The sequence below is a fragment of the Taudactylus pleione genome, unplaced genomic scaffold (genome assembly GCF_031769625.1).
Source record: "Taudactylus pleione unplaced genomic scaffold, aTauple2 ptg000135l, whole genome shotgun sequence".
NCBI classification, from domain to species: Eukaryota; Metazoa; Chordata; class Amphibia; order Anura; family Myobatrachidae; genus Taudactylus; species Taudactylus pleione.
The window spans coordinates 12,971,591-13,043,679 of NW_028284537.1; positions in this window are offsets into that span (position 1 = coordinate 12,971,591).

Genomic DNA, 72,089 nt, shown 5'->3' on the forward strand with positions numbered 1-72,089 from the left:
GGGCGCACGCTTGGCACTGCTTTGTTGATGCATGTGCGGCTACTGCACACACAATTCACAAACACAGAAAATATATTTTTTATTGGTTTGGAGTTTACTTTGGGGGTTACAGCACCCTTTAACGGTCAAGCCAGCTGGCCCTTTTCTTATGACACAGGCGCACACTTGGCACTACTTTGTTGATGCGCGTGCGGCTACTGCGCACACAATTCACAAACACAGAAGATATATATTTTTTTGGTTTGGACTGGAGAGTACTTTGGGGGTTACAGCACCCTTTAACGGTCAAGACAGCCAGCCCTTTACTTATGACACAGGCGCACGCTTGGCACTAATTTGTTGATGCAAGTGCGGCTACTGCGCACACAATTCACAAACACAGAAAAAATATTTTGTTATTTGGTTTGGAGTGTACTTTGGGGGTTACAGCACCCTTTAACGGTCAAGCCAGCCGGCCCTTTACTTATGACACAGGCGCACGCTTGGCACTACTTTGATGATGCACGTGCGGCTACTGCGCACACAATTCACAAACACAGAACAAATATTTTGTTATTTGGTTTGGAGTGTACGTTGGGGTTACAGCACCCTTTAACAGTCAAGCCAGCTGGCCCTTGTCTTATGACACAGGCGCACGCTTGGCACTACTTTGATGATGCACGTGCGGCTACATTGCACACAATTCACAAACACAGAAAAAATATTTTGTTATTTGGTTTGGAGTGTACTTTGGAGGTTACAGCACCCTTTAACAGTCAAGCCAGCCGGCCCTTTACTTATGACACAGGCGCACGCTTGGCACTAATTGGATGATGCACGTGCGGCTACTGCGCACACAATTCACAAACACAGAAAATATATTTTTTTTGGTTTGGAGTGTACTTTGTAGGTTACAGCACCCTTTAATGGTCAAGCCAGCCGGCCCTTTACTTATGACACAGGCGCACGCTTGGCACTACTTTGTTAATGCACGTGCGTCTACTACGCACACACTTCACAAACTCAGAAAATATTTATTTTTTTGGTTTGGAGTGTACTTTGGGGGTTACAGCACCCTTTAACGGTCAAGCCAGCTGGCCCTTTACTTATGACACAGGCGCACGCTTGGCACTACTTTGTTGATGCACGTGTGGCTACTGAGCACACAATTCACAAACACAGAAAATATATTTTGTTATTTGGTTTGGAGTGTACTTTAGGGGTTACAGCACCCTTTAACGGTCAAGCCAGCTAGCCCTTTACTTATGACACAGGCGCACACTTGGCACTACTTTGTTGATGCATGTGCGGCTACTGCGCACACAATTCACAAACACAGAAAATATATATTTTTTTGGTTTGGAGTTTACTTTGGGGGTTACAGCACCCTTTAACGGTCAAGCCAGCCGGCCCTTTACTCATGACACAGGCGCACGCTTGGCACTACTTTGTTGATGCGCTTGCGGCTACTGCGCACACAATTCACAAACACAGAAGATATTTTTTTTTTGGTTTGAAGTGTACTTTGGGGGTTACAGCACCCTTTAACGGTCAAGCCAGCCAGCCCTTTACTTATGACACGGGCGCACGCTTGGCACTGCTTTGTTGATACATGTGCGGCTACTGCGCACACAATTCACAAACACAGAAAATATATATTTTTTTGTTTTGGAGTTTACTTTGGGGGTTACAGCACCCTTTAACGGTCAAGCCAGCTGGCCCTTTTCTTATGACACAGGCGCACGCTTGGCACTATTTTGTTGATGCGCGTGCGGCTACTGCGCACACAAATCACAAACACAGAAGATATATTTTTTTTTGGTTTGGACTGGAGAGTACTTTGGGGGTTACAGCACCCTTTAACGGTCAAGACAGCCAGCCCTTTACTTATGACACAGGCGCACGCTTGGCACTAATTTGTTGATGCACGTGCGGCTACTGCGCACACAATTCACAAACACAGAAAAAATATTTTGTTATTTGGTTTGGAGTGTACTTTGGGGGTTACAGCACCCTTTAACGGTCAAGCCAGCCGGCCCTTTACTTATGACACAGGCGCACGCTTGGCACTACTTTGATGATGCACGTGCGGCTAATGCGCACACAATTCACAAACACAGAAAAAATATTTTGTTATTTGGTTTGGAGTGTACATTGGGGGTTACAGCACCCTTTAACAGTCAAGCCAGCTGGCCCTTGTCTTATGACACAGGCGCACGCTTGGCACTACTTTTTTGATGTACTTGCGGCTACTGCGCACACAATTCACAAACACAGAAAAATTATTTTGTTATTTGGTTTGGAGTGTACTTTGGGGGTTACAGCACCCTTTAATGGTCAAGCCAGCTGGCCCTTTACTTATGACACAGGCGCACGCTTGGCACTACTTTGTTGATGCGCGTGCGGCTACTGCGCACACAATTCACAAACACAGAAGATATTTTTTTTTTTGGTTTGGACTGTAGTGTACTTTGAGGGTTACAGCACCCTTTAACGGTCAAGCCAGCCAGCCCTTTACTTATGACACAGGCACACGCTTGGCACTACTTTGATGATGCACGTGCGGCTACATTGCACACAATTCACAAACACAGAAAAAATATTTTGTTATTTGGTTTGGAGTGTACTTTGGAGGTTACAGCACCCTTTAACGGTCAAGCCAGCCGGCCCTTTACTTATGACACAGGCGCACGCTTGGCACTAATTGGATGATGCACGTGCGGCTACTGCGCACACAATTCACAAACACAGAAAATATATTTTTTTTGGTTTGGAGTGTACTTTGTAGGTTACAACACCCTTTAACGGTCAAGCCAGCCGGCCCTTTACTTATGACACAGGCGCACGCTTGGCACTACTTTGTTAATGCACGTGCGTCTACTACGCACACACTTCACAAACTCAGAAAATATTTATTTTTTTGGTTTGGAGTGTACTTTGGGGGTTACAGCACCCTTTAACGGTCATTCCAGCTGGCCCTTTACTTATGACACAGGCGCACGCTTGGCACTACTTTGTTGATGCACGTGTGGCTACTGCGCACACAATTCACAAACACAGAAAATATATTTTGTTATTTGGTTTGGAGTGTACTTTGGGGGTTACAGCACCCTTTAACGGTCAAGCCAGCTAGCCCTTTACTTATGACACAGGCGCACACTTGGCACTACTTTGTTGATGCATGTGCGGCTACTGCGCACACAATTCACAAACACAGAAAATATATATTTTTTTGGTTTGGAGTTTACTTTGGGGTTTACAGCACCCTTTAACGGTCAAGCCAGCCGGCCCTTTACTCATGACACAGGCGCACGCTTGGCACTACTTTGTTGATGCGCGTGCGGCTACTGCGCACACAATTCACAAACACAGAAGTTATTTTTTTTTTGGTTTGAAGTGTACTTTGGGGGTTACAGCACCCTTTAACGGTCAAGCCAGCCAGCCCTTTACTTATGACACGGGCGCACGCTTGGCACTGCTTTGTTGATGCATGTGCGGCTACTGCGCACACAATTCACAAACACAGAAAATATATATTTTTATGGTTTGGAGTTTACTTTGGGGGTTACAGCACCCTTTAATGGTCAAGCCAGCTGGCCCTTTTCTTATGACACAGGCGCACGCTTGGCACTATTTTGTTGATGCGCGTGCGGCTACTGCGCACACAAATCACAAACACAGAAGATATATTTTTTTTTGGTTTGGACTGGAGAGTACTTTGGGGGTTACAGCACCCTTTAACGGTCAAGACAGCCAGCCCTTTACTTATGACACAGGCGCACGCTTGGCACTAATTTGTTGATGCACGTGCGGCTACTGCGCACACAATTCACAAACACAGAAAAAATATTTTGTTATTTGGTTTGGAGTGTACTTTGGGGGTTACAGCACCCTTTAACGGTCAAGCCAGCCGGCCCTTTACTTATGACACAGGCGCACGCTTGGCACTACTTTGATGATGCACGTGCGGCTACTGCGCACACAATTCACAAACACAGAAAAAATATTTTTTTATTTGGTTTGGAGTGTACGTTGGGGGTTACAGCACCCTTTAACAGTCAAGCCAGCTGGCCCTTGTCTTATGACACAGGCGCACGCTTGGCACTACTTTTTTGATGTACTTGCGGCTACTGCGCACACAATTCACAAACACAGAAAAATTATTTTGTTATTTGGTTTGGAGTGTACTTTGGGGGTTACAGCACCCTTTAATGGTCAAGCCAGCTGGCCCTTTACTTATGACACAGGCGCACGCTTGGCACTACTTTGTTGATGCATGTGCGGCTACTGCGCACACAATTCACAAACACAGAGAAAATATTTTGTTATTTGGTTTGGAGTGTATTTTGTGGGTTTCAGCACCCTTTAACGGTTAAGTCAGCCGGCCCTTTACTTATGACACAGGCGAAGCACGCTTGGCACTACTTTGTTGATGCACGTGCGGCTACTGCGCACACAATTCACAAACACAGAAAATATATATTTTTTTGGTTTGGAGTTTACTTTGGGGGTTACAGCACACTTTAACGGTCAAGCCAGCCGGCCCTTTACTTATGACACAGGCGCACGCTTGGCACTACTTTGTTGATGCACGTGCGGCTACTGCGCACACAATTCACAAACACAGAAAATATATATATTTTTTATTTAGACTGTACTGTACTTTGGGGGTTACAGCACCCTTTAATGGTCAAGCCAGCCGGCCCTTTACTTATGACACAGGTGCACGCTTGGCACTACTTTGTTGATGCACGTGCGGCTACTGCGCACACAATTCACAAACACAGAAAATATATTTTTTTTTGGTTTGGAGTTTACTTTGGGGGTTACAGCACACTTTAACGGTCAAGCCAGCCGGCCCTTTACTTATGACACAGGCGCACGCTTGGCACTACTTTGTTGATGCACGTGCGGCTACTGCGCACACAATTCACAAACACAGAAAATATATATTTTTTTGGTTTAGACTGTACTGTACTATGGGGGTTACAGCACCCTTTAACGGTCAAGCCAGCCGGCCCTTTACTTATGACACAGGCGCACGCTTGGCACTACTTTGTTGATGCACGTGCGGCTACTGCGCACACAATTCACAAACTCAGAAAATATTTATTTTTTTGGTTTGGAGTGTACTTTGGGGGTTATAGCACCCTCCAATGGTCAAGCCAGCTTGACCTTTACTTATGACACAGGCGCACGCTTGGCACTACTTTGTTGATGCACGTGCGGCTACTGCGCACACAATTCACAAACACAGAAAAAATATTTTGTTGTTTGGTTTGGAGTGTACTTTGGGGGTTACAGTGCCCTTTAACGGTCAAGCCAGCCGGCCCTTTAGTTATGACACAGGCGCACGCTTGGCACTACTTTGTTGATGTATGTGCGGCTACTGCGCACACAATTCACAAACACAGAAAATATATATTTTTTTGGTTTGGAGTTTACTTTGGGGGTTACAGCACCCTTTAACGGTCAAGCCAGCTGTCCCTTTACTTATGACACAGGCGCACGCTTGGCACTACTTTGTTGATGCACGTGCGGCTACTGCGCACACAATTCACAAACACAGAAGATTTTTTTTTTTTTGGTTTGGACTGGAGTGTACTTTGGGGGTTACAGCACCCTTTAACTGTCAAGACAGCCAGCCCTTTTCTTATGACACAGGCGCACGCTTGGCACTACTTTGTTGATCCACGTGCGGCTACTGCGCACACAATTCACAAACACAGAAAATATTTTTTTTTTTGATTTGGAGTGTACTTTGGGGGTTACAGCACCCTTTAACGGTCAAGACAGCCGGCCCTTTACTTATGACACAGGCGCACGCTTGGCACTACTTTGTTGATGCATGTGCGGCTACTGCGCACACAATTCACAAACACAGAAAATATTTTTTTTTTGGTTTGGACTGTAGTGTACTTTGGGGGTTACAGCACCCTTTAACGGTCAAGCCAGCCGGCCCTTTACTTATGAAACAGGCGCACGCTTGGCACTACTTTGTTGATGCACGTGCTGCTACTGCGCACACAATTCACAAACACAGAAAAATTTATTTTTTTTGGTTTGGAGTGTACTTTGGGATTTACAGCACCCTTTAATGGTCAAGCCAGCCGGCCCTTTACTTATGACACAGGCGCACGCTTGGCACTACTTTGTTGATGCACGTGCGGCTACTGCGCACACATTTCACAAACACAGGAAAAATATTTTGTTATTTGGTTTGGAGTGTACTTTGGGGGTTACAGCACCCTTTAACGGTCAAGCCAGCCGGCCCTTTACTTATGACACAGGCGCACGCTTGGCACTACTTTGTTGATGCACGTGCGGCTACTGCGCACACAATTCACAAACACAGAAAATATTTTTTTTTTGGTTTGGACTGTAGTGTACTTTGGGGGTTACAGCACCCTTTAACGGTCAAGCCAGCCGGCCCTTTACTTATGAAACAGGTGCACGCTTGGCACTACTTTGTTGATGCACGTGCTGCTACTGCGCACACAATTCACAAACACAGAAAAATTTATTTTTTTTGGTTTGGAGTGTACTTTGGGGTTTACAGCACCCTTTAACGGTCAAGCCAGCCGGCCCTTTACTTATGACACAGGCGCACGCTTGGCACTACTTTGTTGATGCACGTGCGGCTACTGCGCACACATTTCACAAACACAGGAAAAATATTTTGTTATTTGGTTTGGAGTGTACTTTGGGGGTTACAGCACCCTTTAACGGTCAAGCCAGCCGGCCCTTTACTTATGACACAGGCGCACGCTTGGCACTACTTTGATGATGCACGTGCGGCTACTGCGCACACAATTCACAAACACAGAAAAAATATTTTGTTATTTGGTTTGGAGTGTACGTTGGGGGTTACAGCACCCTTTAACAGTCAAGCCAGCTGGCCCTTGTCTTATGACACAGGCGCACGCTTGGCACTACTTTTTTGATGTACTTGCGGCTACTGCGCACACAATTCACAAACACAGAAAAATTATTTTGTTATTTGGTTTGGAGTGTACTTTGGGGGTTACAGCACCCTTTAATGGTCAAGCCAGCTGGCCCTTTACTTATGACACAGGCGCACGCTTGGCACTACTTTGTTGATGCATGTGCGGCTACTGCGCACACAATTCACAAACACAGAGAAAATATTTTGTTATTTGGTTTGGAGTGTATTTTGTGGGTTTCAGCACCCTTTAACGGTTAAGTCAGCCGGCCCTTTACTTATGACACAGGCGAACGCTTGGCACTACTTTGTTGATGCACGTGCAGCTACTGCGCACACAATTCACAAACACAGAAAATATTTTTTTTTTTGGTTTGGACTGTAGTGTACTTTGGGGGTTACAGCACCCTTTAACGGTCAAGCCAGCTGGCCCTTTACTTATGACACAGGCGCACGCTTGGCACTACTTTGTTGATGCACGTGCGGCTACTGCGCACACAATTCACAAACACAGGAAAAAAATTTTGTTATTTGGTTTGGAGTGTACTTTGGGGGTTACAGCACCCTTTAATGGTCAAGCCAGCCGTCCCTTTACTTATGACACAGGCGCACGCTTGGCACTACTTTGTTGATGCACGTGCGGCTACAGCGCACACAATTCACAAACACAGAAAAAATATATTTTTTTGGTTTGGAGTTTACTTTGGGGGTTACAGCACCCTTTAACGGTCAAGCCAGCTGGCCCATTACTTATGACACAGGCGCACGCTTGGCACTACTTTGTTGATGCACGTGCGGCTACTGCGCACACAATTCACAAACACAGAAAATATATATATTTTTTATTTAGACTGTACTGTACTTTGGGGGTTACAGCACCCTTTAATGGTCAAGCCAGCCGGCCCTTTACTTATGACACAGGTGCACGCTTGGCACTACTTTGTTGATGCACGTGCGGCTACTGCGCACACAATTCACAAACACAGAAAATATATATTTTTTTGGTTTGGAGTTTACTTTGGGGGTTACAGCACACTTTAACGGTCAAGCCAGCCGGCCCTTTACTTATGACACAGGCGCACGCTTGGCACTACTTTGTTGATGCACGTGCGGCTACTGCGCACACAATTCACAAACACAGAAAATATATATTTTTTTGGTTTAGACTGTACTGTACTATGGGGGTTACAGCACCCTTTAACGGTCAAGCCAGCCGGCCCTTTACTTATGACACAGGCGCACGCTTGGCACTACTTTGTTGATGCACGTGCGGCTACTGCGCACACAATTCACAAACTCAGAAAATATTTTTTTTTTTGGTTTGGAGTGTACTTTGGGGGTTATAGCACCCTCTAATGGTCAAGCCAGCTGGACCTTTACTTATGACACAGGCGCACGCTTGGCACTACTTTGTTGATGCACGTGCGGCTACTGTGCACACAATTCACAAACACAGAAAAAATATTTTGTTGTTTGGTTTGGAGTGTACTTTGGGGGTTACAGTGCCCTTTAACGGTCAAGCCAGCCGGCCCTTTAGTTATGACACAGACGCACGCTTGGCACTACTTTGTTGATGTATGTGCGGCTACTGCGCACACAATTCACAAACACAGAAAATATATATTTTTTTGGTTTGGAGTTTACTTTGGGGGTTACAGCACCCTTTAACGGTCAAGCCAGCTGTCCCTTTACTTATGACACAGGCGCACGCTTGGCACTACTTTGTTGATGCACGTGCGGCTACTGCGCACACAATTCACAAACACAGAAGATTTTTTTTTTTTTGGTTTGGACTGGAGTGTACTTTGGGGGTTACAGCACCCTTTAACTGTCAAGACAGCCAGCCCTTTTCTTATGACACAGGCGCACGCTTGGCACTACTTTGTTGATCCACGTGCGGCTACTGCGCACACAATTCACAAACACAGAAAATATTTTTTTTTTTGATTTGGAGTGTAGTTTGGGGGTTACAGCACCCTTTAACGGTCAAGACAGCCGGCCCTTTACTTATGACACAGGCGCACGCTTGGCACTACTTTGTTGATGCACGTGCGGCTACTGCGCACACAATTCACAAACACAAGAAAAATAATTTGTTATTTGGTTTGGAGTGTACTTTGGGGGTTACAGCACCCTTTAACAGTCAAGCCAGCCGGCCCTTTACTTATGACACAGGCGCACGCTTGGCACTACTTTGTTGATGCATGTGCGGCTACTGCGCACACAATTCACAAACACAGAAAATATTTTTTTTTTGGTTTGGACTGTAGTGTACTTTGGGGGTTACAGCACCCTTTAATGGTCAAGCCAGCCGGCCCTTTACTTATGAAACAGGCGCACGCTTGGCACTACTTTGTTGATGCACGTGCTGCTACTGCGCACACAATTCACAAACACAGAAAAATTTATTTTTTTTGGTTTGGAGTGTACTTTGGGATTTACAGCACCCTTTAACGGTCAAGCCAGCCGGCCCTTTACTTATGACACAGGCGCACGCTTGGCACTACTTTGTTGATGCACGTGCGGCTACTGCGCACACATTTCACAAACACAGGAAAAATATTTTGTTATTTGGTTTGGAGTGTACTTTGGGGGTTACAGCACCCTTTAACGGTCAAGCCAGCCGGCCCTTTACTTATGACACAGGCGCACGCTTGGCACTACTTTGTTGATGCACGTGCGGCTACTGCGCACACAATTCACAAACACAGAAAATATATATTTTTCTGGTTTGGAGTTTAGTTTGGGGGTTACAGCACCCTTTAATGGTCAAGCCAGCCGGCCCTTTACTTATGACACAGGCGCACGCTTGGCACTACTTTGTTGATGCACGTGCGGCTACTGCACACACAATTCACAAACACAGAAAATATTTTTTTTTTTGGTTTAGACTGTAGTGTACTTTGGGGGTTACAGCACCCTTTAACGGTCAAGCCAGCCGGCACTTCACTTATGACACAGGCGCACGCTTGGCACTACTTTGTTGATGCACGTGCGGCTACTGCGCAGACAATTCACAAACTCAGAAAATATTTATTTTTTTGGTTTGGAGTGTACTTTGGGGGTTACAGCACCCTTTAATGGTCAAGCCAGCTAGCCCTTTACTTATGACACAGGCGCACGCTTGGCACTACTTTGTTGATGTACGAGCGGCTACTGCGCCCACAATTCACAAACACAGAAAAAATATTTTGTTATTTGGTTTGGAGTGTACTTTGGGGGATACAGCACCCTTTACCGGTCAAGCAAGCCGGCCCTTTACTTATGACACAGGCGCACGCTTGGCACTACTTTGTTGATGCATGTGCGGCTACTGCGCACACAATTCACAAACACAGAAAATATATATTTTTTTGGTTTGCAGTTTACTTTGGGGGTTACAGCACCCTTTATCGGTCAAGCCAGCTGGCCCTTTACTTATGACACAGGCGCACGCTTGGCACTACTTTGTTGATGCGCGTGCGGCTACTGCGCACACAATTCACAAACACAGAAGATATTATTTTTTTTGGTTTGGACTGGAGTGTACTTTGAGGGTTACAGCACCCTTTAACGGTCAAGCCAGCCAGCCCTTTACTTATGACACAGGCGCACGCTTGGCACTACTTTGATGATGCACGTGCGGCTACATTGCACACAATTCACAAACACAGAAAAAATATTTTGTTATTTGGTTTGGAGTGTACTTTGGAGGTTACAGCACCCTTTAACGGTCAAGCCAGCCGGCCCTTTACTTATGACACAGGCGCACGCTTGGCACTAATTGGATGATGCACGTGCGGCTACTGCGCACACAATTCACAAACACAGAAAATATATATTTTTTGGTTTGGAGTGTACTTTGTAGGTTACAGCACCCTTTAACGGTCAAGCCAGCCGGCCCTTTACTTATGACACAGGCGCACGCTTGGCACTACTTTGTTAATGCACGTGCGGCTACTACGCACACACTTCACAAACTCAGAAAATATTTATTTTTTTGGTTTGGAGTGTACTTTGGGGGTTACAGCACCCTTTAACGGTCAAGCCAGCTGGCCCTTTACTTATGACACAGGCGCACGCTTGGCACTACTTTGTTGATGCACGTGTGGCTACTGCGCACACAATTCACAAACACAGAAAATATATTTTGTTATTTGGTTTGGAGTGTACTTTGGGGGTTACAGCACCCTTTAACGGTCAAGCCAGCTGGCCCTTTACTTATGACACAGGCGCACACTTGGCACTACTTTGTTGATGCATGTGCGGCTACTGCGCACACAATTCACAAACACAGAAAATATATATTTTTTTGGTTTGGAGTTTACTTTGGGGGTTACAGCACCCTTTAACGGTCAAGCCAGCCGGCCCTTTACTCATGACACAGGCGCACGCTTGGCACTACTTTGTTGATGCGCGTGCGTCTACTGCGCACACAATTCACAAACACAGAAGATATTTTTTTTTTTGTTTGAAGTGTACTTTGGGGGTTACAGCACCCTTTAACGGTCAAGCCAGCCAGCCCTTTACTTATGACACGGGCGCACGCTTGGCACTGCTTTGTTGATGCATGTGCGGCTACTGCGCACACAATTCACAAACACAGAAAATATATTTTTTATTGGTTTGGAGTTTACTTTGGGGGTTACAGCACCCTTTAACGGTCAAGCCAGCTGGCCCTTTTCTTATGACACAGGCGCACGCTTGGCACTACTTTGTTGATGCGCGTGCGGCTACTGCGCACACAATTCACAAACACAGAAGATATATTTTTTTTTGGTTTGGACTGGAGAGTACTTTGGGGGTTACAGCACCCTTTAACGGTCAAGACAGCCAGCCCTTTACTTATGACACAGGCGCACGCTTGGCACTAATTTGTTGATGCAAGTGCGGCTACTGCGCACACAATTCACAAACACAGAAAAAATATTTTGTTATTTGGTTTGGAGTGTACTTTGGGGGTTACAGCACCCTTTAACGGTCAAGCCAGCCGGCCCTTTACTTATGACACAGGCGCACGCTTGGCACTACTTTGATGATGCACGTGCAGCTACTGCGCACACAATTCACAAACACAGAACAAATATTTTGTTATTTGGTTTGGAGTGTACGTTGGGGTTACAGCACCCTTTAACAGTCAAGCCAGCTGGCCCTTGTCTTATGACACAGGCGCACGCTTGGCACTACTTTGATGATGCACGTGCGGCTACATTGCACACAATTCACAAACACAGAAAAAATATTTTGTTATTTGGTTTGGAGTGTACTTTGGAGGTTACAGCACCCTTTAACGGTCAAGCCAGCCGGCCCTTTACTTATGACACAGGCGCACGCTTGGCACTAATTGGATGATGCACGTGCGGCTACTGCGCACACAATTCACAAACACAGAAAATATATTTTTTTTGGTTTGGAGTGTACTTTGTAGGTTACAGCACCCTTTAACGGTCAAGCCAGCCGGCCCTTTACTTATGACACAGGCGCACGCTTGGCACTACTTTGTTAATGCACGTTCGTCTACTACGCACACACTTCACAAACTCAGAAAATATTTATTTTTTTGGTTTGGAGTGTACTTTGGGGGTTACAGCACCCTTTAACGGTCAAGCCAGCTGGTGCTTTACTTATGACACAGGCGCACGCTTGGCACTACTTTGTTGATGCACGTGTGGCTACTGCGCACACAATTCACAAACACAGAAAATATATTTTGTTATTTGGTTTGGAGTGTACTTTGGGGGTTACAGCACCCTTTAACGGTCAAGCCAGCTAGCCCTTTACTTATGACACAGGCGCACACTTGGCACTACTTTGTTGATGCATGTGCGGCTACTGCGCACACAATTCACAAACACAGAAAATATATATTTTTTTGGTTTGGAGTTTACTTTGGGGGTTACAGCACCCTTTAACGGTCAAGCCAGCTGGCCCTTTACTCATGACACAGGCGCACGCTTAGCACTACTTTGTTGATGCGCATGCGGCTACTGCGCACACAATTCACAAACACAGAAGATATTTTTTTTTTGGTTTGAAGTGTACTTTGGGGGTTACAGCACCCTTTAACGGTCAAGCCAGCCAGCCCTTTACTTATGACATGGGCGCACGCTTGGCACTGCTTTGTTGATGCATGTGCGGCTACTGCGCACACAATTCACAAACACAGAAAATATATATTTTTTTGGTTTGGAGTTTACTTTGGGGGTTACAGCACCCTTTAACGGTCAAGCCAGCTGGCCCTTTTCTTATGACACAGGCGCACGCTTGGCACTATTTTGTTGATGCGCGTGCGGCTACTGCGCACACAAATCACAAACACAGAAGATATATTTTTTTTTGGTTTGGACTGGAGAGTACTTTGGGGGTTACAGCACCCTTTAACGGTCAAGACAGCCAGCCCTTTACTTATGACACAGGCGCACGCTTGGCACTAATTTGTTGATGCACGTGCGGCTACTGCGCACACAATTCACAAACACAGAAAAAATATTTTGTTATTTGGTTTGCAGTGTACTTTGGGGGTTACAGCACCCTTTAACAGTCAAGCCAGCTGGCCCTTTACTTATGACACAGGCGCACGCTTGGCACTACTTTGTTGATGCACGTGCGGCTACTGCGCACACAATTCACAAACACAGAATAAATATTTTGTTAATTGGTTTGGAGTGTACTTTGGGGGTTACAGCACCCTTTAACGGTCAAGCCAGCTGGCCCTTTACTTATGACACAGGCGCACGCTTGGCACTACTTTGTTGATGCACGTGCGGCTACTGCGCACACAATTCACAAACACAGGAAAAATATTTTGTTATTTGGTTTGGAGTGTAATTTGGGGGATACAGCACCCTTTAACGGTCAAGCCCACCGGCCCTTTACTTATGACACAGGCGCACGCTTGGCACTACTTTGATGTTGCACGTGCGGCTACTGCGCACACAATTCACAAACACAGAAAATATTTTTTTTTTGGTTTGGAGTGTACTTTTGGGGTTACAGCACCCTTTAACGGTCAAGCCATCCGGCCCTTTACTTATGACACAGGCGCACGCTTGGCACTGCTTTGTTGATGCATGAGAGGCTACTGCGCACACAATTCACAAACACAGAAAATATATATTTTTTTGGTTTGGAGTTTACTTTGGGGGTTACAGCACCCTTTAACGGTCAAGCCAGCTGACCCTTTTCTTATGACACAGGCGCACGCTTGGCACTGCTTTGTTCATGCGCGTGCGGCTACTGCGCACAAAATTCACAAACACAGAAGATATTTTTTTGGGGGGTTTGGACCGGAGTGTACTTTGGGGGTTACAGCACCCTTTAACGGTCAAGACAGCCAGCCCTTTACTTATGACACAGGCGCACGCTTGGCACTACTTTGTTGATGCACGTGCGTCTACTGCGCACACAATTCACAAACACAGAAAAAATATTTTGTTATTTGGTTTGGAGTGTACTTTGGGGGTTACAGCACCCTTTAACGGTCAAGCCAGCCGGCCCTTTACTTATGACACAGGCGCACGCTTGGCACTACTTTGATGATGCACGTGCGGCTATTGAGCACACAATTCACAAACACAGAAAATATATTTTTTTTTGGTTTGGAGTGTACGTTGGGGGATACAGCACCCTTTAACAGTCAAGCCAGCTGGCCCTTTTCTTATGACATAGGCGCACGCTTGGCACTACTTTTTTGATGTACTTGCGGCTACTGCGCACACAATTCACAAACACAGAAAATATTTTTTGTTATTTGGTTTGGAGTGTACTTTGGGGGTTACAGCACCTTTTAATGGTCAAGCCAGCCGGCCCTTTACTTATGACACAGGCGCACGCTTGGCACTACTTTGTTGATGCATGTGCGGCTACAGCGCACACAATTCACAAACACAGAAAATATTTTTTTTTGGGGTTTGGAGTGTACTTTGGGGGTTACAGCACCCTTTAACAATCAAGCCAGCCAGCCCTTTACTTATGACACAGGCGCACGCTTGGCACTAAATTGTTGATGCACGTGCGGCTACTGCGCACACAATTCACAAACACAGAAGATATTTTTTTTTTTGGTTTGGACTGGAGTGTACTTTGGGGGTTACAGCACCCTTAAACTGTCAAGCCAGCCGGCCCTTTACTTATGACACAGGCGCTCGCTTGGCACTACTTTGATGATGCACGTGCGGCTGCTGCGCACACAATTCACAAACACAGAAAATATATATTTTTTTGGTTTGGAGTGTACTTTGGGGGTTACAGCACCCTTTAACGGTCAAGCCAGCCGGCCCTTTACTTATGACACAGGCGCACGCTTGGCACTACTTTGTTGATGCACGAGCGGCTTCTGCGCACACAATTCACAAACACAGAAAATATATATTTTTTTGGTTTAGACTGTAGTGTACTTTGGGGGTTACAGCACCCTTTAACGGTCAAGCCAGCCGGCACTTCACTTATGACACAGGCGCACGCTTGGCACTACTTTGTTGATGCACGTGCGGCTACTGCGCAGACAATTCACAAACTCAGAAAATATTTATTTTTTTGGTTTGGAGTGTACTTTGGGGGTTACAGCACCCTTTAATGGTCAAGCCAGCTAGCCCTTTACTTATGACACAGGCGCACGCTTGGCACTACTTTGTTGATGCACGAGCGGCTACTGCGCCCACAATTCACAAACACAGAAAAAATATTTTGTTATTTGGTTTGGAGTGTACTTTGGGGGATACAGCACCCTTTACCGGTCAAGCAAGCCGGCCCTTTACTTATGACACAGGCGCACGCTTGGCACTACTTTGTTGATGCATGTGCGGCTACTGCGCACACAATTCACAAACACAGAAAATATATATTTTATTGGTTTGGAGTTTACTTTGGGGGTTACAGCACCCTTTATCGGTCAAGCCAGCTGGCCCTTTACTTATGACACAGGCGCACGCTTGGCACTACTTTGTTGATGCGCGTGCGGCTACTGCGCACACAATTCACAAACACAGAAGATATTTTTTTTTTTGGTTTGGACTGGAGTGTACTTTGAGGGTTACAGCACCCTTTAACGGTCAAGCCAGCCAGCCCTTTACTTATGACACAGGCGCACGCTTGGCACTACTTTGATGATGCACGTGCGGCTACATTGCACACAATTCACAAACACAGAAAAAATATTTTGTTATTTGGTTTGGAGTGTACTTTGGAGGTTACAGCACCCTTTAACGGTCAAGCCAGCCGGCCCTTTACTTATGACACAGGCGCACGCTTGGCACTAATTGGATGATGCACGTGCGGCTACTGCGCACACAATTCACAAACACAGAAAATATATTTTTTTTGGTTTGGAGTGTACTTTGTAGGTTACAGCACCCTTTAACGGTCAAACCAGCCGGCCCTTTACTTATGACACAGGCGCACGCTTGGCACTACTTTGTTAATGCACGTGCGGCTACTACGCACACACTTCACAAACTCAGAAAATATTTATTTTTTTGGTTTGGAGTGTACTTTGGGGGTTACAGCACCCTTTAACGGTCAAGCCAGCTGGCCCTTTACTTATGACACAGGCGCACGCTTGGCACTACTTTGTTGATGCACGTGTGGCTACTGCGCACACAATTCACAAACACAGAAAATATATTTTGTTATTTGGTTTGGAGTGTACTTTGGGGGTTACAGCACCCTTTAACGGTCAAGCCAGCTGGCCCTTTACTTATGACACAGGCGCACACTTGGCACTACTTTGTTGATGCATGTGCGGCTACTGCGCACACAATTCACAAACACAGAAAATATATATTTTTTTGGTTTGGAGTTTACTTTGGGGGTTACAGCACCCTTTAACGGTCAAGCCAGCCGGCCCTTTACTCATGACACAGGCGCACGCTTGGCACTACTTTGTTGATGCGCGTGCGTCTACTGCGCACACAATTCACAAACACAGAAGATATTTTTTTTTTGGTTTGAAGTGTACTTTGGGGGTTACAGCACCCTTTAACGGTCAAGCCAGCTGGCCCTTTTCTTATGACACAGGCGCACGCTTGGCACTACTTTGTTGATGCGCGTGCGGCTACTGCGCACACAATTCACAAACACAGAAGATATATTTTTTTTTGGTTTGGACTGGAGAGTACTTTGGGGGTTACAGCACCCTTTAACGGTCAAGACAGCCAGCCCTTTACTTATGACACAGGCGCACGCTTGGCACTAATTTGTTGATGCAAGTGCGGCTACTGCGCACACAATTCACAAACACAGAAAAAATATTTTGTTATTTGGTTTGGAGTGTACTTTGGGGGTTACAGCACCCTTTAACGGTCAAGCCAGCCGGCCCTTTACTTATGACACAGGCGCACGCTTGGCACTACTTTGATGATGCACGTGCGGCTACTGCGCACACAATTCACAAACACAGAACAAATATTTTGTTATTTGGTTTGGAGTGTACGTTGGGGTTACAGCACCCTTTAACAGTCAAGCCAGCTGGCCCTTGTCTTATGACACAGGCGCACGCTTGGCACTACTTTGATGATGCACGTGCGGCTACATTGCACACAATTCACAAACACAGAAAAAATATTTTGTTATTTGGTTTGGAGTGTACTTTGGAGGTTACAGCACCAGCAAGCCAGCCGGCCCTCTACTTATGACACAGGCGCACGCTTGGCACTAATTGGATGATGCACGTGCGGCTACTGCGCACACAATTCACAAACACAGAAAATATATTTTTTTGGGTTTGGAGTGTACTTTGTAGGTTACAGCACCCTTTAACGGTCAAGCCAGCCGGCCCTTTACTTATGACACAGGCGCACGCTTGGCACTACTTTGTTAATGCACGTGCGTCTACTACGCACACACTTCACAAACTCAGAAAATATTTATTTTTTTGGTTTGGAGTGTACTTTGGGGGTTACAGCACCCTTTAACGGTCAAGCCAGCTGGCCCTTTACTTATGACACAGGCGCACGCTTGGCACTACTTTGTTGATGCACGTGTGGCTACTGAGCACACAATTCACAAACACAGAAAATATATTTTGTTATTTGGTTTGGAGTGTACTTTAGGGGTTACAGCACCCTTTAACGGTCAAGCCAGCTAGCCCTTTACTTATGACACAGGCGCACACTTGGCACTACTTTGTTGATGCATGTGCGGCTACTGCGCACACAATTCACAAACACAGAAAATATATATTTTTTTGGTTTGGAGTTTACTTTGGGGGTTACAGCACCCTTTAACGGTCAAGCCAGCCGGCCCTTTACTCATGACACAGGCGCACGCTTGGCACTACTTTGTTGATGCGCGTGCGGCTACTGCGCACACAATTCACAAACACAGAAGATATTTTTTTTTTGGTTTGAAGTGTACTTTGGGGGTTACAGCACCCTTTAACGGTCAAGCCAGCCAGCCCTTTACTTATGACACGGGTGCACGCTTGGCACTGCTTTGTTGATGCATGTGCGGCTACTGCGCACACAATTCACAAACACAGAAAATATATATTTTTTTGGTTTGGAGTTTACTTTGGGGGTTACAGCACCCTTTAACGGTCAAGCCAGCTGGCCCTTTTCTTATGACACAGGCGCACGCTTGGCACTATTTTGTTGATGCGCGTGCGGCTACTGCGCACACAAATCACAAACACAGAAGATATATTTTTTTTTGGTTTGGACTGGAGAGTACTTTGGGGGTTACAGCACCCTTTAACGGTCAAGACAGCCAGCCCTTTACTTATGACACAGGCGCACGCTTGGCACTAATTTGTTGATGCACGTGCGGCTACTGCGCACACAATTCACAAACACAGAAAAAATATTTTGTTATTTGGTTTGGAGTGTACTTTGGGGGTTACAGCACCCTTTAACGGTCAAGCCAGCCGGCCCTTTACTTATGACACAGGCGCACGCTTGGCACTACTTTGATGATGCACGTGCGGCTACTGCGCACACAATTCACAAACACAGAAAAAATATTTTGTTATTTGGTTTGGAGTGTACATTGGGGGTTACAGCACCCTTTAACAGTCAAGCCAGCTGGCCCTTGTCTTATGACACAGGCGCACGCTTGGCACTACTTTTTTGATGTACTTGCGGCTACTGCGCACACAATTCACAAACACAGAAAAATTATTTTGTTATTTGGTTTGGAGTGTACTTTGGGGGTTACAGCACCCTTTAATGGTCAAGCCAGCTGGCCCTTTACTTATGACACAGGCGCACGCTTGGCACTACTTTGTTGATGCGCGTGCGGCTACTGCGCACACAATTCACAAACACAGAAGATATTTTTTTTTTTGGTTTGGACTGTAGTGTACTTTGAGGGTTACAGCACCCTTTAACGGTCAAGCCAGCCAGCCCTTTACTTATGACACAGGCACACGCTTGGCACTACTTTGATGATGCACGTGCGGCTACTGCGCACACAATTCACAAACACAGAAAAATTATTTTGTTATTTGGTTTGGAGTGTACTTTGTAGGTTACAGCACCCTTTAATGGTCAAGCCAGCCGGCCCTTTACTTATGACACAGGCGCACGCTTGGCACTACTTTGTTAATGCACGTGCGTCTACTACGCACACACTTCACAAACTCAGAAAATATTTATTTTTTTGGTTTGGAGTGTACTTTGGGGGTTACAGCACCCTTTAATGGTCAAGCCAGCTGGCCCTTTACTTATGACACAGGCGCACGCTTGGCACTACTTTGTTGATGCACGTGTGGCTACTGCGCACACAATTCACAAACACAGAAAATATATTTTGTTATTTGGTTTGGAGTGTACTTTGGGGGTTACAGCACCCTTTAACGGTCAAGCCAGCTAGCCCTTTACTTATGACACAGGCGCACACTTGGCACTACTTTGTTGATGCATGTGCGGCTACTGCGCACACAATTCACAAACACAGAAAATATATATTTTTTTGGTTTGGAGTTTACTTTGGGGCTTACAGCACCCTTTAACGGTCAAGCCAGCCGGCCCTTTACTCATGACACAGGCGCACGCTTGGCACTACTTTGTTGATGCGCGTGCGGCTACTGCGCACACAATTCACAAACACAGAAGATATTTTTTTTTTGGTTTGAAGTGTACTTTGGGGGTAACAGCACCCTTTAACGGTCAAGCCAGCCAGCCCTTTACTTATGACACGGGCGCACGCTTGGCACTGCTTTGTTGATGCATGTGCGGCTACTGCGCACACAATTCACAAACACAGAAAATATATATTTTTTTGGTTTGGAGTTTACTTTGGGGGTTACAGCACCCTTTAACGGTCAAGCCAGCTGGCCCTTTTCTTATGACACAGGCGCACGCTTGGCACTATTTTGTTGATGCGCGTGCGGCTACTGCGCACACAAATCACAAACACAGAAGATATATTTTTTTTTGGTTTGGACTGGAGAGTACTTTGGGGGTTACAGCACCCTTTAACGGTCAAGACAGCCAGCCCTTTACTTATGACACAGGCGCACGCTTGGCACTAATTTGTTGATGCACGTGCGGCTACTGCGCACACAATTCACAAACACAGAAAAAATATTTTGTTATTTGGTTTGGAGTGTACTTTGGGGGTTACAGCACCCTTTAAGGGTCAAGCCAGCTGGCCCTTTACTTATGACACAGGCGCACGCTTGGCACTACTTTGATGATGCACGTGCGGCTACTGCGCACACAATTCACAAACACAGAAAAAATATTTTGTTATTTGGTTTGGAGTGTACGTTGGGGGTTACAGCACCCTTTAACAGTCAAGCCAGCTGGCCCTTGTCTTATGACACAGGCGCACGCTTGGCACTACTTTTTTGATGTACTTGCGGCTACTGCGCACACAATTCACAAACACAGAAAAATTATTTTGTTATTTGGTTTGGAGTGTACTTTGGGGGTTACAGCACCCTTTAATGGTCAAGCCAGCTGGCCCTTTACTTATGACACAGGCGCACGCTTGGCACTACTTTGTTGATGCATGTGCGGCTACTGCGCACACAATTCACAAACACAGAGAAAATATTTTGTTATTTGGTTTGGAGTGTATTTTGTGGGTTTCAGCACCCTTTAACGGTTAAGTCAGCCGGCCCTTTACTTATGACACAGGCGAACGCTTGGCACTACTTTGTTGATGCACGTGCAGCTACTGCGCACACAATTCACAAACACAGAAAATATTTTTTTTTTGGTTTGGACTGTAGTGTACTTTGGGGGTTACAGCACCCTTTAACGGTCAAGCCAGCTGGCCCTTTACTTATGACACAGGCGCACGCTTGGCACTACTTTGTTGATGCACGTGCGGCTACTGCGCACACAATTCACAAACACAGGAAAAAAATTTTGTTATTTGGTTTGGAGTGTACTTTAGGGGTTACAGCACCCTTTAATGGTCAAGCCAGCCGTCCCTTTACTTATGACACAGGCGCATGCTTGGCACTACTTTGTTGATGCACGTGCGGCTACAGCGCACACAATTCACAAACACAGAAAAAATATATTTTTTTGGTTTGGAGTTTACTTTGGGGGTTACAGCACCCTTTAACGGTCAAGCCAGCCGGCCCTTTACTTATGACACAGGCGCACGCTTGGCACTACTTTGTTGATGCACGTGCGGCTACTGCGCACACAATTCACAAACACAGAAAATATATATTTTTTTTATTTAGACTGTACTGTACTTTGGGGGTTACAGCACCCTTTAATGGTCAAGCCAGCTGGCCCTTTACTTATGACACAGGTGCACGCTTGGCACTACTTTGTTGATGCACGTGCGGCTACTGCGCACACAATTCACAAACACAGAAAATATATATTTTTTTGGTTTGGAGTTTACTTTGGGGGTTACAGCACACTTTAACGGTCAAGCCAGCCGGCCCTTTACTTATGACACAGGCGCACGCTTGGCACTACTTTGTTGATGCACGTGCGGCTACTGCGCACACAATTCACAAACACAGAAAATATATATTTTTTTGGTTTAGACTGTACTGTACTATGGGGGTTACAGCACCCTTTAACGGTCAAGCCAGCCGGCCCTTTACTTATGACACAGGCGCACGCTTGGCACTACTTTGTTGATGCACGTGCGGCTACTGCGCACACAATTCACAAACTCAGAAAATATTTATTTTTTTGGTTTGGAGTGTACTTTGGGGGTTATAGCACCCTCTAATGGTCAAGCCAGCTGGACCTTTACTTATGACACAGGCGCACGCTTGGCACTACTTTGTTGATGCACGTGCGGCTACTGCGCACACAATTCACAAACACAGAAAAAATATTTTGTTGTTTGGTTTGGAGTGTACTTTGGGGGTTACAGTGCCCTTTAACGGTCAAGCCAGCCGGCCCTTTAGTTATGACACAGGCGCACGCTTGGCACTACTTTGTTGATGTATGTGCGGCTACTGCGCACACAATTCACAAACACAGAAAATATATATTTTTTTGGTTTGGAGTTTACTTTGGGGGTTACAGCACCCTTTAACGGTCAAGCCAGCTGTCCCTTTACTTATGACACAGGCGCACGCTTGGCACTACTTTGTTGATGCACGTGCGGCTACTGCGCACACAATTCACAAACACAGAAGATTTTTTTTTTTTTGGTTTGGACTGGAGTGTACTTTGGGGGTTACAGCACCCTTTAACTGTCAAGACAGCCAGCCCTTTTCTTATGACACAGGCGCACGCTTGGCACTACTTTGTTGATGCACGTGCGGCTACTGCGCACACAATTCACAAACACAGAAAATATTTTTTTTTTTTATATGGAGTGTACTTTGGGGGTTACAGCACCCTTTAACGGTCAAGACAGCCGGCCCTTTACTTATGACACAGGCGCACGCTTGGCACTACTTTGTTGATGCACGTGCGGCTACTGCGCACACAATTCACAAACACAGAAGATTTTTTTTTTTTTGGTTTGGACTGGAGTGTACTTTGGGGGTTACAGCACCCTTTAACTGTCAAGACAGCCAGCCCTTTTCTTATGACACAGGCGCACGCTTGGCACTACTTTGTTGATGCACGTGCGGCTACTGCGCACACAATTCACAAACACAGAAAATATTTTTTTTTTTGATTTGGAGTGTACTTTGGGGGTTACAGCACCCTTTAACGGTCAAGACAGCCGGCCCTTTACTTATGACACAGGCGCACGCTTGGCACTACTTTGTTGATGCACGTGCGGCTACTGCGCACACAATTCACAAACACAAGAAAAATAATTTGTTATTTGGTTTGGAGTGTTCTTTGGGGGTTACAGCACCCTTTAACAGTCAAGCCAGCCGGCCCTTTACTTATGACACAGGCGCACGCTTGGCACTACTTTGTTGATGCACGTGCGGCTACTGCGCACACATTTCACAAACACAGGAAAAATATTTTGTTATTTGGTTTGGAGTGTACTTTGGGGGTTACAGCACCCTTTAACGGTCAAGCCAGCCGGCCCTTTACTTATGACACAGGCGCACGCTTGGCACTACTTTGTTGATGCACGTGCGGCTACTGCGCACACAATTCACAAACACAGAAAATATATATTTTTCTGGTTTGGAGTTTACTTTGGGGGTTACAGCACCCTTTAATGGTCAAGCCAGCCGGCCCTTTACTTATGACACAGGCGCACGCTTGGCACTACTTTGTTGATGCACGTGCGGCTACTGCACACACAATTCACAAACACAGAAAATATTTTTTTTTAATTTTAGACTGTACTGTACTTTGGGGGTTACAGCACCCTTTAACGGTCAAGCCATCTGGCCCTTTACTTATGACACAGGCGCACGCTTGGCACTACTTTGTTGATGCACGTGCGGCTACTGCGCACACAATTCACAAACTCAGATAATATTTATTTTTTTGGTTTGGAGTGTACTTTGGGGATTACAGCACCCTTTAACGGTCAATCCAGCTGGCCCTTTACTTATGACACAGGCGCACGCTTGGCACTACTTTGTTAATGCACGTGCGGCTACTACGCACACAATTCACAAACTCAGAAAATATTTATTTTTTTGGTTTGGAGTTTACTTTGGGGTTTACAGCACCCTTTAACGGTCAAGCCAGCCGGCCCTTTACTCATGACACAGGCGCACGCTTGCCACTACTTTGTTGATGCGCGTGCGGCTACTGCGCACACAATTCACAAACACAGAAGATATTTTTTTTTTGGTTTGGACTGGAGTGTACTTTGGGGGTTACAGCACCCTTTAATGGTCAAGCCAGCCAGCCCTTTACTTATGACACAGGCGCACGCTTGGCACTACTTTGTTGATGCACGTGTGGCTTCTGCGCACACAATTCACAAACACAGAAAATATATATTTTTTTGGTTTGGAGTTTACTTTGGGGTTTACAGCACCCTTTAACGGTCAAGCCAGCCGGCCCTTTACTCATGACACAGGCGCACGCTTGCCACTACTTTGTTGATGCGCGTGCGGCTACTGCGCACACAATTCACAAACACAGAAGATATTTTTTTTTTGGTTTGGACTGGAGTGTACTTTGGGGGTTACAGCACCCTTTAATGGTCAAGCCAGCCAGCCCTTTACTTATGACACAGGCGCACGCTTGGCACTACTTTGTTGATGCACGTGCGGCTACAGCGCACACAATTCACAAACACAGAAAAAATATTTTGTTATTTTGTTTGGAGTGTACTTTGGCGGTTACAGCACCCTTTAATGGTCAAGCCAGCTGGCCCTTTACTTATGACACAGGCGCACGCTTGGCACTACTTTGATGATGCACTTGCGGCTACTGCGCACACAATTCACAAACACAGAAAATATATATTTTTTTGGTTTGGAGTTTACTTTGGGGGTTACAGCACCCTTTAACTGTCAAGCCAGCAGGCCCTTTTCTTATGACACAGGCGCACGCTTGGCACTACTTTGTTGATGCGCGTACGGCTACTGCGCACACAATTAACAAACACAGAAGATTTTTTTTTTTTTGGTTTGGACTGGAGTGTACTTTGGGGGTTACAGCACCCTTTAACTGTCAAGACAGCCAGCCCTTTTCTTATGACACAGGCGCACGCTTGGCACTACTTTGTTGATGCACGTGCGGCTACTGCGCACACAATTCACAAACACAAGAAAAATAATTTGTTATTTGGTTTGGAGTGTACTTTGGGGGTTACAGCACCCTCTAACGGTCAAGCCAGCTGGCCCTTTACTTATGACACAGGCGCACGCTTGGCACTACTTTGTTGATGCATGTGCGGCTACTGCGCACACAATTCACAAACACAGAAAATATTTTTTTTTTGGTTTGGAGTGTACTTTGGGGATTACAGCAACCTTTAATGGTCAAGCCAGCTGGCCCTTTACTTATGACACAGGCGCACGCTTGGCACTACTTTGTTAATGCACGTGCGGCTACTACGCACACAATTCACAAACTCAGAAAATATTTATTTTTTTGGTTTGGAGTGTACTTTGGGGGTTACAGCACCCTATAACGGTCAAGCCAGCTGGCCCTTTACTTATGACACAGGCGCACGCTTGGCACTACTTTGTTGATGCACGTGTGGCTTCTGCGCACACAATTCACAAACACAGAAAATATATATTTTTTTGGTTTGGAGTTTACTTTGGGGTTTACAGCACCCTTTAACGGTCAAGCCAGCCGGCCCTTTACTCATGACACAGGCGCACGCTTGGCACTACTTTGTTGATGCGCGTGCGGCTACTGCGCACACAATTCACAAACACAGAAGATATTTTTTTTTTGGTTTGGACTGGAGTGTACTTTGGGGGTTACAGCACCCTTTAATTTTGTTATTTGGTTTGGAGTGTACTTTGGCGGTTACAGCACCCTTTAACGGTCAAGCCAGCTGGCCCTTTACTTATGACACAGGCGCACGCTTGGCACTACTTTGATGATGCACTTGCGGCTACTGCGCACACAATTCACAAACACAGAAAATATTTTTTTTTTGGTTTGGAGTGTACTTTGGGGGTTACAGCACCCTTTAACAGTCAAGCCAGCCGGCCCTTTACTTATGACACGGGCGCACGCTTGGCACTGCTTTGTTGATGCATGTGTGGCTACTGCGCACACAATTCACAAACACAGAAAATATATATTTTTTTGGTTTGGAGTTTACTTTGGGGGTTACAGCACCCTTTAACTGTCAAGCCAGCAGGCCCTTTTCTTCTGACACAGGCGCACGCTTGGCACTACTTTGTTGATGCACGTGCGGCTACTGCGCACACAATTCACAAACACAGAAGATATATATTTTTTTGGTTTGGACTGGAGAGTACTTTGGGGGTTACAGCACCCTTTAACGGTCAAGACAGCCAGCCCTTTACTTATGACACAGGCGCACGCTTGGCACTAATTTGTTGATGCACGTGCCGCTACTGCGCACACAATTCACAAACACAGAAAAAATATTTTGTTATTTGGTTTGGAGTGTACTTTGGGGGTTACAGCACCCTTTAACGGTCAAGCCAGCCGGCCCTTTACTTATGACACAGGCGCACGCTTGGCACTACTTTGTTGATGCACGTGCGGCTACTGCGCACACAATTCACAAACACAGAAAATATTTTTTTTTTTGGTTTGGAGTGTACTTTGGGGGTTACAGCACCCTTTAACGGTCAAGCCAGCCAGCCCTTTACTTATGACACAGACGCACGCTTGGCACTACTTTGTTGATGCACGTGCGGCTACTGCGCACACAATTCACAAACACAGAAAAAATATTTTGTTATTTGGTTTGGAGTGTACGTTGGGGGTTACAGCACCCTTTAACAGTCAAGCCAGCTGGCCCTTGTCTTATGACACAGGCGCACGCTTGGCACTACTTTTTTGATGTACTTACGGCTACTGCGCACACAATTCACAAACACAGAAAAAATATTTTGTTATTTGGTTTGGAGTGTACTTTGGGGGTTACAGCACCCTTTAACGGTCAAGCCAGCCGGCCCTTTACTTATGACACAGGCGCACGCTTGGCACTAATTTGTTGATGCATGTGCGGCTACTTCGCACACAATTCACAAACACAGAAAAAATGTTTTGTTATTTGGTTTGGAGTGTATTTTGTGGGTTTCAGGACCCTTTAACGGTTAAGTCAGCTGGCCCATTACTTATGACACAGGCGAACGCTTGGCACTACTTTGTTGATGCACGTGCGGCTACTGCGCACACAATTCACAAACACAGAAAATATTTTTTTTTTTGGTTTGGACTGTAGTGTACTTTGGGGGTTACAGCACCCTTTAACGGTCAAGCCAGCCGGCCCTTTACTTATGTCACAGGCGCACGCTTGGCACTACTTTGTCGATGCACGTGCTGCTACTGCGCACACAATTCACAAACACAGAAAAAAAATTTTTTTTTGGTTTGGAGTGTACTTTGGGGGTTACAGCACCCTTTAACGGTCAAGCCAGCCGGCCCTTTACTTATGACACAGGCGCACGCTTGGCACTACTTTGTTGATGGACGTGCGGCTACTGCGCACACAATTCACAAACACAGGAAAAAAATTTTGTTATTTGGTTTGGAGTGTACTTTGGGGGTTACAGCACCCTTTAATGGTCAAGCCAGCCGGCCCTTTACTTATGACACAGGCGCACGCTTGGCACTACTTTGTTGATGCACGTGCGGCTACTGCGCACACAATTCACAAACACAGAAAATATATATTTTTTTGATTTAGACTGTACTGTACTTTTGGGGCTACAGCACCCTTTAACGGTCAAGCCAGCCGGCCCTTTACTTATGACACAGGCGCACGCTTTGCACTACTTTGTTGATGCACGTGCGGCTACTGCGCACACAATTCACAAACTCAGAAAATATTTTGTTATTTGGTTTGGAGTGTACTTTGGGGGTTACAGCACCCTTTAACGGTCAAGCCAGCCGGCCCTTTACTTATGACACAGGCGCACGCTTGGCACTACTTTGTTGATGCACGTGCGGCTACTGCGCACACAATTCACAAACACAGAAAAAATATTTTGTTATTTGGTTTGGAGTGTACGTTGGGGGTTACAGCACCCTTTAACAGTCAAGCCAGCTGGCCCTTGTCTTATGACACAGGCGCACGCTTGGCACTACTTTTTTGATGTACTTACGGCTACTGCGCACACAATTCACAAACACAGAAAAAATATTTTGTTATTTGGTTTGGAGTGTACTTTGGGGGTTACAGCACCCTTTAACGGTCAAGCCAGCCGGCCCTTTACTTATGACACAGGCGCACGCTTGGCACTAATTTGTTGATGCATGTGCGGCTACTTCGCACACAATTCACAAACACAGAAAAAATGTTTTGTTATTTGGTTTGGAGTGTATTTTGTGGGTTTCAGGACCCTTTAACGGTTAAGTCAGCTGGCCCATTACTTATGACACAGGCGAACGCTTGGCACTACTTTGTTGATGCACGTGCGGCTACTGCGCACACAATTCACAAACACAGAAAATATTTTTTTTTTTGGTTTGGACTGTAGTGTACTTTGGGGGTTACAGCACCCTTTAACGGTCAAGCCAGCCGGCCCTTTACTTATGTCACAGGCGCACGCTTGGCACTACTTTGTCGATGCACGTGCTGCTACTGCGCACACAATTCACAAACACAGAAAAAAAATTTTTTTTTGGTTTGGAGTGTACTTTGGGGGTTACAGCACCCTTTAACGGTCAAGCCAGCCGGCCCTTTACTTATGACACAGGCGCACGCTTGGCACTACTTTGTTGATGGACGTGCGGCTACTGCGCACACAATTCACAAACACAGGAAAAAAATTTTGTTATTTGGTTTGGAGTGTACTTTGGGGGTTACAGCACCCTTTAATGGTCAAGCCAGCCGGCCCTTTACTTATGACACAGGCGCACGCTTGGCACTACTTTGTTGATGCACGTGCGGCTACTGCGCACACAATTCACAAACACAGAAAATATATATTTTTTTGATTTAGACTGTACTGTACTTTTGGGGCTACAGCACCCTTTAACGGTCAAGCCAGCCGGCCCTTTACTTATGACACAGGCGCACGCTTTGCACTACTTTGTTGATGCACGTGCGGCTACTGCGCACACAATTCACAAACTCAGAAAATATTTTGTTATTTGGTTTGGAGTGTACTTTGGGGGTTACAGCACCCTTTAACGGTCAAGCCAGCCGGCCCTTTACTTATGACACAGGCGCACGCTTGGCACTACTTTGTTGATGCACGTGCGGCTACTGCGCACACAATTCACAAACACAGAAAATATATATTTTTTTGGTTTGGAGTTTACTTTGGGGGTTACAGCACACTTTAACGGTCAAGCCAGCTGGCCCTTTACTTATGACACAGGCGCACGCTTGGCACTACTTTGTTGATGCACGTGCGGCTACTGCGCACACAATTCACAAACACAGAAAATATATATTTTTTTGGTTTAGACTGTACTGTACTTTGGGGGTTACAGCACCCTTTAACGGTCAAGCCAGCCGGCCCTTTACTTATGACACAGGCGCACGCTTGGCACTACTTTGTTGATGCACGTGCGGCTACTGCGCACACAATTCACAAACTCAGAAAATATTTATTTTTTTGGTTTGGAGTGTACTTTGGGGGTTACAGCACCCTCTAATGGTCAAGCCAGCTGGCCCTTTACTTATGACACAGGCGCACGCTTGGCACTACTTTGTTGATGCACGTGCGGCTACTGCGCACACAATTCACAAACACAGAAAAAATATTTTGTTGTTTGGTTTGGAGTGTACTTTGGGGGTTACAGTCCCCTTTAACGGTCAAGCCAGCCGGCCCTTTACTTATGACACAGGCGCACGCTTGGCACTACTTTGTTGATGTATGTGCGGCTACTGCGCACACAATTCACAAACACAGAAAATATATATTTTTTTGGTTTGGAGTTTACTTTGGGGGTTACAGCACCCTTTAATGGTCAAGCCAGCTTGCCCTTTACTTATGACACAGGCGCATGCTTGGCACTACTTTGTTGATGCACGTGCGGCTTCTGCGCACACAATTCACAAACACAGAAGATATTTTTTTTTTTGGTTTGGACTGGAGTGTACGTTGGTGCTTACAGCACCCTATAATGGTCAAGCCAGCCAGCCCTTTACTTATGACACAGGCGCACGCTTGGCACTACTTTGTTGATGCACGTGCGGCTACAGCGCACACAATTCACAAACACAGAAAAAATATTTTATTATTTGGTTTGTAGTGTACTTTGGGGGTTACAGCACCCTTTAACGGTCAAGCCAGCCGGCCCTTTACTTATGACACAGGCGCACGCTTGGCACTACTTTGATGATGCACGTGCGGCTACTGCGCACACAATTCACAAACACAGAAAATATTTTTTTTTTTGTTTGGAGTGTACTTTGGGGGTTACAGCACCCTTTAACGGTCAAGCCAGCCGGCCCTTTCCTTATGACACAGGCGCACGCTTGGCACTACTTTGTTGATGCATGTGCGTCTACTGCGCACACAATTCACAAACACAGAAAATATATATTTTTTGGTTTGGAGTTTACTTTGGGGGTTACAGCACCCTTTAACGGTCAAGCCAGCTGGCCCTTTACTTATGATACAGGCGCACGCTTGGCACTACTTTGTTGATGCGCGTGCGGCTACTGCGCACACAATTCACAAACACATAAGATATTTTTTTTTTTGTTTGGACTGGAGTGTACTTTGGTGCTTACAGCACCCTTTAACGGTCAAGCCAGCCAACCCTTTACTTATGACACAGGCGCACGCTTGGCACTACTTTGTTGATGCACGTGCGGCTACAGCGCACACAATTCACAAACACAGAAAAAATATTTTGATATTTGGTTTGTAGTGTACTTTGGGGGTTACAGCACCCTTTAAAGGTCAAGCCAGCCAGCCCTTTACTTATGACACAGGCGCATGCTTGGCACTACTTTGTTGATGCATGTGCGTCTACTGCGCACACAATTCACAAACACAGAAAATATATATTTTTTTGGTTTGGAGTTTACTTTGGGGGTTACAGCACCCTTTAACAGTCAAGCCAGCTGGACCTTTTCTTATGACACAGGCGCACGCTTGGCACTACTTTGTTGATGCACGTGCGGCTACTGCGCACACAATTCACAAACACAGAAGATATTTTTTTTTTTGGTTTGGACTGGAGTGTACTTTGGGTGTTACAGCACCCTTTAACTGTCAAGACAGCCAGCCCTTTTCTTATGACACAGGCGCACGCTTGGCACTACTTTTGTTGATGCACGTGCGGCTACTGCGCACACAATTCACAAACACAGAAAAAATATTTTGTTATTTGGTTTGGAGTCTACTTTTGGGGTTACAGCACCCTTTAACGGTCAAGCCAGCCGGCCCTTTACTTATGACACAGGCGCACGCTTGGCACTACTTTGATGATGCACGTGCGGCTACTGCGCACACAATTCACAAACACAGAAATTTTTTTTTTTTTTTGGTTTGGAGTGTACTTTGGGGGTTACAGCACCCTTTAACGGTCAAGCCAGCCGGCCCTTTACTTATGACACAGGCGCACGCTTGGCACTACTTTGTTGATGGAAGTGCGGCTACTGCGCACACAATTCACAAACACAGGAAAAATATTTTGTTATTTGGTTTGGAGTGTACTTTGGGGGTTACAGCACCCTTTAATGGACAAGCCAGCCGGCCCTTTACTTATGACACAGGCGCATGCTTGGCACTACTTTGTTGATGCATGTGCGGCTACTGCGCACACAATTCACAAACACAGAAAATATTTTTTTTTTGGTTTGTACTGTAGTGTACTTTGGGGGTTACAGCACCCTTTAACAGTCAAGCCAGCCAGCCCTTTACTTATGACACAGGCGCACGCTTGGCACTACTTTGTTGATGCACGTGCTGCTACTGCGCACACAATTCACAAACACAGAAATTATTTTTTTTTTTGATTTGGAGTGTACTTTGGGGTTTACAGCACCCTTTAACGGTCAAGCCAGCCGGCCCTTTACTTATGACACAGGCGCACCCTTGGCACTACTTTGTTGATGCACGTGCGGCTACTGCGCACACAATTCACAAACACAGGAAAAATATTTTGTTATTTGGTTTGGAGTGTACTTTGGGGGTTACAGCACCCTTTAACGGTCAAGCCAGCGGGCCCTTTACTTATGACACAGGCGCACGCTTGGCACTACTTTGTTGATGCACGTGCAGCTACTGCACACACAATTCACAAACACAGAAGATATTTTTTTTTTTGTTTTGGACTGGAGTGTACTTTGGGGGTTACAGCACCCTTTAACAGTCAAGACAGCAAGCCCTTTACTTATGACACAGGCGCACGCTTGGCACTACTTTGTTGATGCACGTGCAGCCACTGCGCACACAATTCACAAACACAGAAAAAATATTTTGTTATTTGGTTTGGAGTGTACTTTGGGGGTTACAGCACCCTTTAACGGTCAAGCCAGCCGGCCCTTTACTTATGACACAGGCACACGCTTGGCACTACTTTGATGATGCACGTGCAGCTACTGCGCACACAATTCACAAACACAGAAAATATTTTTTTTTTTGGTTTGGAGTGTACTTTGGGGGTTACAGCACACTTTAACGGTCAAGCCAACCAGCCCTTTACTTATGACACAGGCGCACGCTTGGCACTACTTTGTTGATGCACGTGCGGCTACTGCGCACACAATTCACAAACACAGAAAAAATATTTTGTTATTTGATTTGGAGAGTACGTTGGGGTTACAGCACCCTTTAACAGTCAAGCCAGCCGACCCTTTTCTTATGACACAGGCGCACGCTTGACACTACTTTTATGATGTACTTGCGGCTACTGCGCACACAATTCACAAACACAGAAAAAATATTTTGTTATTTGGTTTGGAGTGTACTTTGGGGGTTACAGCACCCTTTAACGGTCAAGCCAGCCGGCCCTTTACTTATGACACAGGCGCACGCTTGGCACTAATTTGTTGATGCATGTGCGGCTACTTCGCACACAATTCACAAACACAGAAAAAATGTTTTGTTATTTGGTTTGGAGTGTATTTTGTGGGTTTCAGGACCCTTTAACGGTTAAGTCAGCTGGCCCATTACTTATGACACAGGCGAACGCTTGGCACAACTTTGTTGATGCACGTGCGGCTACTGCGCACACAATTCACAAACACAGAAAATATTTTTTTTTTGGTTTGGACTGTAGTGTACTTTGGGGGTTACAGCACCCTTTAACGGTCAAGCCAGCCGGCCCTTTACTTATGTCACAGGCGCACGCTTGGCACTACTTTGTCGATGCACGTGCTGCTACTGCGCACACAATTCACAAACACAGAAAAAAAATTTTTTTTTGGTTTGGAGTGTACTTTGGGGGTTACAGCACCCTTTAACGGTCAAGCCAGCCGGCCCTTTACTTATGACACAGGCGCACGCTTGGCACTACTTTGTTGATGGACGTGCGGCTACTGCGCACACAATTCACAAACACAGGAAAAAAATTTTGTTATTTGGTTTGGAGTGTACTTTGGGGGTTACAGCACCCTTTAATGGTCAAGCCAGCCGGCCCTTTACTTATGACACAGGCGCACGCTTGGCACTACTTTGTTGATGCACGTGCGGCTACTGCGCACACAATTCACAAACACAGAAAATATATATTTTTTTGATTTAGACTGTACTGTACTTTTGGGGCTACAGCACCCTTTAACGGTCAAGCCAGCCGGCCCTTTACTTATGACACAGGCGCACGCTTTGCACTACTTTGTTGATGCACGTGCGGCTACTGCGCACACAATTCACAAACTCAGAAAATATTTTGTTATTTGGTTTGGAGTGTACTTTGGGGGTTACAGCACCCTTTAACGGTCAAGCCAGCCGGCCCTTTACTTATGACACAGGCGCACGCTTGGCACTACTTTGTTGATGCACGTGCGGCTACTGCGCACACAATTCACAAACACAGAAAATATATATTTTTTTGGTTTGGAGTTTACTTTGGGGGTTACAGCACACTTTAACGGTCAAGCCAGCTGGCCCTTTACTTATGACACAGGCGCACGCTTGGCACTACTTTGTTGATGCACGTGCGGCTACTGCGCACACAATTCACAAACACAGAAAATATATATTTTTTTGGTTTAGACTGTACTGTACTTTGGGGGTTACAGCACCCTTTAACGGTCAAGCCAGCCGGCCCTTTACTTATGACACAGGCGCACGCTTGGCACTACTTTGTTGATGCACGTGCGGCTACTGCGCACACAATTCACAAACTCAGAAAATATTTATTTTTTTGGTTTGGAGTGTACTTTGGGGGTTACAGCACCCTCTAATGGTCAAGCCAGCTGGCCCTTTACTTATGACACAGGCGCACGCTTGGCACTACTTTGTTGATGCACGTGCGGCTACTGCGCACACAATTCACAAACACAGAAAAAATATTTTGTTGTTTGGTTTGGAGTGTACTTTGGGGGTTACAGTCCCCTTTAACGGTCAAGCCAGCCGGCCCTTTACTTATGACACAGGCGCACGCTTGGCACTACTTTGTTGATGTATGTGCGGCTACTGCGCACACAATTCACAAACACAGAAAATATATATTTTTTTGGTTTGGAGTTTACTTTGGGGGTTACAGCACCCTTTAATGGTCAAGCCAGCTTGCCCTTTACTTATGACACAGGCGCATGCTTGGCACTACTTTGTTGATGCACGTGCGGCTTCTGCGCACACAATTCACAAACACAGAAGATATTTTTTTTTTTGGTTTGGACTGGAGTGTACGTTGGTGCTTACAGCACCCTATAATGGTCAAGCCAGCCAGCCCTTTACTTATGACACAGGCGCACGCTTGGCACTACTTTGTTGATGCACGTGCGGCTACAGCGCACACAATTCACAAACACAGAAAAAATATTTTATTATTTGGTTTGTAGTGTACTTTGGGGGTTACAGCACCCTTTAACGGTCAAGCCAGCCGGCCCTTTACTTATGACACAGGCGCACGCTTGGCACTACTTTGATGATGCACGTGCGGCTACTGCGCACACAATTCACAAACACAGAAAATATTTTTTTTTTTGTTTGGAGTGTACTTTGGGAGTTACAGCACCCTTTAACGGTCAAGCCAGCCGGCCCTTTCCTTATGACACAGGCGCACGCTTGGCACTACTTTGTTGATGCATGTGCGTCTACTGCGCACACAATTCACAAACACAGAAAATATATATTTTTTGGTTTGGAGTTTACTTTGGGGGTTACAGCACCCTTTAACGGTCAAGCCAGCTGGCCCTTTACTTATGATACAGGCGCACGCTTGGCACTACTTTGTTGATGCGCGTGCGGCTACTGCGCACACAATTCACAAACACATAAGATATTTTTTTTTTTGTTTGGACTGGAGTGTACTTTGGTGCTTACAGCACCCTTTAACGGTCAAGCCAGCCAACCCTTTACTTATGACACAGGCGCACGCTTGGCACTACTTTGTTGATGCACGTGCGGCTACAGCGCACACAATTCACAAACACAGAAAAAATATTTTGATATTTGGTTTGTAGTGTACTTTGGGGGTTACAGCACCCTTTAAAGGTCAAGCCAGCCAGCCCTTTACTTATGACACAGGCGCATGCTTGGCACTACTTTGTTGATGCATGTGCGTCTACTGCGCACACAATTCACAAACACAGAAAATATATATTTTTTTGGTTTGGAGTTTACTTTGGGGGTTACAGCACCCTTTAACAGTCAAGCCAGCTGGACCTTTTCTTATGACACAGGCGCACGCTTGGCACTACTTTGTTGATGCACGTGCGGCTACTGCGCACACAATTCACAAACACAGAAGATATTTTTTTTTTTGGTTTGGACTGGAGTGTACTTTGGGTGTTACAGCACCCTTTAACTGTCAAGACAGCCAGCCCTTTTCTTATGACACAGGCGCACGCTTGGCACTACTTTTGTTGATGCACGTGCGGCTACTGCGCACACAATTCACAAACACAGAAAAAATATTTTGTTATTTGGTTTGGAGTCTACTTTGGGGGTTACAGCACCCTTTAACGGTCAAGCCAGCCGGCCCTTTACTTATGACACAGGCGCACGCTTGGCACTACTTTGATGATGCACGTGCGGCTACTGCGCACACAATTCACAAACACAGAAATTTTTTTTTTTTTTGGTTTGGAGTGTACTTTGGGGGTTACAGCACCCTTTAACGGTCAAGCCAGCCGGCCCTTTACTTATGACACAGGCGCACGCTTGGCACTACTTTGTTGATGGAAGTGCGGCTACTGCGCACACAATTCACAAACACAGGAAAAATATTTTGTTATTTGGTTTGGAGTGTACTTTGGGGGTTACAGCACCCTTTAATGGACAAGCCAGCCGGCCCTTTACTTATGACACAGGCGCATGCTTGGCACTACTTTGTTGATGCATGTGCGGCTACTGCGCACACAATTCACAAACACAGAAAATATTTTTTTTTTGGTTTGTACTGTAGTGTACTTTGGGGGTTACAGCACCCTTTAACAGTCAAGCCAGCCAGCCCTTTACTTATGACACAGGCGCACGCTTGGCACTACTTTGTTGATGCACGTGCTGCTACTGCGCACACAATTCACAAACACAGAAATTATTTTTTTTTTTGATTTGGAGTGTACTTTGGGGTTTACAGCACCCTTTAACGGTCAAGCCAGCCGGCCCTTTACTTATGACACAGGCGCACCCTTGGCACTACTTTGTTGATGCACGTGCGGCTACTGCGCACACAATTCACAAACACAGGAAAAATATTTTGTTATTTGGTTTGGAGTGTACTTTGGGGGTTACAGCACCCTTTAACGGTCAAGCCAGCGGGCCCTTTACTTATGACACAGGCGCACGCTTGGCACTACTTTGTTGATGCACGTGCAGCTACTGCACACACAATTCACAAACACAGAAGATATTTTTTTTTTTGTTTTGGACTGGAGTGTACTTTGGGGGTTACAGCACCCTTTAACGGTCAAGACAGCAAGCCCTTTACTTATGACACAGGCGCACGCTTGGCACTACTTTGTTGATGCACGTGCAGCCACTGCGCACACAATTCACAAACACAGAAAAAATATTTTGTTATTTGGTTTGGAGTGTACTTTGGGGGTTACAGCACCCTTTAACGGTCAAGCCAGCCGGCCCTTTACTTATGACACAGGCACACGCTTGGCACTACTTTGATGATGCACGTGCAGCTACTGCGCACACAATTCACAAACACAGAAAATATTTTTTTTTTTGGTTTGGAGTGTACTTTGGGGGTTACAGCACACTTTAACGGTCAAGCCAACCAGCCCTTTACTTATGACACAGGCGCACGCTTGGCACTACTTTGTTGATGCACGTGCGGCTACTGCGCACACAATTCACAAACACAGAAAAAATATTTTGTTATTTGATTTGGAGAGTACGTTGGGGTTACAGCACCCTTTAACAGTCAAGCCAGCCGACCCTTTTCTTATGACACAGGCGCACGCTTGACACTACTTTTATGATGTACTTGCGGCTACTGCGCACACAATTCACAAACACAGAAAAAATATTTTGTTATTTGGTTTGGAGTGTACTTTGGGGGTTACAGCACCCTTTAACGGTCAAGCCAGCCGGCCCTTTACTTATGACACAGGCGCACGCTTGGCACTAATTTGTTGATGCATGTGCGGCTACTTCGCACACAATTCACAAACACAGAAAAAATGTTTTGTTATTTGGTTTGGAGTGTATTTTGTGGGTTTCAGGACCCTTTAACGGTTAAGTCAGCTGGCCCATTACTTATGACACAGGCGAACGCTTGGCACTACTTTGTTGATGCACGTGCGGCTACTGCGCACACAATTCACAAACACAGAAAATATTTTTTTTTTTGGTTTGGACTGTAGTGTACTTTGGGGGTTACAGCACCCTTTAACGGTCAAGCCAGCCGGCCCTTTACTTATGTCACAGGCGCACGCTTGGCACTACTTTGTCGATGCACGTGCTGCTACTGCGCACACAATTCACAAACACAGAAAAAAAATTTTTTTTTGGTTTGGAGTGTACTTTGGGGGTTACAGCACCCTTTAACGGTCAAGCCAGCCGGCCCTTTACTTATGACACAGGCGCACGCTTGGCACTACTTTGTTGATGGACGTGCGGCTACTGCGCACACAATTCACAAACACAGGGAAAAAAATTTTGTTATTTGGTTTGGAGTGTACTTTGGGGGTTACAGCACCCTTTAATGGTCAAGCCAGCCGGCCCTTTACTTATGACACAGGCGCACGCTTGGCACTACTTTGTTGATGCACGTGCGGCTACTGCGCACACAATTCACAAACACAGAAAATATATATTTTTTTGATTTAGACTGTACTGTACTTTTGGGGCTACAGCACCCTTTAACGGTCAAGCCAGCCGGCCCTTTACTTATGACACAGGCGCACGCTTTGCACTACTTTGTTGATGCACGTGCGGCTACTGCGCACACAATTCACAAACTCAGAAAATATTTTGTTATTTGGTTTGGAGTGTACTTTGGGGGTTACAGCACCCTTTAACGGTCAAGCCAGCCGGCCCTTTACTTATGACACAGGCGCACGCTTGGCACTACTTGTTGATGCACGTGCGGCTACTGCGCACACAATTCACAAACACAGAAAATATATATTTTTTTGGTTTGGAGTTTACTTTGGGGGTTACAGCACACTTTAACGGTCAAGCCAGCTGGCCCTTTACTTATGACACAGGCGCACGCTTGGCACTACTTTGTTGATGCACGTGCGGCTACTGCGCACACAATTCACAAACACAGAAAATATATATTTTTTTGGTTTAGACTGTACTGTACTTTGGGGGTTACAGCACCCTTTAACGGTCAAGCCAGCCGGCCCTTTACTTATGACACAGGCGCACGCTTGGCACTACTTTGTTGATGCACGTGCGGCTACTGCGCACACAATTCACAAACTCAGAAAATATTTATTTTTTTGGTTTGGAGTGTACTTTGGGGGTTACAGCACCCTCTAATGGTCAAGCCAGCTGGCCCTTTACTTATGACACAGGCGCACGCTTGGCACTACTTTGTTGATGCACGTGCGGCTACTGCGCACACAATTCACAAACACAGAAAAAATATTTTGTTGTTTGGTTTGGAGTGTACTTTGGGGGTTACAGTCCCCTTTAACGGTCAAGCCAGCCGGCCCTTTACTTATGACACAGGTGCACGCTTGGCACTACTTTGTTGATGTATGTGCGGCTACTGCGCACACAATTCACAAACACAGAAAATATATATTTTTTTGGTTTGGAGTTTACTTTGGGGGTTACAGCACCCTTTAATGGTCAAGCCAGCTTGCCCTTTACTTATGACACAGGCGCATGCTTGGCACTACTTTGTTGATGCACGTGCGGCTTCTGCGCACACAATTCACAAACACAGAAGATATTTTTTTTTTTGGTTTGGACTGGAGTGTACGTTGGTGCTTACAGCACCCTATAATGGTCAAGCCAGCCAGCCCTTTACTTATGACACAGGCGCACGCTTATCACTACTTTGTTGATGCACGTGCGGCTACAGCGCACACAATTCACAAACACAGAAAAAATATTTTATTATTTGGTTTGTAGTGTACTTTGGGGGTTACAGCACCCTTTAACGGTCAAGCCAGCCGGCCCTTTACTTATGACACAGGCGCACGCTTGGCACTACTTTGATGATGCACGTGCGGCTACTGCGCACACAATTCACAAACACAGAAAATATTTTTTTTTTTGTTTGGAGTGTACTTTGGGGGTTACAGCACCCTTTAACGGTCAAGCCAGCCGGCCCTTTCCTTATGACACAGGCGCACGCTTGGCACTACTTTGTTGATGCATGTGCGTCTACTGCGCACACAATTCACAAACACAGAAAATATATATTTTTTGGTTTGGAGTTTACTTTGGGGGTTACAGCACCCTTTAACGGTCAAGCCAGCTGGCCCTTTACTTATGATACAGGCGCACGCTTGGCACTACTTTGTTGATGCGCGTGCGGCTACTGCGCACACAATTCACAAACACATAAGATATTTTTTTTTTTGTTTGGACTGGAGTGTACTTTGGTGCTTACAGCACCCCTTTAACGGTCAAGCCAGCCAACCCTTTACTTATGACACAGGCGCACGCTTGGCACTACTTTGTTGATGCACGTGCGGCTACAGCGCACACAATTCACAAACACAGAAAAAATATTTTGATATTTGGTTTGTAGTGTACTTTGGGGGTTACAGCACCCTTTAAAGGTCAAGCCAGCCAGCCCTTTACTTATGACACAGGCGCATGCTTGGCACTACTTTGTTGATGCATGTGCGTCTACTGCGCACACAATTCACAAACACAGAAAATATATATTTTTTTGGTTTGGAGTTTACTTTGGGGGTTACAGCACCCTTTAACAGTCAAGCCAGCTGGACCTTTTCTTATGACACAGGCGCACGCTTGGCACTACTTTGTTGATGCACGTGCGGCTACTGCGCACACAATTCACAAACACAGAAGATATTTTTTTTTTTTGGTTTGGACTGGAGTGTACTTTGGGTGTTACAGCACCCTTTAACTGTCAAGACAGCCAGCCCTTTTCTTATGACACAGGCGCACGCTTGGCACTACTTTTGTTGATGCACGTGCGGCTACTGCGCACACAATTCACAAACACAGAAAAAATATTTTGTTATTTGGTTTGGAGTCTACTTTGGGGGTTACAGCACCCTTTAACGGTCAAGCCAGCCGGCCCTTTACTTATGACACAGGCGCACGCTTGGCACTACTTTGATGATGCACGTGCGGCTACTGCGCACACAATTCACAAACACAGAAATTTTTTTTTTTTTGGTTTGGAGTGTACTTTGGGGGTTACAGCACCCTTTAACGGTCAAGCCAGCCGGCCCTTTACTTATGACACAGGCGCACGCTTGGCACTACTTTGTTGATGGAAGTGCGGCTACTGCGCACAACAATTCACAAACACAGGAAAAATATTTTGTTATTTGGTTTGGAGTGTACTTTGGGGGTTACAGCACCCTTTAATGGACAAGCCAGCCGGCCCTTTACTTATGACACAGGCGCATGCTTGGCACTACTTTGTTGATGCATGTGCGGCTACTGCGCACACAATTCACAAACACAGAAAATATTTTTTTTTTGGTTTGTACTGTAGTGTACTTTGGGGGTTACAGCACCCTTTAACAGTCAAGCCAGCCAGCCCTTTACTTATGACACAGGCGCACGCTTGGCACTACTTTGTTGATGCACGTGCTGCTACTGCGCACACAATTCACAAACACAGAAATTATTTTTTTTTTTGATTTGGAGTGTACTTTGGGGTTTACAGCACCCTTTAACGGTCAAGCCAGCCGGCCCTTTACTTATGACACAGGCGCACCCTTGGCACTACTTTGTTGATGCACGTGCGGCTACTGCGCACACAATTCACAAACACAGGAAAAATATTTTGTTATTTGGTTTGGAGTGTACTTTGGGGGGTTACAGCACCCTTTAACGGTCAAGCCAGCGGGCCCTTTACTTATGACACAGGCGCACGCTTGGCACTACTTTGTTGATGCACGTGCAGCTACTGCACACACAATTCACAAACACAGAAGATATTTTTTTTTTTGTTTTGGACTGGAGTGTACTTTGGGGGTTACAGCACCCTTTAACGGTCAAGACAGCAAGCCCTTTACTTATGACACAGGCGCACGCTTGGCACTACTTTGTTGATGCACGTGCAGCCACTGCGCACACAATTCACAAACACAGAAAAAATATTTTGTTATTTGGTTTGGAGTGTACTTTGGGGGTTACAGCACCCTTTAACGGTCAAGCCAGCCGGCCCTTTACTTATGACACAGGCACACGCTTGGCACTACTTTGATGATGCACGTGCAGCTACTGCGCACACAATTCACAAACACAGAAAATATTTTTTTTTTTGGTTTGGAGTGTACTTTGGGGGTTACAGCACACTTTAACGGTCAAGCCAACCAGCCCTTTACTTATGACACAGGCGCACGCTTGGCACTACTTTGTTGATGCACGTGCGGCTACTGCGCACACAATTCACAAACACAGAAAAAATATTTTGTTATTTGATTTGGAGAGTACGTTGGGGTTACAGCACCCTTTAACAGTCAAGCCAGCCGACCCTTTTCTTATGACACAGGCGCACGCTTGACACTACTTTTATGATGTACTTGCGGCTACTGCGCACACAATTCACAAACAAAGAAAAAATATTTTGTTATTTGGTTTGGAGTGTACTTTGGGGGTTACAGCACCCTTTAACAGTCAAGCCAGCCGGCCCTTTACTTATGACACAGGTGCACGCTTGGCACTACTTTGTTGATGCATGTGCGGCTACTGCGCACAAAATTCACAAACACAGAAAAAATATTTTGTTATTTGGTTTGGAGTGTACTTTGGGGGTTACAGCACCCTTTAACGGTCAAGCCAGCCGGCCCTTTACTTATGACACAGGCGCACGCTTGGCACTACTTTGTTGATGCACGTTCTGCTACTGCGCACGCAATTCACAAACACAGAAAAAATTTTTTTTTTGGTTTGAACTGGAGTGTACTTTGGGGGTTACAGCACCCTTTAACGGTCATGCCAGCCAGCCCTTTACTTATGACACAGGCGCACGCTTGGCACTACTTTGTTAATGCACGTGCGGCTACTGCGCACACAATTCACAAACACAGAAAATATTTTTTTGGGGGGTTTCGAGTGTACTTTGGGGGTTACAGCACCCTTTAACGATCAAGCCAGCCGGCCCTTTACTTATGATACAGGCACACGCTTGGCACTACTTTGATGATGCACGTGCGGCTACTGCGCACACAATTCACAAACACAAAAAATATATTTTTTTTGGTTTGGAGTGTACTTTGGGGGTTACAGCACCCTTTAACGGTCAAGCCAGCCGGCCCTTTACTTATCACACAGGCGCACGCTTGGCACTACTTTGTTGATGCACATGCGGCTACTGCGCACACAATTCACAAACACTGAAAAAATATTTTGTTATTTGGTTTGGAGTGTACTTTGGGGGTTACAGCACCCTTTAACGGTCAAGCCAGCTGGCCCTTTACTTATGACACAGGCGCACGCTTGGCACTACTTTGTTGATGCACGTGCGGCTTCTGCGCACACAATTCACAAACACAGAAAAAAAATTTCTTTTGGTTTGGACTGGAGTGTACTTTGGGGTTTACAGCACCCTTTAACGGTCAAGCCAGCTGGCCCTTTACTTATGACACAGGCGCACGCTTTGCACTACTTTGTTGATGCACGTGCGGCTACTGCGCACACAATTCACAAACACAGAAAATATATATTTTTTTGGTTTGGACTGTACTTTGGGGGTTACAGCACCCATTAACTGTCAAGCCAGCCGGCCCTTTACTTATGACACAGGCGCACGCTTGGCACTACTTTGTTGATGCACGTGCGGCTACTGCGCACACAATTCACAAACACAGAAAATATTTTTTTGGGGGTTTGGAGTTTACTTTGGGGGTTACAGCACCCTTTAATGGTCAAGCCAGCTGGCCCTTTACTTATGACACAGGCGCACGCTTGGCACTACTTTGTTGTTGCACGTGCGGCTACTGCGCACACAATTCACAACACCGAAAATATTTTTTTGGGGGTTTGGAGTGTACTTTGGGGGATACAGCACCCTTTAAATGTCAAGCCAGCTGGCCCTTTACTTATGACACATGTGCACGCTTGGCACTACTTTGATGATGCACGTGCGGCTTCTGCGCACACAATTCACAAACACAGAAAATATATATATTTTTTTGGTTTGGAGTGTACTTAGGGGGTTACAGCACCCTTTAATGGTCAAGCCAGCCGGGTCTTTACTTATGACACAGGCGCACGCTTGGCACTACTTTGTTGATGCACGTGCGGCTACTGCGCACACAATTCACAAACACTGAAAAAATATTTTGTTATTTGGTTTGGAGTGTACTTTGGGGGTTACAGCACCCTTTAATGGTCAAGCCAGCCGGCCCTTTACTTATGACACAGGAGCACGCTTGGCACTACTTTGTTGATGCACGTGCGGCTATTGCGCACACAATTCACAAACACAGGAAAAATATTTTGTTATTTGGTTTGGAGTGTACTTTGGGGGTTACAGCACCCTTTAACGGTCAAGCCAGCCGGCCCTTTACTTATGACACAGGTGCACGCTTGGCACTACTTTGTTGATGCACGTGCGGCTACTGCGCACACAATTCACAAACACAGAAATTTTTTTTTTTAGTTTTGACTGGAGTGTACTTTGGGGGTTACAGCACCCTTTAACGGTCAAGCCAGCCGGCCCTTTACATATGACACAGGCTCATGATTGGCACTACTTTGTTGATGCACGTGCGGCTACTGCGCACACAATTCACAAACACAGAAAATCTATTTTTTTTTGTTTGGAATTTACTTTGGGGGTTACAGCACCCTTTAACGGTCAAGCCAGCTGGCCCTTTACTTATGACACAGGCGCACGCTTGGCACTACTTTGTTGATGCACGTGCGGCTACTGCGCACACAATTCACAAACACAGAAAATATATATTTTTTTGATTTAGACTGTACTGTACTTTGGGGGTTACAGCACCCTTTAACGGTCAAGCCAGCCGGCCCTTTTCTTATGACACAGGCGCACGCTTGGCACTACTTTGTTGATGCACGTGCGGCTACTGCGCACACAATTCACAAACTCAGAAAATATTTTGTTATTTGGTTTGGAGTGTACTTTGGGGGTTACAGCACCCTTTAACGGTCAAGCCAGCCGGCCCTTTACTTATGACACAGGCGCACGCTTGGCACTACTTTGATGATGCACGTGCGGCTACTGCGCACACAATTCACAAACACAGAAAATATTTTTTTTTTGGTTTGGAGTGTACTTTGGGGGTTACAGCACCCTTTAACGGTCAAGCCAGCTGGCCCTTTACTTATGACACAGGCGCACGCTTGGCACTACTTTGTTGATGCATGTGCGTCTACTGCGCACACAATTCACAAACACAGAAAATATAAATTTTTTTGGTTTGGAGTTTACTTTGGGGTTTTACAGCACCCTTTAATGGTCAAGCCAGCTGGACCTTTTCTTATGAGACAGGCGCACGCTTGGCACTACTTCGTTGATGCACGTGCGGCTACTGCGCACACAATTCACAAACACAGAAGATATTTTTTTTTTTGGTTTGGACTGGAGTGTACTTTGGGGGTTACAGCACCCTTTAACTGTCAAGACAGCCAGCCCTTTTCTTATGACACAGGCGCACGCTTGGCACTACTTTTGTTGATGCACGTGCGGCTACTGCGCACACAATTCACAAACACAGAAAAAATATTTTGTTATTTGGTTTGGAGTCTACTTTGGGGGTTACAGCACCCTTTAACGGTCAAGCCAGCCGGCCCTTTACTTATGACACAGGCGCACGCTTGGCACTACTTTGATGATGCACGTGCGGCTACTGCGCACACAATTCACAAACACAGAATTTTTTTTTTTTTTTGGTTTGGAGTGTACTTTGGGGGTTACAGCACCCTTTAATGGTCAAGCCAGCCGGCCCTTTACTTATGACACAGGCGCACGCTTGGCACTACTTTGTTGATGGAAGTACGGCTACTGCGCACACAATTCACAAACACAGGAAAAATATTTTGTTATTTGGTTTGGAGTGTACTTTGGGGGTTACAGCACCCTTTAACGGACAAGCCAGCCAGCCCTTTACTTATGACACAGGCGCACGCTTGGCACTACTTTTGTTGATGCATGTGCGGCTACTGCGCACACAATTCACAAACACAGAAAATATTTTTTTTTTGGTTTGTACTGTAGTGTACTTTGGGGGTTACAGCACCCTTTAACAGTCAAGCCAGCCAGCCCTTTACTTATGACACAGGCGCACGCTTGGCACTACTTTGTTGATGCACGTGCTGCTACTGCGCACACAATTCACAAACACAGAAATTTTTTTTTTTTTTGGTTTGGAGTGTACTTTGGGGTTTACAGCACCCTTTAACGGTCAAGCCAGCCGGCCCTTTACTTATGACACAGGCGCACGCTTGGCACTACTTTGTTGATGCACGTGCGGCTACTGCGCACACAATTCACAAACACAGGAAAAATATTTTGTTATTTGGTATGGAGTGTACTTTGGGGGTTACAGCACCCTTTAACGGTCAAGCCAGCGGGCCCTTTACTTATGACACAGGCGCACGCTTGGCACTACTTTGTTGATGCACGTGCGGCTACTGCACACACAATTCACAAACACAGAAGATATTTTTTTTTTGTTTTGGACTGGAGTGTACTTTGGGGGTTACAGCACCCTTTAACGGTCAAGACAGCAAGCCCTTTACTTATGAAACAGGCGCACGCTTGGCACTACTTTGTTGATGCACGTGCAGCCACTGCGCACACAATTCACAAGCACAGAAAAAATATTTTGTTATTTGGTTTGGAGTGTACTTTGGGGGTTACAGCACCCTTTAACGGTCAAGCCAGCCGGCCCTTTACTTATGACACAGGCACACGCTTGGCACTACTTTGATGATGCACGTGCAGCTACTGCGCACACAATTCACAAACACAGAAAATATTTTTTTTTTTGGTTTGGAGTGTACTTTGGGGGTTACAGCACACTTTAACGGTCAAGCCAACCAGCCCTTTACTTATGACACAGGCGCACGCTTGGCACTACTTTGTTGATGCACGTGCGGCTACTGCGCACACAATTCACAAACACAGAAAAAATATTTTGTTATTTGGTTTGGAGAGTACGTTGGGGGTTACAGCACCCTATAACAGTCAAGCCAGCCGACCCTTTTCTTATGACACAGGCGCACGCTTGACACTACTTTTATGATGTACTTGCGGCTACTGCGCACACAATTCACAAACACAGAAAAAATATTTTGTTATTTGGTTTGGAGTGTACTTTGGGGGTTACAGCACCCTTTAACGGTCAAGCCAGCCGGCCCTTTACTTATGACACAGGTGCACGCTTGGCACTACTTTGTTGATGCATGTGCGGCTACTGCGCACAAAATTCACAAACACAGAAAAAATATTTTGTTATTTGGTTTGGAGTGTACTTTGGGGGTTACAGCACCCTTTAATGGTCAAGCCAGCCGGCCCTTTTACTTATGACACAGGCGCACGCTTGGCACTACTTTGTTGATGCACGTTCTGCTACTGCGCACGCAATTCACAAACACAGAAAATATTTTTTTTTTGGTTTGAACTGGAGTGTACTTTGGGGGTTACAGCACCCTTTAACGGTCAAGCCAGCCAGCCCTTTACTTATGACACAGGCGCACGCTTGGCACTACTTTGTTAATTCACGTGCGGCTACTGCGCACACAATTCACAAACACAGAAAATATTTTTTGGGGGGGTTTCGAGTGTACTTTGGGGGTTACAGCACACTTTAACGATCAAGCCAGCCGGCACTTTACTAATGATACAGGCGCACGCTTGGCACTACTTTGATGATGCACGTGCGGCTACTGCGCACACAATTCACAAACACAGAAAATATATTTTTTTTGGTTTGGAGTGTACTTTGGGGGTTACAGCACCCTTTAACGGTCAAGCCAGCCGGCCCTTTACTTATCACACAGGCGCACGCTTGGCACTACTTTGTTGATGCACATGCGGCTACTGCGCACAGAATTCACAAACACTGAAAAAATATTTTGTTATTTGGTTTGGAGTGTACTTTGGGGGTTACAGCACCCTTTTACGGTCAAGCCAGCTGGCCCTTTACTTATGACACAGGCGCACGCTTGGCACTACTTTGTTGATGCACGTGCGGCTACTGCGCACACAATTCACAAACACAGAAAAAAAATTTCTTTTGGTTTGGACTGGAGTGTACTTTGGGGGTTACAGCACCCTTTAACGGTCAAGCCAGCTGGCCCTTTACTTATGACACAGGCGCACGCTTTGCACTACTTTGTTGATGCACGTGCGGCTACTTCGCACACAATTCACAAACACAGAAAATATTTTTTTTTTTGGTTTGGAGTGTACTTTGGGGGTTACAGCACCCATAAACTGTCAAGCCAGCCGGCCCTTTACTTATGACACAGGCGCACGCTTGGCACTACTTTGTTGATGCACGTGCGGCTACTGCGCACACAATTCACAAACACAGAAAATATTTTTTGGGGGGTTTGGAGTTTACTTTGGGGGTTACAGCACCCTTTAATGGTCAAGCCAGCTGGCCCTTTACTTATGACACAGGCACACGCTTGGCACTACTTTGTTGTTGCACGTGCGGCTACTGCGCACACAATTCACAAACACAGAAAAAAAATTTTTTTTGGTTTGGACTGGAGTGTACTTTGGGGGTTACAGCACCCTTTAACGGTCAAGCCAGCCAGCCCTTTACTTATGACACAGGCGCACGCATGGCACTACTTTGATGAAGCACGTGCGGCTACTGCGCACACAATTCACAAACACAGAAAAAATATATATTTTTTTGGTTTGGAGTGTACTTTGGGGGTTACAGCACCCTTTAACGGTCAAGCCAGCCGGCTCTTTACTTATGACACAGGCGCACGCTTATCACTACTTTGTTGATGCACGTGCAGCTACTGCGCACACAATTCACAAACACCGAAAATATTTTTTTGGGGGGTTTGGAGTGTACTTTGGGGGATACAGCACCCTTTAAATGTCAAGCCAGCCGGCCCTTTACTTATGACACATGTGCACGCTTGGCACTACTTTGATGATGCACGTGCGGCTTCTGCGCACACAATTCACAAACACAGAAAATATATATATTTTTTTGGTTTGGAGTGTACTTTGGGGGTTACAGCACCCTTTAACGTTCAAGCCAGCCAGCTCTTTACTTATGACACAGGCGCACGCTTGGCAATACTTTGTTGATGCACGTGCGGCTACTGCGCACACAATTCACAAACACTGAAAAAATATTTTGTTATTTGGTTTGGAGTGTACTTTGGGGGTTACAGCACCCTTTAACGGTCAAGCCAGCTGGCCCTTTACTTATGACACAGGCGCACGCTTGGCACTACTTTGTTGATGCACGTGCGGCTACTGCACACACAATTCACAAACACAGAAAAAATATTTTGTTAATTGGTTTGGAGTGTACTTTGGGGGTTACAGCACCCTTTAACGGTCAAGCCAGCCGGCCCTTTACTTATGACACAGGAGCACGCTTGGCACTACTTTGTTGATGCACGTGCGGCTATTGCGCACACAATTCACAAACACAGGAAAAATATTTTGTTATTTGGTTTGGAGTGTACTTTGTGAGTTACAGCACCCTTTAACGGTCAAGCCAGCCGGCCCTTTACTTATGACACAGGTGCACGCTTGGCACTACTTTGTTGATGCACGTGCGGCTACTGCGCACACAATTCACAAACACAGAAAATTTTTTTTTTTTAGTTTTGACTGGAGTGTACTTTGGGGGTTACAGCACCCTTTAACGGTCAAGCCAGCCGGCCCTTTACATATGACACAGGCTCACGATTGGCACTACTTTGTTGATGCACGTGCGGCTACTGCGCACACAATTCACAAACACAGAAAATATTTTTTTTTTTGTTTGGAATTTACTTTGGGGGTTACAGCACCCTTTAACGGTCAAGCCAGCTGGCCCTTTACTTATGACACAGGCGCACGCTTGGCACTACTTTGTTGATGCACGTGCGGCTACTGCGCACACAATTCACAAACACAGAAAATATATATTTTTTTGATTTAGACTGTACTGTACTTTGGGGGTTACAGCACCCTTTAACGGTCAAGCCAGCCGGCCCTTTTCTTATGACACAGGCGCACGCTTGGCACTACTTTGTTGATGCACGTGCGGCTACTGCGCACACAATTCACAAACTCAGAAAATATTTTGTTATTTGGTTTGGAGTGTACTTTGGGGGTTACAGCACCCTTTAACGGTCAAGCCAGCCGGCCCTTTACTTATGACACAGGCGCACGCTTGGCACTACTTTGTTGATGCACGTGCGGCTACTGCGCACACAATTCACAAACACAGAAAATATATATTTTTTTGGTTTGGAGTTTACTTTGGGGGTTACAGCACACTTTAATGGTCAAGCCAGCTGGCCCTTTACTTATGACACAGGCGCACGCTTGGCACTACTTTGTTGATGCACGTGCGGCTACTGCGCACACAATTCACAAACACAGAAAATATATATTTTTTTGGTTTAGACTGTACTGTACTTTGGGGGTTACAGCACCCTTTAACGGTCAAGCCAGCCGGCCCTTTACTTATGACACAGGTGCACGCTTGGCACTACTTTGTTGATGCACGTGCGGCTACTGCGCACACAATTCACAAACTCAGAAAATATTTATTTTTTTGGTTTGGAGTGTACTTTGGGGGTTACAGCACCCTCTAATGGTCAAGCCAGCTGGCCCTTTACTTATGACACAGGCGCACGCTTGGCACTACTTTGTTGATGCACGTGCGGCTACTGCGCACACAATTCACAAACACAGAAAAAATATTTTGTTGTTTGGTTTGGAGTGTACTTTGGGGGTTACAGCGCCCTTTAACGGTCAAGCCAGCCAGCCCATTACTTATGACACAGGCGCACGCTTGGCACTACTTTGTTGATGTATGTGCGGCTACTGCGCACACAATTCACAAACACAGAAAATATATATTTTTTTGGTTTGGAGTTTACTTTGGGGGTTACAGCACCCTTTAATGGTCATGCCAGCTGGCCCTTTACTTATGACTCAGGCGCATGCTTGGCACTACTTTGTTGATGCACGTGCGGCTACTGCGCACACAATTCACAAACACAGAAGATATTTTTTTTTTGGTTTGGACTGGAGTGTACTTTGGTGCTTACAGCACCCTTTAATGGTCAAGCCAGCCAGCCCTTTACTTATGACACAGGCGCACGCTTGGCACTACTTTGTTGATGCACGTGCGGCTACTGCGCACACAATTCACAAACACAGAAAATATATATTTTTTTGGTTTGGAGTTTACTTTGGGGGTTACAGCACACTTTAACGGTCAAGCCAGCTGGCCCTTTACTTATGACACAGGCGCACGCTTGGCACTACTTTGTTGATGCACGTGCGGCTACTGCGCACACAATTCACAAACACAGAAAATATATATTTTTTTGGTTTAGACTGTACTGTACTTTGGGGGTTACAGCACCCTTTAACGGTCAAGCCAGCCGGCCCTTTACTTATGACACAGGTGCACGCTTGGCACTACTTTGTTGATGCACGTGCGGCTACTGCGCACACAATTCACAAACTCAGAAAATATTTATTTTTTTGGTTTGGAGTGTACTTTGGGGGTTACAGCACCCTCTAATGATCAAGCCAGCTGGCCCTTTACTTATGACACAGGCGCACGCTTGGCACTACTTTGTTGATGCACGTGCGGCTACTGCGCACACAATTCACAAACACAGAAAAAATATTTTGTTGTTTGGTTTGGAGTGTACTTTGGGGGTTACAGCGCCCTTTAACGGTCAAGCCAGCCAGCCCATTACTTATGACACAGGCGCACGCTTGGCACTACTTTGTTGATGTATGTGCGGCTACTGCGCACACAATTCACAAACACAGAAAATATATATTTTTTTGGTTTGGAGTTTACTTTGGGGGTTACAGCACCCTTTAATGGTCAAGCCAGCTGGCCCTTTACTTATGACACAGGCGCATGCTTGGCACTACTTTGTTGATGCGCGTGCGGCTACTGCGCACACAATTCACAAACACAGAAAATATTTTTTTTTTTGGTTTGGAGTGTACTTTGGGGGTTACAGCACCCTTTAACCGTCAAGCCAGCCGGCCCTTTACTTATGACACAGACGCACGCTTGGCACTACTTTGTTGATGCACGTGCGGCTACTGCGCACACAATTCACAAACACAGAAAAAATATTTTCTTATTTGGTTTGGAGTGTACGTTGGGGGTTACAGCACCCTTTAACAGTCAAGCCAGCTGGCCCTTGTCTTATGACACAGGCGCACGCTTGGCACTACTTTTTTGATGTACTTGCGGCTACTGCGCACACAATTCACAAACACAGAAAAAATATTTTGTTATTTGGTTTGGAGTGTACTTTGGGGGTTACAGCACCCTTTAACGGTCAAGCCAGCAGGCTCTTTACTTATGACACAGGCGCACGCTTGGCACTACTTTGTTGATGCATGTGCGGCTACTGCGCACACAATTCACAAACACAGAAAAAATATTTTGTTATTTGGTTTGGAGTGTACTTTTGGGGTTACAGCACCCTTTAACGGTCAAGCCAGCTGGCCCTTTACTTATGACACAGGCGCACGCTTGGCACTACTTTGATGATGCACGTGCGGCTACTGCGCACACAATTCACAAACACAGAAAATATTTTTTTTTTGTTTGGAGTGTACTTTGGGGGTTAAAGCACCCTTTAACGGTCAAGCCAGCCGGCCCTTTACTTATGACACAGACGCACGCTTGGCACTACTTTGTTGATGCACGTGCGGCTACTGCGCACACAATTCACAAACACAGAAAAAATATTTTCTTATTTGGTTTGGAGTGTACGTTGGGGGTTACAGCACCCTTTAACAGTCAAGCCAGCTGGCCCTTGTCTTATGACACAGGCGCACGCTTGGCACTACTTTTTTGATGTACTTGCGGCTACTGCGCACACAATTCACAAACACAGAAAAAATATTTTGTTATTTGGTTTGGAGTGTACTTTGGGGGTTACAGCACCCTTTAACGGTCAAGCCAGCAGGCTCTTTACTTATGACACAGGCGCACGCTTGGCACTACTTTGTTGATGCATGTGCGGCTACTGCGCACACAATTCACAAACACAGAAAAAATATTTTGTTATTTGGTTTGGAGTGTATTTTGTGGGTTTCAGCACCCTTTAATGGTTAAGTCAGCCAGCCCTTTACTTATGACACAGGCGAACTCTTGGCACTACTTTGTTGATGCAATGTGCGGTAGTGCACACACAGTTCACAAACACAGAAAATATTTTTTTTTTTGGTTTGGACTGTAGTGTACTTTGGGGGTTACAGCACCCTTTAACGGTCAAGCCAGCCGGCCCTTTACTTATGACACAGGCGCACGCTTGGCACTACTTTGTTGATGCACGTGCGGCTACTGCGCACACAATTCACAAACACAGAAAAAAAATGTTGTTATTTGGTTTGGAGTGTACTTTGGGGGTTACAGCACCCTTTAATGGTCAAGCCAGCCGGCCCTTTACTTATGACACAGGCGCACGCTTAGCACTACTTTGTTGATGCACGTGCGGCTTCTGCGCACACAATTCACAAACACAGAAAATATATATTTTTTTGGTTTGGAGTTTACTTTGGGGGTTACAGCACCCTTTAACGGTCAAGCCAGCTGGCCCATTACTTATGACACAGGCGCACGCTTGGCGCTACTTTGTTGATGCACGTGCGGCTACTGCGCACACAATTCACAAACACAGAAAATATATTTTTTTTTTATTTAGACTGTACTGTACGTTGGGGGTTACAGCACCCTTTAACAGTAAAGCCAGCCGGCCCTTTACTTATGACACAGGCGCACGCTTGGCACTACTTTGATGATGCACGTGCGGCTACTGCGCACACAATTCACAAACTCAGAAAATATTTTGTTATTTGGTTTGGAGTGTACTTTGGGGGTTACAGCACCCTTTAACGGTCAAGCCAGCTGGCAATTTACTTATGACACAGGCGCACGCTTGGCACTACTTTGTTGATGTATGTTTGCGGCTACTGCGCACACAATTCACAAACACAGAAAATATATATTTTTTTGGTTTGGAGTTTACTTTGGGGGTTACAGCACCCTTTAACGGTCAAGCCAGCTGGCCCTTTACTTATGACACAGGCGCACGCTTGGCACTACTTTGTTGATGCGCGTGCGGCTACTGCGCACACAATTCACAAACACAGAAGATATTTTTTTTTTTTGGTTTGGACTGGAGTGTACTTTGGTGCTTACAGCACCCTTTAACGGTCAAGCCAGCCAGCCCTTTACTTATGACACAGGCGCACGCCTGGCACTACTTTGTTGATGCACGTGTGGCTACAGCGCACACAATTCACAAACACAGAAAAAATATTTTGTTATTTGGTTTGTAGTGTACTTTGGGGGTTACAGCACCCTTTAACGGTCAAGCCAGCTGGCCCTTTACTTACGACACAGGCGCACGCTTGGCACTACTTTGATGATGCACGTGCGGCTACTGCGCACACAATTCACATACACAGAAAATATTTTTTTTTTGGTTTGGAGTGTACTTTGGGGGTTACAGCACCCTTTAACGGTCAAGCCAGCCGGCCCTTTACTTATGACACAGGCGCATGCTTGGCACTACTTTGTTGATGCATGTGCTTCTACTGCGCACACAATTCACAAACACAGAAAATATATATTTTTTTGGTTTAGAGTTTACTTTGGGGGTTACAGCACCCTTTAACGGTCAAGCCAGCTGGACCTTTTCTTATGACACAGGCGCACGCTTGGCACTACTTTGTTGATGCACGTGCGGCTACTGCGCACACAATTCACAAACACAGAAAAAATATTTTGTTATTTGGTTTGGAGTGTACTTTGGGGGTTACAGCACCCTTTAACAGTCAAGCCAGCCGGCCCTTTACTTATGACACAGGCGCACGCTTGGCACTACTTTGATGATGCACGTGCGGCTACTGCGCACACAATTCACAAACAAAGAAAATATATATTTTTTTGGTTTGGAGTGTACTTTGGGGGTTACAGCACCCTTTAACGGTCAAGCCAGCCGCCCCTTTACTTATGACACAGGCGCACGCTTGGCACTACTTTGTTGATGCACGTGCGGCTACTGCGCACACAATTCACAAACACAGGAAAAATATTTTGTTATTTGGTTTGGAGTGTACTTTGGGGGTTACAGCACCCTTTAATGGTCAAGCCAGCTGGCCCTTTACTTAAGACACAGGCTCACGCTTGGCACTACTTTGTTGATGCACGTGCGGCTACTGCGCACACAATTCACAAACACAGAAAATATATCTTTTTTTGGTTTGGAGTTTACTTTGGGGGTTACAGCACCCTTTAACGGTCAAACCAGCCGGCCCTTTACTTATGACACAGGCGCACGCTTGGCACTACTTTGTTGATGCACGTGCGGCTACTGCGCACACAATTCACAAACACAGAAAATATATTTTTTTTTGGTTTGGACTGGAGTGTACTTTGGGGGTTACAGCACCCTTTAACGGTCAAGCCAGCCAGCCCTTTACTTATGACACAGGCGCACGCTTGGCACTACTTTGTTGATGCACGTGCGGCTACTGCGCACACAATTCACAAACACAGAAAAAAAAAATTTTTTAGTTTTGACTGGAGTGTACTTTGGGGGTTACAGCACCCTTTAACGGTCAAGCCAGCTGGCCCTTTTCTTAAGACACAGGCTCACGCTTGGCACTACTTTGTTGATGCACGTGCGGCTACTGCGCACACAATTCACAAACACAGAAAATAAATATTTTTTTGGTTTGGAGTTTACTTTGGGGGTTACAGCACCCTTTAACGGTCAAACCAGCCGGCCCTTTACTTATGACACAGGCGCAAGCTTGGCACTACTTTGTTGATGCACGTGCGGCTACTTCGCACACAATTCACAAACACAGAAAATATTTTTTTTTTTGGTTTGGACTGGAGTGTACTTTGGGGGTTACAGCACCCTTTAACGGTCAAGCCAGCCAGCCCTTTACTTATGACACAGGCGCACGCTTGGCACTACTTTGTTGATGCACGTGCGGCTACTGCGCACACAATTCACAAACACAGAAAATATTTTTTTGGGGGGTTTGGAGTGTACTTTGGGGGTTACAGCACCCTTTAACGGTCAAGCCAGCAGGCTCTTTACTTATGACACAGGCGCACGCTTGGCACTACTTTGTTGATGCATGTGCGGCTACTGCGCACACAATTCACAAACACAGAAAAAATATTTTGTTATTTGGTTTGGAGTGTATTTTGTGGGTTTCAGCACCCTTTAATGGTTAAGTCAGCCAGCCCTTTACTTATGACACAGGCGAACTCTTGGCACTACTTTGTTGATGCAATGTGCGGTAGTGCACACACAGTTCACAAACACAGAAAATATTTTTTTTTTTGGTTTGGACTGTAGTGTACTTTGGGGGTTACAGCACCCTTTAACGGTCAAGCCAGCCGGCCCTTTACTTATGACACAGGCGCACGCTTGGCACTACTTTGTTGATGCACGTGCGGCTACTGCGCACACAATTCACAAACACAGAAAAAAAATGTTGTTATTTGGTTTGGAGTGTACTTTGGGGGTTACAGCACCCTTTAATGGTCAAGCCAGCCGGCCCTTTACTTATGACACAGGCGCACGCTTAGCACTACTTTGTTGATGCACGTGCGGCTTCTGCGCACACAATTCACAAACACAGAAAATATATATTTTTTTGGTTTGGAGTTTACTTTGGGGGTTACAGCACCCTTTAACGGTCAAGCCAGCTGGCCCATTACTTATGACACAGGCGCACGCTTGGCGCTACTTTGTTGATGCACGTGCGGCTACTGCGCACACAATTCACAAACACAGAAAATATATTTTTTTTTTATTTAGACTGTACTGTACGTTGGGGGTTACAGCACCCTTTAACAGTAAAGCCAGCCGGCCCTTTACTTATGACACAGGCGCACGCTTGGCACTACTTTGATGATGCACGTGCGGCTACTGCGCACACAATTCACAAACTCAGAAAATATTTTGTTATTTGGTTTGGAGTGTACTTTGGGGGTTACAGCACCCTTTAACGGTCAAGCCAGCTGGCAATTTACTTATGACACAGGCGCACGCTTGGCACTACTTTGTTGATGTATGTTTGCGGCTACTGCGCACACAATTCACAAACACAGAAAATATATATTTTTTTGGTTTGGAGTTTACTTTGGGGGTTACAGCACCCTTTAACGGTCAAGCCAGCTGGCCCTTTACTTATGACACAGGCGCACGCTTGGCACTACTTTGTTGATGCGCGTGCGGCTACTGCGCACACAATTCACAAACACAGAAGATATTTTTTTTTTTTGGTTTGGACTGGAGTGTACTTTGGTGCTTACAGCACCCTTTAACGGTCAAGCCAGCCAGCCCTTTACTTATGACACAGGCGCACGCCTGGCACTACTTTGTTGATGCACGTGCGGCTACAGCGCACACAATTCACAAACACAGAAAAAATATTTTGTTATTTGGTTTGTAGTGTACTTTGGGGGTTACAGCACCCTTTAACGGTCAAGCCAGCTGGCCCTTTACTTACGACACAGGCGCACGCTTGGCACTACTTTGATGATGCACGTGCGGCTACTGCGCACACAATTCACATACACAGAAAATATTTTTTTTTTGGTTTGGAGTGTACTTTGGGGGTTACAGCACCCTTTAACGGTCAAGCCAGCCGGCCCTTTACTTATGACACAGGCGCATGCTTGGCACTACTTTGTTGATGCATGTGCTTCTACTGCGCACACAATTCACAAACACAGAAAATATATATTTTTTTGGTTTAGAGTTTACTTTGGGGGTTACAGCACCCTTTAACGGTCAAGCCAGCTGGACCTTTTCTTATGACACAGGCGCACGCTTGGCACTACTTTGTTGATGCACGTGCGGCTACTGCGCACACAATTCACAAACACAGAAAAAATATTTTGTTATTTGGTTTGGAGTGTACTTTGGGGGTTACAGCACCCTTTAACAGTCAAGCCAGCCGGCCCTTTACTTATGACACAGGCGCACGCTTGGCACTACTTTGATGATGCACGTGCGGCTACTGCGCACACAATTCACAAACAAAGAAAATATATATTTTTTTGGTTTGGAGTGTACTTTGGGGGTTACAGCACCCTTTAACGGTCAAGCCAGCCGCCCCTTTACTTATGACACAGGCGCACGCTTGGCACTACTTTGTTGATGCACGTGCGGCTACTGCGCACACAATTCACAAACACAGGAAAAATATTTTGTTATTTGGTTTGGAGTGTACTTTGGGGGTTACAGCACCCTTTAATGGTCAAGCCAGCTGGCCCTTTACTTAAGACACAGGCTCACGCTTGGCACTACTTTGTTGATGCACGTGCGGCTACTGCGCACACAATTCACAAACACAGAAAATATATCTTTTTTTGGTTTGGAGTTTACTTTGGGGGTTACAGCACCCTTTAACGGTCAAACCAGCCGGCCCTTTACTTATGACACAGGCGCACGCTTGGCACTACTTTGTTGATGCACGTGCGGCTACTGCGCACACAATTCACAAACACAGAAAATATATTTTTTTTTGGTTTGGACTGGAGTGTACTTTGGGGGTTACAGCACCCTTTAACGGTCAAGCCAGCCAGCCCTTTACTTATGACACAGGCGCACGCTTGGCACTACTTTGTTGATGCACGTGCGGCTACTGCGCACACAATTCACAAACACAGAAAAAAAAAATTTTTTAGTTTTGACTGGAGTGTACTTTGGGGGTTACAGCACCCTTTAACGGTCAAGCCAGCTGGCCCTTTTCTTAAGACACAGGCTCACGCTTGGCACTACTTTGTTGATGCACGTGCGGCTACTGCGCACACAATTCACAAACACAGAAAATAAATATTTTTTTGGTTTGGAGTTTACTTTGGGGGTTACAGCACCCTTTAACGGTCAAACCAGCCGGCCCTTTACTTATGACACAGGCGCAAGCTTGGCACTACTTTGTTGATGCACGTGCGTCTACTTCGCACACAATTCACAAACACAGAAAATATTTTTTTTTTTGGTTTGGACTGGAGTGTACTTTGGGGGTTACAGCACCCTTTAACGGTCAAGCCAGCCAGCCCTTTACTTATGACACAGGCGCACGCTTGGCACTACTTTGTTGATGCACGTGCGGCTACTGCGCACACAATTCACAAACACAGAAAATATTTTTTTGGGGGGTTTGGAGTGTACTTTTGGGGGTTACAGCACCCTTTAACGATCAAGCCAGCTGGCCCTTTACTTATGACACAGGCACACGCTTGGCACTACTTTGTTGATGCACGTGCGGCTACTGCGCACACAATTCACAAACACAGAAAAAAAAAAATTTTTAGTTTTGACTGGAGTGTACTTTGGGGGTTACAGCACCCTTTAACGGTCAAGCCAGCTGGCCCTTTACTTAAGACACAGGCTCACGCTTGGCACTACTTTGTTGATGCACGTGAGGCTACTGCGCACACAATTCATAAACACAGAAAATATATATTTTTTTGGTTTGGAGTTTACTTTGGGGGTTACAGCACCCTTTAACGGTCAAGCCAGCCGGCCCCTTTACTTATGACACAGGCGCACGCTTGGCACTACTTTGTTGATGCGCGTGCGGCTACTGCGCACACAATTCACAAACACAGAAGATATTTTTATTTTTGGTTTGGACTGCAGTGTAATTTGGTGCTTACAGCACCCTATAACGGTCAAGCCAGCCAGCCCTTTACTTATGACACAGGCGCACGCCTGGCACTACTTTGTTGATGCACGTGCGGCTACAGCGCACACAATTCACAAACACAGAAAAAATATTTTGTTATTTGGTTTGTAGTGTACTTTGGGGGTTACAGCACCCTTTAACGGTCAAGTCAGCTGGCCCTTTACTTACGACACAGGCGCACGCTTGGCACTACTTTGATGATGCACGTGCGGCTACTGCGCACACAATTCACAAACACAGAAAATGTTTTTTTTTTGGTTTGAAGTGTACTTTGGGGGTTACAGCACCCTTTAACGGTCAAGCCAGCTGGCCCTTTACTTATGACACAGGCGCACGCTTGGCACTACTTTGTTGATGCATGTGCTGCTACTGCGCACACAATTCACAAACAGAGAAAATATATATTTTTTTGGTTTAGAGTTTACTTTGGGGGTTACAGCACCCTTTAACGGTCAAGCCAGCTGGACATTTTCTTATGACACAGGCGCACGCTTGGCACTACTTTGTTGATGCACGTGCGGCTACTGCGCACACAATTCACAAACACAGAAGATATTTTTTTTTTGGTTTGGACTGGAGTGTACTTTGGGGGTTACAGCACCCTTTAACTGTCAAGACAGCCAGCCCTTTTCTTATGACACAGGCGCACACTTGGCACTACTTTGTTGATGCACGTGCGGCTACTGCGCACACAATTCACAAACACAGAAAAATTATTTTGTTATTTGGTTTGGAGTGTACTTTGGGGGTTACAGCACCCTTTAACGGTCAAGCCAGCCGGCCCTTTACTTATGACACAGGCGCACGCTTGGCACTACTTTGATGATGCACGTGCGGCTACTGCGCACACAATTCACAAACACAGGAAAATATTTTGTTATTTGGTTTGGAGTGTACTTTGGGGGTTACAGCACCCTTTAACGGTCAAGCCAGCCGGCCCTTTACTTATGACACAGGCGCAGGCTTGGCACTACTTTGTTGATGCACGTGCGGCTACTGCGCACACAATTCACAAACACAGAAAATATATATTTTTTTGGTTTGGAGTTTACTTTGGGGGTTACAGCACCCTTTAACGGTCAAACCAGCCGGCCCTTTACTTATGACACAGGCGCACGCTTGGCACTACTTTGTTGATGCACGTGCGGCTACTGCGCACACAATTCACAAACACAGAAAATATTTTTTTTTTTGGTTTGGACTGGAGTGTACTTTGGGGGTTACAGCACCCTTTAACGGTCAAGCCAGCCAGCCCATTACTTATGACACAGGCGCACGCTTGGCACTACTTTGTTGATGCACGTGCGGCTACTGCGCACACAATTCACAAACACAGAAAATATTTTTTTTGGGGGTTTGGAGTGTACTTTGGGGGTTACAGCACCCTTTAACGATCAAGCCAGCTGGCCCTTTACTTATGACACAGGCGCACGCTTGGCACTACTTTGTTGATGCACGTGCGGCTACTGCGCACACAATTCACAAACACAGAAAAATTTTTTTTTTAGTTTTGACTGGAGTGTACTTTGGGGGTTACAGCACCCTTTAACGGTCAAGCCAGCTGGCCCTTTACTTAAGACACAGGCTCACGCTTGGCACTACTTTGTTGATGCACGTGCGGCTACTGCGCACACAATTCACAAACACAGAAAATATTTAATTTTTTGGTTTGGAGTGTACTTTGGGGGTTACAGCACCCTTAAACTGTCAAGCCAGCCGGCCCTTTACTTATGACACAGGCGCACGCTTGGCACTACTTTGTTGATGCACGTGCGGCTACTGCGCACACAGTTCACAAACACAGAAAATATTATTTTTTTTGGTTTGGACTGGAGTGTACTTTGGGGGTTACAGCACCCTTTAACGGTCAAGCCAGCCAGCCCATTACTTATGACACAGGCGCACGCTTGGCACTACTTTGTTGATGCACGTGCGGCTACTGCGCACACAATTCACAAACACAGAAAATATTTTTTTTTGGGGTTTGGAGTGTACTTTGGGGGTTACAGCACCCTTTAACGATCAAGCCAGCTGGCCCTTTACTTATGACACAGGCGCACGCTTGGCACTACTTTGTTGATGCACGTGCGGCTACTGCGCACACAATTCACAAACACAGAAAAAAATTTTTTTTTAGTTTTGACTGGAGTGTACTTTGGGGGTTACAGCACCCTTTAACGGTCAAGCCAGCTGGCCCTTTACTTAAGACACAGGCTCACGCTTGGCACTACTTTGTTGATGCACGTGCGGCTACTGCGCACACAATTCACAAACACAGAAAATATTAAATTTTTTGGTTTGGAGTGTACTTTGGGGGTTACAGCACCCTTAAACTGTCAAGCCAGCCGGCCCTTTACTTATGACACAGGCGCTCGCATGGCACTACTTTGATGATGCACGTGCGGCTGCTGCGCACACAAATCACAAACACAGAAAATATTTAATTTTTTGGTTTGGAGTGTACTTTGGGGGTTACAGCACCCTTAAGCCAGCCAGCCCTTTACTTATGACACAGGCGCACGCTTGGCACTACTTTGTTGATGCACGTGCAGCTACTGCGCACACAATTCACAAACACAGAAAATATTTTTTTTTTTGGTTTAGACTGTAGTGTACTTTGGGGGTTACAGCACCCTTTAACGGTCAAGCCAGCCGGCACTTTACTTATGACACAGGCGCACGCTTGGCACTACTTTGTTGATGCACGTGCGGCTACTGCGCACACAATTCACAAACTCAGAAAATATTTATTTTTTTGGTTTGGAGTGTACTTTGGGGGTTACAGCACCCTTTAACGGTCAAGCCAGCTGGCCCTTTACTTATGACACAGGCGCACGCTTGGCACTACTTTGTTGATGCACGTGCGGCTACTGCGCCCACAATTCACAAACACAGAAAAAATATTTTGTTATTTGGTTTGGAGTGTACTTTGGGGGTTACAGCACCCTTTAACGGTCAAGCCAGCTGGCCCTTTACTTATGACACAGGCGCACGCTTGGCACTACTTTGTTGATGCGCGTGCGGCTACTGCGCACACAATTCACAAACACAGAAGATATTTTTTTTTTTGGTTTGGACTGGAGTGTACTTTGGGGGTTACAGCACCCTTTAACGGTCAAGCCAGCCAGCCCTTTACTTATGACACAGGCGCACGCTTGGCACTACTTTGATGATGCACATGCGGCTACAGCGCACACAATTCACAAACACAGAAAAAATATTTTGTTATTTGGTTTGGAGTTTACTTTGGGGGTTACAGCACCCTTTAATGGTCAAGCCAGCTGGCCCTTTACTTATGACACAGGCGCACGCTTGGCACTACTTTGTTGATGCACGTTAGGCTACTGCGCACACAATTCACAAACACAGAAAATAAATTTTGTTATTTGGTTTGGAGTGTACTTTGGGGGTTACAGCACCCTTTAATGGTCAAGCCAGCTGGCCCTTTACTTATGACACAGGCGCACGCTTGGCACTACTTTGTTGATGCAATTGCGGCTACAGCTCACACAATTCGCAAACACAGAAAATATATATTTTTTGGTTTGGAGTGTAGTGTACTTTGGGGGTTACAGCACCCTTTAACGGTCAAGCCATCTGGCCCTTGTCTTATGACACAGGCGCACGCTTGGCACTACTTTTTTGATGTACTTGCGGCTACTGCGAACACAATTCACAAACACAGAAAAAATATTTTGTTATTTGGTTTGGAGTGTACTTTGGGGGTTACAGCACCCTTTAACGGTCAAGCCAGCCAGCCCTTTACTTATGATACAGGCGCACGCTTGGCACTACTTTGTTGATGCATGTGCGGCTACTGCGCACACAATTCACAAACACAGAAAATATTTTTTTTTTTGGTTTGGACTGTAGTGTACTTTGGGGGTTACAGCACCCTTTAACGGTCAAGCCAGCCGGCCCTTTACTTATGACACAGGCGCACGCTTGGCACTACTTTGTTAATGCACGTTTTGTTACTGCGCACACAATTCACAAACACAGAAAAAATTATTTTTTTTTGTTTGGAGTGTACTTTGGGGGTTACAGCACCCTTTAACGGTCAAGCCAGCTGGCCCTTTACTTATGACACAGGCTACAGCGCACACAATTCACAAACACAGAAGATATTTTTTTTTTGGTTTGGACTGGAGTGTACATTGGTGCTTACAGCACCCTTTAACGGTCAAGCCAGCCAGCCCTTTACTTATGACACAGGCGCACGCTTGGCACTACTTTGTTGATGCACGTGCTGCTACAGCGCACACAATTCACAAACACAGAAAAAATATTTTGTTATTTGGTTTGTAGTGTACTTTGGGGGTTACAGCACCCTTTAATGGTCAAGCCAGCCGGCCCTTTACTTACGACACAGGCGCACGCTTGGCACTACTTTGATGATGCACGTGCGGCTACTGCGCACACAATTCACAAACACAGAAAATATTTTTTTTTTGGTTTGGAGTGTACTTTGGGGGTTACAGCACCCTTTAACGGTCAAGCCAGCTGGCCCTTTACTTATGACACAGGCGCACGCTTGGCACTACTTTGCTGATGCATGTGCGGCTACTGCGCACACAATTCACAAACACAGAAAATATATATTTTTTTGGTTTGGAGTTTACTTTGGGGGTTACAGCACCCTTTAACGGTCAAGCCAGCTGGACCTTTTCTTATGACACAGGCGCACGCTTGGCACTACTTTGTTGATGCACGTGCGGCTACTGCGCACACAATTCACAAACACAGAAAAAATATTTTGTTATTTGGTTTGGAGTGTACTTTGGGGGTTACAGCACCCTTTAATAGTCAAGCCAGCCGGACCTTTACTTATGACACAGGCGCACGCTTGGCACTACTTTGATGATGCACGTGCGGCTACTGCGCACACAATTCACAAACACAGGAAAAATATTTTGTTATTTGGTTTGGAGTGTACTTTGGGGGTTACAGCACCCTTTAACGGTCAAGCCAGCCGGCCCTTTACTTATGACACAGTCGCACGCTTGGCACTACTTTGTTGATGCACGTGCGGCTACTGCGCACACAATTCACAAACACAGAAAATATATATTTTTTTGGTTTGGAGTTTACTTTGGGGGTTACAGCACCCTTTAATGGTCAAACCAGCCGGCACTTTACTTATGACACAGGCGCACGCTTGGCACTACTTTGTTGATGCACGTGCGGCTACTGCGCACACAATTCACAAACACAGAAAATATATATTTTTTTGGTTTGGACTGGAGTGTACTTTGGGGGTTACAGCACCCTTTAACGGTCAAGCCAGCCAGCCCTTTACTTATGACACAGGCGCACGCTTGGCACTACTTTGTTGATGCACGTGTGGCTACTGCGCACACAATTCACAAACACAGAAAATATTTTTTTGGGGGGTTTGGAGTGTACTTTGGGGGTTACAGCACCCTTTAACGATCAAGCCAGCTGGCCCTTTACTTATGACACAGGCGCACGCTTGGCACTACTTTGTTGATGCACGTGCGGCTACTGCGCACACAATTCACAAACTCAGAAAAAATATTTTGTTATTTGGTTTGGAGTGTACTTTGGGGGTTACAGCACCCTTTACCGGTCAAGCCAGCCGGCCCTTTACTTATGACACAGGCGCACGCTTGGACCTACTTTGTTGATGCATGTGCGGCTACTGCGCACACAATTCACAAACACAGAAAATATATATTTTTTTGGTTTGGAGTTTACTTTGGGGGTTACAGCACCCTTTAACGGTCAAGCCAGCTGGCCCTTTACTTATGACACAGGCGCACGCTTGGCACTACTTTGTTGATGCGCGTGCGGCTACTGCGCACACAATTCACAAACACAGAAGATATTTTTTTTTTGGTTTGGACTGGAGTGTACTTTGGGGGTTACAGCACCCTTTAACGGTCAAGCCAGCCAGCCCTTTACTTATGACACAGGCGCACGCTTGGCACTACTTTGATGATGCACGTGTGGCTACAGCGCACACAATTCACAAACACAGAAAAAATATTTTGTTATTTGGTTTGGAGTGTACTTTGGAGGTTACAGCACCCTTTAACGGTCAAGCCAGCCGGCCCTTTACTTATGACACAGGCGCACGCTTGGCACTACTTTGTTAATGCACGTGCGGCTACTACGCACACAATTCACAAACTCAGAAAATATTTATTTTTTTTGTTTGGAGTGTACTTTGGGGGTTACAGCACCCTTTAACGGTCAAGCCAGCTGGCCCTTTACTTATGACACAGGCGCACGCTTGGCACTACTTTGTTGATGCACGAGCGGCTACTGCGCACACAATTCACAAACAAAGAAAATATATTTTGTTATTTGGTTTGGAGTGTACTTTGGGGGTTACAGCACCCTTTAATGGTCAAGCCAGCTGGCCCTTTACTTATGACACAGGCGCACGCTTGGCACTACTTTGTTGATGCAATTGCGGCTACAGCGCACACAATTCGCAAACACAGAATATATTTTTTTTTTGGTTTGGAGTGTAGTGTACTTTGGGGGTTACAGCACCCTTTAACGGTCAAGCCATCTGGCCCTTGTCTTATGACACAGGCGCATTCTTGGCACTACTTTTTTGATGTACTTGCGGCTACTGCGAACACAATTCACAAACACAGAAAAAATATTTTGTTATTTGGTTTGGAGTGTACTTTGGGGGTTACAGCACCCTTTAACGGTCAAGCCAGCCAGCCCTTTACTTATGATACAGGCGCACGCTTGGCACTACTTTGTTGATGCATGTGCGGCTACTGCGCACACAATTCACAAACACAGAAAATATTTTTTTTTTTGGTTTGGACTGTAGTGTACTTTGGGGGTTACAGCACCCTTTAACGGTCATGCCAGCTGGCCCTTTACTTATGACACAGGTGCACGCTTGGCACTACTTTGTTAATGCACGTGCTGCTACTGCGCACACAATTCACAAACACAGAAAAAATTATTTTTTTTTGTTTGGAGCATACTTTGGGGGTTACAGCACCCTTTAACGGTCAAGCCAGCTGGCCCTTTACTTATGACACAGGCGCACGCTTGGCACTACTTTGTTGATGCGCGTGCGGCTACTGCGCACACAATTCACAAACACAGAAGATATTTTTTTTTTGGTTTGGACTGGAGTGTACATTGGTGCTTACAGCACCCTTTAATGGTCAAGCCAGCCAGCCCTTTACTTATGACACAGGTGCACGATTGGCACTACTTTGTTGATGCACGTGCTGCTACAGCGCACACAATTCACAAACACAGAAAAAATATTTTGTTATTTGGTTTGTAGTGTACATTGGGGGTTACAGCACCCTTTAACGGTCAAGCCAGCCAGCCCTTTACTTATGACACAGGCGCACGCTTGGCACTACTTTGTTGATGCACGTGCTGCTACAGCGCACACAATTCACAAACACAGAAAATATTTTTTTTTTGGTTTGGAGTGTACTTTGGTGGTTACAGCACCCTTTAACGGTCAAGCCAGCTGGCCCTTTACTTATGACACAGGCGCACGCTTGGCACTACTTTGCTGATGCATGTGCGGCTACTGCGCACACAATTCACAAACACAGAAAATATATATTTTTTTGGTTTGGAGTTTACTTTGGGGGTTACAGCACCCTTTAACGGTCAAGCCAGCTGGACCTTTTCTTATGACACAAGCGCACGCTTGGCACTACTTTGTTGATGCACGTGCGGCTACTGCGCACACAATTCACAAACACAGAAGATATTTTTTTTTTTGGTTTGGACTGGAGTGTACTTTGGGGGTTACAGCACCCTTTAACTGTCAAGACAGCCAGCCCTTTTCTTATGACACAGGCGCACGCTTGGCACTACTTTGTTGATGCACGTGCGGCTACTGCGCACACAAATCACAAACACAGAAAAAATATTTTGTTATTTGGTTTGGAGTGTACTTTGGGGGTTACAGCACCCTTTAATGGTCAAGCCAGCCGGCCCTTTACTTATGACACAGGCGCACGCTTGGCACTACTTTGATGATGCACGTGCGGCTACTGCGCACACAATTCACAAACACAGAAAATATATATTTTTTTGGTTTGGAGTGTACTTTGGGGGTTACAGCACCCTTTAATGGTCAAGCCAGCCGGCCCTTTACTTATGACACAGGCGCACGCTTGGCACTAATTTGTTGATGCACGTGCGGCTACTGCGCACACAATTCACAAACACAGGAAAAATATTTTGTTATTTGGTTTGGAGTGTACTTTGGGGGTTACAGCACCCTTTAACGGTCAAGCCAGCCGGCCCTTTACTTATGACACAGGCGCACGCTTGGCACTACTTTGCTGATGCATGTGCGGCTACTGCGCACACAATTCACAAACACAGAAAATATATATTTTTTTGGTTTGGAGTTTACTTTGGGGGTTACAGCACACTTTAACGGTCAAGCCAGCTGGACCTTTTCTTATGACACAGGCGCACGCTTGGCACTACTTTGTTGATGCACGTGCGGCTACTGCGCACACAATTCACAAACACAGAAGATATTTTTTTTTTTGGTTTGGACTGGAGTGTACTTTGGGGGTTACAGCACCCTTTAACTGTCAAGACAGCCAGCCCTTTTCTTATGACACAGGCGCATGCTTGGCACTACTTTGTTGATGCACGTGCGGCTACTGCGCACACAATTCACAAACACAGAAAAAATATTTTGTTATTTGGTTTGGAGTGTACTTTGGGGGTTACAGCACCCTTTAATGGTCAAGCCAGCTGGCCCTTTACTTATGACACAGGCGCACGCTTTTCACTACTTTGATGATGCACGTGCGGCTACTGCGCACACAATTCACAAATACAGAAAATATATATTTTTTTGGTTTGGAGTGTACTTTGGGGGTTACAGCACCCTTTAACGGTCAAGCCAGCCGGCCCTTTACTTATGACACAGGCGCACGCTTGGCACTTCTTTGTTGATGCACGTGCGGCTACTGCGCACACAATTCACAAACACAGGAAAAATAGTTAGTTATTTGGTTTGGAGTGTACTTTGGGGGTTACAGCACCCTTTAACGGTCAAGCCAGCCGGCCCTTTACTTATGACACAGGCACACGCTTGGCACTACTTTGTTGATGCACGTGCGGCTACTGCGCACACAATTCACAAACACAGAAAATATATATTTTTTTGGTTTGGAGTTTACTTTGGGGGTTACAGCACCCTTTAACGGTCAAACCAGCCGGCCCTTTACTTATGACACAGGCGCACGCTTGGCACTACTTTGTTGATGCACGTGCGGCTACAGCGCACACAATTCACAAACACAGAAAATATTTTTTTTTTTGGTTTGGACTGGAGTGTACTTTGGGGGTTACAGCACCCTTTAACGGTCTAGCCAGCCAGCCCTTTACTTATGACACAGGCGCACGCTTGGCACTACTTTGTTGATGCACGTGCGGCTACTGCGCACACAATTCACAAACACAGAAAATATTTTTTTGGGGGGTTTGGAGTGTACTTTGGGGGTTACAGCACCCTTTAACGATCAAGCCAGCTGGCTCTTTACTTATGACACAGGCGCACGCTTGGCAATACTTTGTTGATGCACGTGCGGCTACTGCGCACACAATTCACAAACACAGAAAAAAAAAAATTTTTAGTTTTGACTGGAGTGTACTTTGGGGGTTACAGCACCCTTTAACGGTCTAGCCAGCTGGCCCTTTACTTAAGACACAGGCTCACGCTTGGCACTACTTTGTTGATGCACGTGCGGCTACTGCGCACACAATTCACAAACACAGAAAATATTTTTTTTTTGGTTTGGAGTTTACTTTGGGGGTTACAGCACCCTTTAACGGTCAAGCCAGCTGGCCCTTTACTTATGACACAGGCGCACGCTTGGCACTACTTTGTTGATGCAATTGCGGCTACAGCGCACACAATTCGCAAACACAGAAAATATTTTTTTTTTGGTTTGGAGTGTAGTGTACTTTGGGGGTTACAGCACCCTTTAACGGTCAAGCCATCTGGCCCTTGTCTTATGACACAGGCGCACGCTTGGCACTACTTTTTTGATGTACTTGCGGCTACTGCGAACACAATTCACAAACACAGAAAAAATATTTTGTTATTTGGTTTGGAGTGTACTTTGGGGGTTACAGCACCCTTTAACGGTCAAGCCAGCCAGCCCTTTACTTATGATACAGGCGCACGCTTGGCACTACTTTGTTGATGCATGTGCGGCTACTGCGCACACAATTCACAAACACAGAAAATATATTTTTTTTTGGTTTGGACTGTAGTGTACTTTGGGGGTTACAGCACCCTTTAACGGTCAAGCCAGCCGGCCCTTTACTTATGACACAGGCGCACGCTTGGCACTACTTTGTTAATGCACGTTTTGCTACTGCGCACACAATTCACAAACACAGAAAAAAATATTTTTTTTTGTTTGGAGTGTACTTTGGGGGTTACAGCACCCTTTAACGGTCAAGCCAGCTGGCCCTTTACTTATGACACAGGCGCACGCTTGGCACTACTTTGTTGATGCGCGTGCGGCTACAGCGCACACAATTCACAAACACAGAAGATATTTTTTTTTTTGGGTTGGACTGGAGTGTACATTGGTGCTTACAGCACCCTTTAACGGTCAAGCCAGCCAGCCCTTTACTTATGACACAGGCGCACGCTTGGCACTACTTTGTTGATGCACGTGCTGCTACAGCGCACACAATTCACAAACACAGAAAAAATATTTTGTTATTTGGTTTGTAGTGTACTTTAGGGGTTACAGCACCCTTTAATGGTCAAGCCAGCCAGCCCTTTACTTACGACACAGGTGCACGCTTGGCACTACTTTGATGATGCACGTGCGGCTACTGCGCACACAATTCACAAACACAGAAAATATTTTTTTTTTGGTTTGGAGTGTACTTTGGGGGTTACAGCACCCTTTAACGGTCATGCCAGCTGGCCCTTTACTTATGACACAGGCGCACGCTTGGCACTACTTTGCTGATGCATGTGCGGCTACTGCGCACACAATTCACAAACACAGAAAATATATATTTTTTTGGTTTGGAGTTTACTTTGGGGGTTACAGCACCCTTTAACGGTCAAACCAGCTTGCCCTTTACTTATGACACAGGCGCACGGTTGGCACTACTTTGTTGATGCACGTGCGGCTACCGCGCACACAATTCACAAACACAGAAAATATTTTTTTTTTGGTTTGGACTGGAGTGTACTTTGGGGGTTACAGCACACTTTAACGGTCTAGCCAGCCAGCCCTTTACTTATGACACAGGCGCACGCTTGGCACTACTTTGTTGATGCATGTGCGGCTACTGCGCACACAATTCACAAACACAGAAAATATTTTTTTGGGGGGTTTGGAGTGTACTTTGGGGGTTACAGCACCCTTTAACGATCAAGCCAGCTGGCTCTTTACTTATGACACAGGCGCACGCTTGGCACTACTTTGTTGATGCACGTGCGGCTACTGCGCACACAATTCACAAACACAGAAAAAAAAAATTTTTTAGTTTTGACTGGAGTGTACTTTGGGGGTTACAGCACCCTTTAACGGTCAAGCCAGCTGGCCCTTTACTTAAGACACAGGCTCACGCTTGGCACTACTTTGTTGATGCACGTGTGGCTACTGCGCACACAATTCACAAACACAGAAAATATTTTTTTTTGGTTTGGAGTTTACTTTGGGGGTTACAGCTCCCTTTAACGGTCAAGCCAGCTGGCCCTTTACTTATGACACAGGCGCACGCTTGGCACTACTTTGTTGATGCAATTGCGGCTACAGCGCACACAATTCGCAAACACAGAAAATATTTTTTTTTTTGTTTGGAGTGTAGTGTACTTTGGGGGTTACAGCACCCTTTAACGGTCAAGCCATCTGGCCCTTGTCTTATGACACAGGCGCACGCTTGGCACTACTTTTTTGATGTACTTGCGGCTACTGCGAACACAATTCACAAACACAGAAAAAATATTTTGTTATTTGGTTTGGAGTGTCCTTTGGGGGTTACAGCACCCTTTAACGGTCAAGCCAGCCAGCCCTTTACTTATGATACAGGCGCACGCTTGGCACTACTTTGTTGATGCATGTGCGGCTACTGCGCACACAATTCACAAACACAGAAAATATTTTTTTTTTGGTTTGGAGTGTACTTTGGGGGTTACAGCACCCTTTAACGGTCATACCAGCTGGCCCTTTACTTATGACACAGGCGCACGCTTGGCACTACTTTGCTGATGCATGTGCGGCTACTGCGCACACAATTCACAAACACAGAAAATATTTTTTTTTTTGGTTTGGACTGGAGTGTACTTTGGGGGTTACAGCACCCTTTAACTGTCAAGACAGCCAGCCCTTTTCTTATGACACAGGCGCACGCTTGGCACTACTTTGTTGATGCACGTGCGGCTACTGCGCACACAATTCACAAACACAGAAAAAATATTTTGTTATTTGGTTTGGAGTGTACTTTGGGGGTTACAGCACCCTTTAATAGTCAAGCCAGCCGGCCCTTTACTTATGACACAGGCGCACGCTTGGCACTACTTTGTTGATGCACGTGCGGCTACTGCGCACACAATTCACAAACACAGAAAATATTTTTTTTATTTGGTTTGGACTGGAGTGTACTTTGGGGGTTACAGC